The following is a 68,189-nucleotide window of genomic DNA, read 5'->3' on the forward strand; positions in this document are numbered from 1 at the left end:
ATTTTAGTATCTTTAAAGTCATTAAAGAAGTTTTATATCAGAGGTACATGTGCTGGGTATAAGCCGGTGCTGAGCCTCGGGTTAATGGTGTAACCAAATTATTTCGTATTTTTATATCTGTTTAATAACAAAATTAACAGCATATGTAAATAATTTTATAAAAACGCCTTCTACGTGTGCGTACATGTATATTATTTCTATAAAGATTTGTTAGAAAATTAACAACACGAGCACTATGGAGGTTCTCTATCGCTCTGAGATGTATCATATTTTTGAACGTGAAAAATGCCAAAATGCGAACTTAAAAATAAAAAAGTGGTATGCCTATGAAACAAACAATATTTGTTTTATTTCTGCATTAAAAGTGTTAATTTGCAATTAATTCCCAAATGCGCACTTAATTCTTGATGACATCAAGCCATTCCGGAAATGACCTCATTGATATATTGCTCAAGCGTGTGTTTCGATTAAGATAACAGACCTGGCAGAAATTTCAAAACAAGGAGTGATAGCAAAAAATGTATTTCCCTGTTGTGAAACAGTGTGGTATCAATTACATATCGCTGATAGAATTATATAAACGACCGGAAAACATAAAATAAAAGACAAACATAACGACAAACATGTAGTTTCATTAAAGTGGGCAAAAAACAGGTTACCCAAGGCTTTTCAAAAACAATTAAACAAAGTGGTCGAGTTAGTTGCTCGAACTCAGCAGTATCAGTATTAGACAATAAATTGATAAGGGAAACGTTTTAACAAAGTTTGATAAGCATTGAATATAAAATGTGACCTTTGTGGTTCTAACATGTTTTGTTTGTCAATGTTTGAACGTATGACCTACTTTACAATTCGACTTATATCGCATTCGACCTAGTTTTTTGGCATAAACAAACTGACCAAGATTCGTGAAGATAATGAAGAATTGTAGTGTTAACAATGAATCATTCTAAAATTTCATGATAAATAAAATGAATATTTTGTTACTATTATTTATTTTTATTTATTATTATCTTTTCTCTTCTTTTTTTGAGGGGGGGGGCGTGGTCATAGGGTGTGTCCTGTCAACTTTACTGCCGCTTGTAGATAGAACAACCTCTTGACATACATGCTGCCGATGTACACCAACCACAATACATTAGAGCAATACTATCATGTTATCACAAATACTACAGTCGTAAAGACCTTCCATCCTTCCCCACAGAGCATAGGTTAGTTCGCTACTATTAGAAAACTCAACCCGGCGGTATGTTCGGGCATCACACTGTAGCTGCACATCAAACGCAATGTAAGGGCACATTAGAACAAGGAAACACAATCGTTTTCTGAAGCGACAGGTGTACTAATGTGCTTATTGCCGCGGGGGTAAGAGCTCTGAACAAGTGCTTACAAATTACAATGAATTGGGATCCTCTTCATTTGTGAAGATGTTACGATGTTATACAGAGAGGCTGTGGTGTAACTCTCTTCAGAAGCGCTAAGGATAAAATAACAGACATAATAAGGTGTCTTTTGATGTTTAATGTTATATACAATTGAGAACTGTAAAAATCAAAACCTTTGTTACCTTGGTAATGAATGTATTTTACTGGTTGTGCGTGGTATGAGAACATAGAAATGTGTTTACGAGGAAATGTTTAACCGAATATAGATATAAAGGCGCGCAATAGAAATTTAAATGTTGAAATGTTTTATATTTTAATACTTACAAGTCAACCAATCTGAAAAGAAGGCTAATTTTAGATATTTGTGCATAAATATATGTTCACGTATTTACCTCTTTTCACATACTGTATGTGCGGAGTGTATAATAAAACTGTCAAACTATTACTGATACAAATTAAACCAAGTAGCAAACAGTCTTCTGATAATATGCATAATATAGAGCTAATATACCATAAAGTAGTGCGTATGTTAGAAATCTTGACATGAAAAACAATTTACTATCGTTCGTTAGTCCTCGAATTATCAGTGTTGGAACCACATAGAGACAAAACGTCATACTTAGCATACCAATATATGTTGCTTGCCATAGAAAAAAAAACGTCATATACCTTAAACGTATATATGCCTTAAATAAGAACCACGCAATAACAGAGACTTTAAATACATGACGCCATTATATCGTCTGGTGAACACAAGTTTCAATATACGTCAGTTCCGCCTTTGTTATTCATTAAGATTTTACACAATGGGCGATTGTTTAGAACCTGTTACAGATTGACAGATTTGATAACTAGTATTCTTTTTGTAAGAATCAGCTGATTTTGGCATCGATGCTTTCGATTCAGTCATATAAGGCAAATCACAATAGAACAGATCTCAATTGTTTGGAAAACGGCCGAAATTTTCATTGTTCTTAAAGCTTTAGTAATGCTTTTAGCCATTAAACATCAGTTTTTTTAGCGTTAATTTTAAAAACTGCGGTGTGCCTGATATTTAATCAGCAGTCTTATATTAACGGTTTTCAAAAAAACATATACGTAAAATTGGGCTCATTCCAAGACAAGAAAATAGAAAGTTCAATCTGTGAGAGTACAGCTTTAAAGTTGACAGCGTTGTTATCTATATTGCGTTTATTTTCAAATCGTTTCTGCTCTGGAAGTTTTGACCTGCTTTACTTCCAACAACATTTGACACTTCTTTTTCGACTTAACTTGCTTATATATAAATGTATGAGCATACGATCGAATAATTCATATTTAAAGCTGCAATCTCACAGATTAACCATTTTTTAGAACTTTTTTTGTTTGTTTTTTTTTGTCTTGGAAAGAGCAAAATTTTGCGTAAATATCGACAAACCAATGATATAAGATTGCTGACAAAAAATCAGATCGGAGATTTTATTATTTCAGTTCGACATAAAACATCAATTTTTAAACTTAAATATAAAATTCTGCGATCTAATTTCTTAAAAATAAAAAAAGTTGTCAAAACGTTCAACATGTGAGAGTGCAGCTTTAAAGGTTTACAATGATGTCTTTAAAGACTTTGTTAACTTTAACAAAGTGCAGTACAGCCGGCCCAAACTGCATATTTGGAAAATGTTAAGTAAACTCTAAATGATCAAAAAGGGCGGAACGAGCCCGCCCCTCTTTAATAACATAGGATGTTCTAACGGTCTTAATCTGTATCGTGTTTTGCGACGACAGTAAACCAAAATATGACGTCATGTCTGTGAAGTTGTAAAAACTAAGTTCTCAATGTTAAGCGTGGTATTTTTTGAACGGTCGATGCTGATATTGAAAAACTCTTTCTGATTATTTAAACGAAACCTAATTCATTCAATTTTGCAAGCGTTCCAAAAACTTTCAAAGCAAAACATTCCCTCCAAAATCATATTTAATATAAACTAAATTAAATTATTACCACAAGCCAAGAAATGAAAGCAAGACTTTCAGATGCATTAAAATAATGATTTTCTTCGGTAAGCCATTTTCAAACTCGTATATCATAATTTCCACGGTTGTCAGGCAAATATCCTAATCCTTTATGAGATGAGAGAATTTTCATTATATTAATATCATATCCTAATATCCTAATCCTTTATGAGATGAGAGAATTTTCATTATATTAATATCATACCGCTCATATTTCAAATACATAAATAGGGATGGCAAAAATGACTTAGTAGTTTTTGACTATTGGTGGAAATTGCCTCGGTGCTTTTGTAAAAATAATGAAAAGTCATAAATATCAAGTTACAGGAGATGTGAAGGTGGGTCACTTCCTTCTGTAAATTGAAAATTGATCAAAGCCCTATTTCGATTCGTTTTGTTGATCAGGAAAAATAGTTATCGGAACTACTTTTCTGACGCGCATGATTTCCCCCAAGTCACATCTATCTTTCACAGTATACGACGCCGATGGAATTCCCATCAGGTGGCGGAGTGATTGAAAATGGCGACGAAACTCACGCTGTGATTGGTCGTTTGATGCTGGGGTCTAAAATACGGCGACATAATGTAGATCTCGGTTCCCGGCATGCGTCTAGAGCGACATGTCGATCAATCACGGTGCTAATTTTCGTACCTGTCAAGTTTTGAACATTACTTTGTGTTCTGGACAATACACACATACAATGTCACTGCATTCGCCATAAAAGCGAAAGTTGATTATTCGAAATAATCAAGAGTCACGAAATTGAAAATCTCTTTGACGATTTTCCCGAAGTAGCAATAACACAGTGTGTATGAATAATATGAATGTCGCACAATTTCAATAAATCACCCTCGTAATTCCATAAACTCATTACAGAATTGGACCCTGATAAATAAATTTGCATTAGCAGATACATCGTTACAATTTGATATCAAGTACAAAAAAGTAGTTTTCAATGTGCATACAATAATATAATGTATTTAAATTTGGCAAACTTCAAATTTTATTTCCGTTTATCAAAATTAGATGCACACCTCAAAGTGAAAATTGTTTTTTTTTATCAGAAAACGAATCCTCAAATGATAATGGAATTGTTTATATGTATACGCTAAGACCAAAATAGCTCTAAGCCTGTAAATGAAATATAATATGTAAGGGCACACAACCCTTGAAACAAAATATATATCTTTTAAATCACTAATACAACTCATGGTAGCAATGTGTATAAAAACCGTACCAAAGTGATAGCGAAACTGCTCCCAGTTGTCACACAAACATATAGCAATTGTAAAAGGTGTTCATGTGCGATAACTCCATTATTAAAACGTTTTGCGAATACGTATATACATGTTTTGTAAATTATCTAAATCAGGAGGCCATGACATAGTAAGTGTCATTAAATATATGCATACAAAATCAAAAACAACAACATATAAGTCTTAAAGCGTATGGATATAAACCAACACGTCTTTCAAAAAAGGATAGTGATGTCCTTACTCCAATGGCTTTCAGTGAAAGATAGGTTCATCCCAATTCTTAGGGTGTTTTGCGGAAACGAGGTTTACCGATCTTTTTGGAGTTTAAATATTGCCACAAAACAAGGTTTCCATGGTTCTATAGACTATGGTCTTTATTAAGGGAGGTAAATGCGTGGTGACAATAAAAAAGTAGTTTCTTACGGGTACTTTTTACCTTATTTTATTCCAGTGAGCAAGATAAGGATTTCCAGCATGGCCAAATATTTGGATCTTCTTATCTGGGGTGGGAGAAATAAAGTATATATTGAACAACTATTTTATTGGTCATTTTCGTATTTTCAAAAGGTATATAGGTAAACATTACAAACTTCAATGAAATGCGTACTTACATTAAGGAACTTGATAAATGTTTGGCGAACTTTCACCAAATTTAATTATTACTTTGTTTTTAACAAAATTATAGTTTATTTCTTTCATGAACAATTTCTGCTGAAGAAAATGTATTTATTCTTTCCTTTGATATTGTTTTACCCAAAGCAAAGGAGAAGAAGTAGGCAGGAATCAAACATGTTTCTGCATATGTTTTGCAATTTTGAACCGTGGATTGACATCATCGTCTATAAAAGACTGGTAACAAGTCGACCGCCAGTCACCCAGAAGTTTAATGCAGTCAGAAGAAATTCCAACAGAATAACGAAACCTTGCACCTACACGCCTATACTAATGAGTTGCAATGTCAAGGCCAGGGTCGAAGAACGAAATGTTTTCGTCCTTCATAAGCTAGTTGTAGCCAACATAAATCTTTACTTAAACACCAAAGTAATTTGAACAATGATTTCATCAAACTTAAATCAAATCACTTTATTTCTTAATTACCTCCCTTGGAGATAAAAATATGAGAAAACTTAACATTCAGTGAATGTTGACTTAACTAAGCTCGTCAAAATTTATCTTTAGAACACTATCACCATTTTTATTCATCTATTTTGAAACAATTGTTCGTTAATGTTTTGCAAACCAATGATATTTTACTATTGATATTGCGTTGCAAGGAACGCAAATATGTCAAGAAATTCTCAAAAGTTAGAATTATACCCACCAGTTAAATCAGTGGCAACAATATCATATGTTTTGATTAGGGATTCGTATTGCATCTGCATCACGCATTAACCGGATGTGTCTTTATAATACATTAGCTATTTATTTTTGCAGACATTGCTTTGTATATAAATATTTTTTGTGTAAAGATGGTTTTGTGACCTTTTTTACATGATTGTTGACTAAAAATGTGTTCAGTGTATATTCAAATACAACCTAAGACATTTTCCCGCCAGGACCGATCCATCCAACGCTGTTGATTTATTGAAATAGACATGGACATATCAGGGAAAGCTGGGTGCTTTTTGTTTGATAAGACCGTAGATAACTTCCATCATTCGAGTCACCGATAGTGTTGAGGAGAGATCTACATGTCAAAGACCATTAAACGACGATTGGATGTTAGGCCAAGTGTTTGGGCTGTCATCTCGTCAGCTCGTCATTTCAATACTTTCTAAGAAGATGAGAAGTATTAAAATGAATGCAAAACGAAATGTTGCAAAGCAAGCCATTCTGATATGATGAAGCTTCGAAAACTTCGAGTAGCAGTTTAAGCTTGATTCGGACTTTTCAACGACACAAATTGTACTTGAAACACCGGTAAAATTACATACAATTCAAACACGGGCTTCACAAGGTGTCTAGATTTTTCGAAATCTCGCATATGTAAAAGAACATTACACATGTACATCACATTTGGATATAGCAAAGGGTTTGGTATGCCGAGTCAAAAACCCAGCGGACGTATATCAGCTACAACGGCTTTGTATGAGATTGCATTGCATAGATTGTAATACCTATTTGTCTCCTTCCATTTATTCTAATCGATCTAGCCCTTCCTTATACAGAATCCTTTAAATATATAAATCGACAATGACGTTAACCAATACTTAATAAGACAGGAATAGGAAAATAAATAGACGCTACTTCTGTCGTTTACAGTCTAAATGAAGAGAAACTACAGACACATGAGCAATAATAACTACTATGAAATAATTAGCTAACACTACATAAACACTTCCATTTAAATACCTGAATGGGTGACCGCATTAGAACAGTCATAAAATCAAAGACGAATTCACAGAGAGTTAAATCAGATTTTAACTACCCACCCTCACACCTATCCCATCATGTATTATTTTCAAAAGGCAAAAAACGTTAAGTTGCAAATAGCAAATTGAAATAGAAAACACCACAAAAAGCTGGGCCGATAATCACAAAACATCTTAAAACACTTCCTAACTTAAGTCAATTTATGGAGTAAAGTATTTCACTTATCATATGATGTAATATCTGAAATGCTTTATTCTTATTGTTTTGATTTTATACATTTTCTATTTTGGACAATTATGACGTCAAACATGTATTTATGAATGTAACGATCTAAAATGTGATTCCATCTCAAACATTCCAAAAGAACTTTAATTAGCAACACATTAAATAATCGTATTGTGATTTCCAAAATATGTCCCCTCTTGGTGTTAGACTGGTTTATACTTAATAGTGCTAGTATCACCAGTGTAGAGATAGTAACGCCTGGGCGCATGTGAGTTTGGTTTGTGGTTACCAAGCCGGACAAGTGGGTTTCCTCCGGGTACTCCGGTTTCCCCAACAACACAAGTCCACACTCTCGCGTAACATCGTGTCAACGAGAGTGATTAATATAATGTTGTAATAACTTGTTTCACAATCGTTGTAAAATGAATAAGTTTTGGAAGAAGATAATAACGAAGGCATAACAATGCCTCTTGGTTTTTCTTGATTCTGTTCATGAACATCTTCAGGTGTTTTTGGACAATAAATTATATCTTTCAAAATAAATTGTGTGTTTCGTTGTCAGAACTGTTAAACTGCTATATCGTATGATAGATGCCATAAGCTTATAGCAGATATCAGATACGAAATGAAATATTCCTTCATCACCTAATCCTGAAGTTTTCGTATAATCAGTGGCAGCTTTGGTATAAATTTCCTTATATCTGATTCCTGCAAGTAAACTTCAATTACCGGACTTGTCGTTTAAATGTTTTGGTGCATTAAACGCTGTGAATATTAAATTTTTATCTGACAAAAGTTCAAAAAATCATATATTTGTACTCGGGAATGGATATATTTATGAGTGTCAGACCCGCTCCGATGATGGCGACGATGATGCAATTCTTTGTGTTTAATTTAGGAACAGTACAAATGATCTAGAAACGAAACACCTAGAATACAACGCTGCAGAGTCGCTTGGAATTTGGGTTCTGGTTCTTGTCGAGTTTATTGGTCTCTGAATTGATCAATTGGCCTCATTTTGTCTGAATTGATCAATTGGCCTCATTTTGTGTTTCATAACCCTTTGATTATTACTGTGATACTCGTATTTAAAAGCAATACATACGCGTGTGTAACAGACATTTATTTTGAGTGATTGTAACCGTGTGTTTAATAGCTGAAAACCGCACAATTATTAAATGACTGGTGGACCCTAAAATATGTACATTGATCAACTATCGTCTCATAAGGTAGAAATACCGTGTTTTCTGCACTGTTCTTTCAAATTAAACACGGTATCCTTCAACAGAACCATTGTTTTCGATATGAACTCATCCTTTTTGGTAAATTAAAACAATTTTATAAATTGTGGTACATGTATCTGTTTGGGGGTAAGAGTGCATCTTTAAAATTACTACATATATATGTGTATTGCGAGGACATATTCGTCATTCAGTAAACCATGTTGTTGTTGTTATTTAAATTATTTGGTATACCTTATTATAATATAATATTCATTTAGTTTATATTTGGATAAAATATAATATCGAAAGTATTTTTTCTAAATCTTCAACCAAGGGATCATCTAGAGGACAAGATTGCTCGAAATACAAATTTCAGGCAGCTGTGTTCATGGTTGGATATATAGTTATAATATTCAGTGGTGTGCAATCCTCCTACTTAAAACGTGTTGTGTAGGTTGGCATTACCGAAGTCATGACAGAAGGAGGTGTTTTCCTTTGCTTGTAGGACATAATAGAGTGTGTATTTTCATTTGATTTAAATTGATTTTTTCGGACAAGTCCAATAATCTTGGCCATAAATAACAAAGCCAGTGTTTCTGAAGAAAACAGCACTGCTTTCATTTCCGTGTTTTCATCGGATAGAATGCTAATACAGGCGACGAAAAAGACACATTCTTTCAGGGCTCTGAACCACCTTTGTGTATGACTTGCTTATATCATTCACACTGAATCAAAGCTTAGAAGTGGAACAATATGACGTCATTCCTCGAAGTTATACAACAAGCTTCCAGGTTCATTTTAAAGTGCCTGTTAATACGCAAGGTTCAAGCGTACAAGTAAGTGTCTCAATTCGAATGGCAACGTACACTTACTTTGCTCCTACTATAGAAAGTGCATGTATGATATCTAAACAATTTTGAGATGAGATCCATCCTTGTTCTCCACAACCACTATCTTTTTCTTTTTAATTATTTACTTAATCCCAAATGTCCGGATGTAAGGTTTCGATGACCTATCTGCTCCAGGACCAGTATGTAACCCTTCGATGGTCTATCTGCTCCTGGACCGGCATGTTGCATTTCGATAGGATATCTACGCCTGGGCGTGTATCTGGCTTTTCGATGGCCTATCTGCTCCTGGACCAGAATGTACCCTTTCGATGGCCTCTCTGCTCCTGGACCAGTATCTTGCCTCTCGATGATCTATCTCCTCCTGAACCAGTATCCTGTCTCTCGATGAGCTATCTTCTCCTGAACCAGTATCTTGTATTTCGGTGGGCTATCTGCTCCTTGATCAGTATGTAGCCTTCCAGTGGGCAATCTGCTACTGGACCAGTATGAAGCTTTTCGATTGGCTATCTACTCCTGGTTCAGTATGTAGCCTTTCGCTGGGCTATTGACTCCTGGACCAGTATGAAGCCTATCACTAAGCTATTTTCTCCTGGCCAAGTATGCAACTTTAAGATGGCCTATCATCTGGACCAGTGAGTAGTTTTTTGATGAGCTGTCTGTTCATGTAGCGGGATATCTACTTCTGGACCAGTATGTATCGGACTATCTACTTCTGGACCGGTTTGTAGCGGGCTATTTACTTCCTTACAAGAATTAAGTAAGGAACTTCTTCTGAACCGGTATTTAGCAGGCTATCTACGTCTTGACCGGTATGTAGCAGGCTATCTATTTTTGGACCGGTATGTAGTTGGCTGACTTCTTCTTGACCAGTATGTAGCGGGCTATCTACTTCTGGACCAGTAAGTAGCGGGCTATCTACTTCTGGACCAGTATGTTGTGGGCTATCTGCTTCTGGACCAGTAAGTAGCGGGCTATCTACTTCTGGACCAGTATGTTGTGGGCTATCTGCTTCTGGGCCAGTATGTAGCGGGCTATCTACTTCTGGACCAGTATGTAGCGGGCTATCTACTTCTGGACCAGTATGTAGCGAGACATCTACTTCTGGGCCAGTATGTAGCGAGACATATACTTCAGGACCAGTATGTAGCGAGACATCTACTTCTGGACCAGTATGTAGCGAGACATCTACTTCTGGACCAGTATGTTGTGGGCTCTCTACTTCTAGACCAGTATGTAGAGGCATATCATCTTCTGGGCGAGTCTATAGCGGGATATCTACTTCTGTATCAGCATGTAGCGAGACATTTACTTGACCAGTATGTAACGCGCTATCTACTTCCTTACCAGCATGCAGTGGCCTATCTACTTTTGGACCAGTATGTAGCGGGATATCTACATCTGGACTGGTATGTAGCGGGCTTTTTACTTCTGGACCAGTCTGTAGCAGGATATGTACTTATAGACAAGTATGTAATTGGATATTTACTTCTGGACCAGCATGTAGCGGGACATCCACTTCTAGTCCAGTCTAAAGCGGGATATCTACTTCTGGACCGGTATGTAGCGGGCTAATTACTTCTGGACCAGTCTGTATCAGGATATGAACTTATAGACAAGTATGTAATTGGATATCTACTTCTGGACCAGTATGTAGCAGGCTATCTACTTCTGGATCAGCATGTAGTGGGACATCTACTTCTGGACCAGTATGTAGCGGGTATCTCCTTTCAAGACCAATATGCAGCAGGCTATATACGTCTGGTTCCTGTATGTAGCAATCTTTCTACCTTTGGACCGTTATGTAGTGGGCTATCTACTTCTGTACCAGTTTATAGCGGGGTATTTGCTCTTGTTAACATATTATTTTAGTATTTAAGTGTCTACGCACCTTACATATTTGAACTATCTTATAACCGAAAGTAGAAACGAAGATACGCTTCCCGGTTTTTCCCCTTCTTTTATTTTATTGAGTATAATATATGGTGTATTTAATATATTTAACATAGGGCTTATAAATGGACGCTTTTGCAATCAATTTAAGCTTGGAAATGCGCTTCAAGTACGATTCACGTTTTTGCTATATCTCAATGCTTACACAGTGTGTGTATTCCTAGTGATAAATTGCGTCGGAAGGCAATATTTTACTTCGAATAAGGACGCTAAACAAAGATAACTTTCCTATATCTTCACCATTCACTCTACGCCGCTTACGGTGCCCCGCCTTCGGTATTTTACCAGAGTTTGATTAAGTGTTTGGATTTTTAAAACACTTCGACAAACTATTTCACAATACGGCCGTCTGACGGAGCACTGTCAAGACATTATTTTGGAAACAGGTTTGTCGAAGTGTTTGTTGAAACTAATCACCATATCAAACTCCGGGTAATAAAACGAAGGCAGTGATCTTTAAACGGCATAGACTGTCCTTTGTTTCATTTAAAATGGTGTTGTAAAAGAAAAGTTATCTTTTATTTAAGTCTTCATTTTAAGCAAAATGTTGCCTTCCGACGTCGCATATATGACATAATTTATCACGCGGTATACACACACTGTTACAGTCAAGCAGATATCACGATACAATAAGGTCATCGCTGCTTACCATGTATCATGACATGTATCCTTCCATGCTCAATATATAGGCCTTGAAAATACTAGCAACCACGGGATTCAAACATTAAACTCAAGGATTTAAATTGAAAAACAAAATTGTCTGCATTTAATGAAAAACTGTAAACACCAAAAACTGGTAAAGCGTACCGGAGTCTAATTGGTGTTTGTTTTCCAGTTTTACAACACATTTTTTCTCAAAAGAATGGTGATCGACTTAATTCAATTAAGCTGCAGTGTTGACATTATCAAACATAAATTGAAAAAAATGCGAAGGTGGGTTACACATAAAACATATGCTTATATAAAATAATAATAATGAAAAAGGTTTGAAAAAGGACAGAAATTACAAGAATCCTGGTCCTTTTCATATTACCGCTGTGCCATCTATATACCATGTGTGTTTAAGTGGTGTTTTATTGCGTACGAAAACCACTCATATTTTGATCGGAATTTGACAACATTGCAGCGAAAGTTGTCAACATTATAATGTTTATGTTTAATGCTGTGTATGTGAATTATGCACATTTCAGAAAAAAGAATTCCCTTTTGGTGACGCGTTTTAGTTTTGGTTCTTGTACGGTAATGAAGAACGTTAATGTAATTAATCCGTATTTTTAATAAGTGTTCATGCTCATAAGCCATGAGCCAGTGGAATCGCCGGACAGATTCACATTGAAGCATTTAATAAAGCAGATAACAAAACTTACAAATGTCCATTTATTTACGAAAACAACCGCAAGATTTCCATTAAGTCATTAATTGATAGTTTTAAGTAAGCTATTAAGAACCCATGCATGCGTGTTTTATGGCAAATGATAGGCATTCGCGTGGCATTTCGCACTGAACACTAAGAAATTTGTGACCGACCTGCCGACTCTTTTTCGTTTAGTATACCAAAACGAACACTTTTGCATAGAAACAAATAAATTGGTCAAGCTTGAGAATGGTGCTTTAATTTCTATGTAATATTATTTCTAAAGTAAGACACTGATATAATATTTCAGTTCAATAACATAATAAAAACTTTCTGAAGAATGATTGTGAAAGTGGAGACACGAGAACTTGTCTGTCGATAAGTTATGATAAATTTGATGTGCAACGATCAAAAACAGATGGCTGGAATGATGAATGGGCCGCTTAGGTTTCATTCGTTATCAAAATATACGACAAAAATTACAAACAAGTACACTTGTATTCGCTATCATATCTATGTACATTGTTTACACAGGAATCTAGTATCATTCCTTAAATATGACTCATAAGCTTTGAGTTAAGATCGTGTTCTTGTCGAATGACCGTTAATTATTTATTTAAGCTTAGTGTCAGCGTAGAACTTGATCCAGTTTGCTGGAATATTAACACGTATTCTGTATTTATATATCTGTCAATCTATAAATGATGATATTTGATGAATTATTCTGCTATCTTAAACAAATTCGGCGGAAATAAAGATGTTTCACTATCTAGTTAAGCATTTGGACTATATTTTGCAGGTTGCAATTTCAGATTGTTTGCACTTTTAATCATTCCTGAAGTTGTATTTGAAGTAGCCAAAAATTTCAATCACAAATAAATGATATCTTGCCGGAGGTAATAAATATGTTTAGCAAATCGTACATAAATCATATCTCCAGACCACGTTTTCTGTACTTAACATATATGCGTGTTATTTATTGGTTTTAGAGTCATTGTTTTATTATTTAACGTATATATCAAATAATGCAACATTGTATGTTATATAACTATACACAAGACATTCAAACGGAATAAAACGGAAGTAAAGCTAATAATGCTTCTCTCCGGATAGTTTTACTTACACTAATAAGCGGTAAAATGAATTGATTTTGCAAGTTTGTTGTGCATTTATAAGATTTTTATGGACACACATTATCAGCCAACACTGGTAACCTCAATATTGAGTTCAAATTATAATGTAGTTAACATACGAAAGTAGCATTTGAATTATAGATAATCGTATTTGCTAAAGAAAGTCCCCTACAGGCAACTATCTTAGTCCGACAGAGAAAGGTATCGTCCCGGAAGATAAAGTCGATCACTTTCGATTTGTTTTAGGCTTCCTCAGCATCCAAATGTCAGTAAACGAAACCGGAAATTGGACTTTCTTTCGCTTATCCATAAAGCCTAGTGATAAAGTAGCCATCTGTACAAGTGGTTCGGAAAAGAAATATTACAAGTTTATCAAAATTTCATGTTTGGAGAGGCAGAATTATAGAGGCAAACAACATCATTTTACGCGATCTGAATCACTTGGACGCTGTATGAGAATAATGCGATCTAATCCTCAAAGCGCTGACACGACTTGACCTGATAGGACATATGACAGATCAAAACATTCCTATGCATGATATTGTCGGATTCGAGTGTTGTAAATAGCGTTATCGGTCCCTGATTGAGTACTAAGTTTATATCTTTGGTATCATTTTAACACCTGCGGGGAAGATAATGTTTACTTTCCGGCCCGTTTTGAACCACTTGATCTGAAATGCGTGCCAGGACCAGGGAAACGATACCGGTAACCGGAATTTAGGGGACGGTAATGAGATTAAGACATTTTGGGTAACCGGTTAATCTACGGCTAAATACTTAAGCCATCCGCGATGAGCCGAAGGACGGAAGCATTTGATTTGGGAAAATAATTTCGCTTATCTTTGAACGTACACGAAGGTTTGGTCAGGTACTTGTGAGTTAGGACAGTGTCCTTGTTTGAGTACGGAAATCTATTTCAAAGCAGTCAAAAATAGATAGTTTCATTCTTTGTCTGTATTTAAATTTGAATCAGCAATAACTTATAATTGAACTGTTTTATCTACTTCTGTGTACAATAATCGCTTGGGTGCAAGATAAAATGCTTAAAAACAAAAATGAAGTCGCTTGGCCACAACCGTTATAAAAAAGACCGAACGACATTGTTTGCGGAAGAACTGTTACTTGAAAAAAAAAACATAATAAATAACTTTTACTAAATATCTTCCCGGAGGGGCGTTTAACGAGTGACAGAGCTATTCACTGATGCACGTAAAAGAACATGGGTAGCTATAATCAGGGTTACATCATGTCTATGCACTATGCCCCACATCCTAACAATACTGATACTGGTGTCGGCTCGGAACGAAATTCCATTCTCTGCTATATGTAAAATTACTCCTGTTTACCACTTTATTATGAGTTTGCAGAAAACAAAACAGCTTTAACATTTTTTTTTCCCAAAGTTATGCACAATATGACTGTTGTTTAAACACCAGAAAACCATATCTAGATAGTTTCTTTTTGCTATCTTCATTTGTTTACAGTCGCTATCTATAACGTCCAGGCGACACAGTCATGGCCGTATTTATGGGTTCATATCTGAATCCATCCACCCAAGAAAGAGGTCCTGCAAAATATCATTCAAAACCACATTAATGTCTTCAAAATTGATATAAACCATGCGTAAACTTCAAAATACATACAAGAATGCAATATACACATCATTAAATGCTATCTCAATGGGGGAAGCATTGTTTTTAAGAAGTATTTGAAGGGATACAACGACCCGGAAGCATTTCGTTGGGTGCCGACACCTACTCTCATTAGGGCCGACGCCCATGGATAGCCTGGTGGCATTGTAAAATAGACGTATAATCCTCGTCTTAGGGACACGTTTTGCATAAATCTAGTAACCCCTCAGTGAATCCATCTTTTGCTGATGACAGCACTAAAACGATAACTACAACATTTATTGATAAAACGTATTAATAGTCATGTGTGTAGTAGTTTATGTTGCTCGCTGTTGTTTGTTTCTTGTCTGTTTTTGACTCTGGGACATGGGACATGTCCTCTGGGACATGGTAAGTATGGGGCTGCGGGTCGTGTTCCTGCTATTCCCTTGGCATTATTAACGTGGAGCGTGCTTGTTTAGTTAAATGCATCTTCTCACACCATTTAATTATACAGTAATCATTATTGTTTTGAAGTTAAGTTACACACCTTCATCGACTAAGACCCTCTTGGGGGTGAAAGTGTTCTATTGATATAGATGTCCGCCTCTCACCCAAGAAGCTGTGGTTCGATCCCCACCAGGGGTACTTTCTTATGGCCTATCAAGGACACAGTACTCGTGTCTGCCCAGGAAACGGACTTGAGAGTGATCTTAAAAGCTATCAACTTTTGTCAAAATCGAGCTATAATACATTAGTACGATGTTTTATCGTACAAATAAACACATATTCAAACCATCACCCCTCATCACCTTCCTATCTTCACACAACCTTATTTTGAACATGCGCTGCCCAAAATCCCCATTGTGTAAATGTAGCTCGTAATACCCTTTGGACACATGCGCCGCTTTTTTCAATCCTGTTACTTCGTGATTATTGCCTAAACTAGACGGTCCACAATCCTATAATTGCTGTGTTCCCCGCGGAGCACCGTATATGGCAAAGTTCACTGTGGATAATTGGATGTCCAGTGTGCCCAGTGCCTGGCACCACAGTGGTCAACGGTACGGTCACAAAACTGACCAGTCGTCATCTATGGCGGACAGTAGATTGTTAGGATTGTTAGTATTTTCCAGCTGGTTAAGTAATTGGACAAGATTTAAGATCATTAGTGACTATGTTTGAAACTCCCCATGATTAACAAAACCTACTGTGGCTTAGCTGCAAATGTGTACTTTCAAAGATATATATTCTGATGGATTATTTCTACTTTGATGCTTCGTAATTCAACCGAACCCATTCATTTAAGGATTTAAATTATCAACAGATACAGCGATTTAGTTCTGGGCCATTCTGTACCTATTCAAGAGTGCTTTACAACGTGTCATATTTATTGAGCGACTTAAGAACCACTATACTACCACATTAATTTGAACAGTAGTTTCCATTACTGCTCATGTTCTTGGCCATCATGTTAATATAAACTACTATACTGTACTTACCATTTTCAGTGTTGGCTTCTGACAGATGCAGACTTTGTTCAGTTCCCTGAAGAGCTCTGACAACCAAAAAATCATAATGCAGTTTACAACACCTCCAAGTGTCCATTAAGAAACGTAAACAACCGCCATTTTTTCATTCAGTCATTAATTGCTTTTATGAAGTGAGTTATGTAGAAACTCACGCATGCGCACTTGCTAATATAAAGACATGTGTACGGCATTACGCACTGGACACTATGAAGTAAGCATGTTTCTTTGTTTTTTACTATAAGATAAGCTGGCCGGCTGTTTTATATTTTAGAAGACCTTAAATAAACACTAACTATTACATAACACTATAAAGATCTAGAATGGGTTTTGTTTCCACTATTATTGGTAATCATGAGATCTATTTTGAATCAACAAATGTTTGGAAATAATAACCTATGGGCTTGTTTAGATTAAATAGTTCATTATGTTTTCTGATACTCGCCTTGTATTCAATTTACAATCGTGATCTTACGACATTTTGTCGCGCGCTTGTTCATTAGACGAGCTATAAAGAACCCTGAAACTATCCGTGCAATTCTGTAAATTTGCTTTCTTTGAAACAAAGACTGATTTGTGTATATTTTGTCACTAAAATTCTTTCTTCGTGAAGTCACGTGCACTCGTCTTTGGTGTGCATATAATTACATTCTCTAGGAATTTTTATATGACAATTTTCAAATTTGTTCAATCTTCCCCAATCCAGCACAGTCGTTGTTTATAATTAGTTTTAAGGATAAAGCCCGCCTGGCGATTAAAAACTTGCGTTATGTAACGAAGTGGGGAAAGCGCCCCGGTTGCAAAGCTGGACTCTTTTGTCCGATCCCAGGTAACCATTATTTCGGACAAATCTAGTGCGCAGACATGCTGAGCAACTGCGGATTTAATGAGGTCGCGAATATTTGACAAGTGTTCTTTGCTGACCGTCGCATTGAATGCATTCATGTGTCAAATTACGGGGTTTTGTTCGGGCCAGATTAGATGAACTTCCCAAAAATGAACTCCTTCTAATCCTATTGTCCCATCGTATGGATGGTCATGTTAAGAAATTGTATCGGAATTTCACCATTTTCTCACATTGTCGTGGACAACAATCGACTGTCCATCGAGCGCTCGATAAATGTGGCGGGTATCAAAGGTCTTACGTTTTCGGTTTCACAGTTTTCTGGGTGAAAAGATTATCCTATTTATTGCAAAATACGGTGCTATTTCTCGAGTTACGTCTTCCATTACAGCAAACGATCACAAAATTATACTAGTTTTAAAAAAATATCAAATTATGTGGTAAATAACTGTTCACAGCATTTTGCAAGCGCGAGGTCGATAAGTGACCTTCAACAATGAAAACAAACTCTAAGATTCGTCGGATTTGGAATAAACCAGCTGTTCAGTCAAAAATGCTCTTACAAGAAGTTGCTATACATAGCAAAACATGTTAATAAAGTGTAAACAAGGAAAGCGAATTGTTTTATGTTGTCTTAGTGTGTGTGTAATGAAATTAAATACAGTTTTGTTTTATTTTATTTTTTGTTCGGTTGCACATAAAAAGGACAACATATAATCGGTGTTTATATTTGCATGACCAACTCATAACGCCATGTAAACTTTCTCCACATGAATACAGATTTCAAGCTATCTCAACTTTGTTTTTCAAGTACCAGAGTTTGTAAGTTTTTAAATTCATAGGGCGAAACTAACGCCATTTTGTGTCATTCTTAACCCTTCTATATTAATCTAAACAGCCAGAATAACTCAATCTTTCCTATTCTGCCTCTTCATGTGGTTTTCAATGCGGCGTATGGTATGAAATGCATTTCAATGATTCTTTATAATTGAAAAGTGAAAGTCGATGAATTAAGACTAAGCCCGTCTTACTGTCGCCAACATTAAAGGCGGACTAAACCATCGTCTGCGTAAGAAAACTTTCGTTTAAAAATCAGAATAAACTTATAAATATACTCCTGATTAGATGAGAATTCGACAGAACCATTGTTATGTTTTATCTCTGTCCTCTGTAATAAAAGGGAAAAATTGTCGCCCCAAAGAAATGTCAGAGGGAAGAAGCGAATTACAAAGATAGATCTTCCGACTGTTATTTTTCTAATGTAAATCTTTACCTTGTTGTACTTTTTTTAGTTTTTTACACACATTTTATATAAGTTTTAATATCGTTTTATCGCCCTTCCTCAAAATTGCAATGAAAACTTAAGCAACAAATCCAGGTGCCAAATCCTTGAATATGATCCTTTAAACGTAGTGATTTTTTTCGAACTTTTCACAACGAATATTTTAAATAACCTCTATTTTTCATCAACTTTGTTTATATGCCGATATTATCAGGACATTTATTGCCTACTTTACTGTCAAGTTTTTAATTAAAAACATTGTTAGTTATCTACAATTTCAGGTTAGAAAAAAGACAGTGTTCCACTAAGTTGAGAATGTTCACTAAAAAACTAAATGAATACGGTCCAAGACAATACACGTATTACTTAATAAATGTTTGGGCTACCACCTTGGAACGGTCAGTGTAAACATGATATCACTAGGGGTTGGCAACTGGATACTTCTTTGTAACGTCCAGTTAAAATGACAACATGCACTGACTGTGCCTTTAACTCTGTGTTGTATGTATCTCACTGAGTGTAGCTGCCTTTAAAACTGATCATTGACACAAGGCTAGGTAAACACCGTCATATTTACAGAAGTCTCTCATAAACTTAATGTAATAAGACGAAGTGTTTAATTTCAAATGTATCAATCGGCTTAATGGATAATTAAAACACAAATATAACCCGCATGTCAACATTAATTTGTAAAGAAGCTGCCTTATAATTTTGTAGGAAATAGTTTTAATCTATGAGAATGTACCTTGTGAATAGTCAGTTTAGCGAGTGTTTGTATTCTTCCAGTCAGCTTACAAGCAGTTTTTTAATATGTATGTTCTAATGTCCTTTATTTTCATATAAGGTTGCTTTTATATTGACCAAAAATGTGTCACAAGTCAGAGTATTAATGTTATTTGCTTTAACTAATGTAAATTGAATGTTGCAGAATGCATCTCTAAACAAAACGTTGTATATTAGTCTAATTATAACCTATGCTTTATAATGTACATTAAATGCAGTTTACACTCTCTATCATTCCAGTAATACTTTACACGGTGCTTTCTTTGTTGTATTTTATATATTTTCTGTTTCTAAACCTGTTATCTTTAATCAAACTTTCTCTGTCAGTTTCAGGAAATGTCTATATACGCCATTGATTGATGGTTTATGATTAAAACATCCAAGTAATGCACACAATTAAATCACGCCGGCTTGCGTCTAATACCGTGCTTCAATATCGCGTATGAATACAATATGGCGAATCAATGTCGTATTGTCGCCTTTGAGAACTCTAATCATAGACTCTTTCGCTTAACTTAACTCAGACAAACGAGCAATTTTAATTCAATAACAGCAATTTTCTGAGATACATTGTGGTGACCTTGAAATTAAATGATTGATTCAATACGATAGGATTAATATCCCATTTATAATTTCATTACAGTTGTTATTAATATCAATTTATAACTGCCGCAACTGCCCAGGAGTGTTTTCAAATTGTTTATAAATGGTGTATTCAACACCAGAAAAAGCCTCATTTGTGATAAACAACGACTAAAGCATATGTACATTTCATCGCGGTTTTTACAAGTTTGGTTTGTTCTTCTTTTATTGTTACTTTCCTGGCAAAAGGGCAATTAAGTCATCTATCTGAATGTGTTTATATGTATGATGAATGCCTGAAAAGAAGAACGAGAGTTATACCACAATTAATGGCCTTTTCAATACAAATTGTCTGTTTTCAGATTGGAGCCAAGCGATAAAATACAAGAATAAACGATCATGCGAAGCATTTCGTGATTTAATTAACTCGAAGTAAAGTATACCACCGAGTTCTTATTTGATGATATAATTGAAAACCTGCCGCCTTTATTAAAAAGCTCTGCTCAATTGACTTAAGCCATGCAGAGAGAAGCGTGGCTAAATCACTTATAATTATTAATGATTAAACGCGTAACATGAATAACTAAAACAGCGCTTCAAAGTTACAAGAGACATAGTTTCTCGTTTGGACTGTCTATTGTTAAAAAATGAATGGAAGTAGAAATCGCCAATAGGCGCGTTCTTGCATTCTTCAATAAATCGATATATCTATTGCTAGACTAAATGTCAATTATGAATACTGTTCAATACCAGATCTAGTTATTGGATATGAACATTTGAGATTATACGACCAAAACAACACTTGTGTTGTAAAATTGTTACAATGCTTCGGAAAATATGCAGTTCGAAAAGGATATGCAATGTGCTATTTTTGTAACTCGCGGGTATCCAGATGGGAAAAATATTTAGTTCTTTTTTAATGCTGTATTCGCTGGTATTTTGCAATGGTAGTACGACCCGTCTTTTAGCACAAATTATACTGTCGTATTAGTGGAAAAAATCATCGATGCACGTCGCATTTTAGCTTACGTCATTCACTTTAACACATTGCAACTTTTCATCACTACTATTATGCAAGTAGATTTGTGGATATATCTGCTTTTCATTTTACACGAATAATGTCCCCTATCTGTCCCTCTTCAAGATCTGTACCACCCGATGGCAGCACACCATCCTTCGATTTTGGAGATTCACAAACATACACATGACACACAAGAACACTGGTGGTGGTGTGTATTAGTGTTCAAAATTCATTATAGCTCATTTGTCAACATCTTCGTCGATAGAATAGAATGTTAATAATGCAATTTTTGAATGTAAAACTACAGATAAAGCCCACACTGCTGTGTGATACCGTTGGTGCTTCCTTGCACAAGGCAAAACATCTAAATCTACATGTTTACGGCACTGTATTTCAACATTCAATGTACTAATATAATAATGATAGCTAACTGCTTCATATTATAAAGGCCCTGAAAATTGCACTTTCTAAAAAAGAAATTTATTTTTAAGAGACCTTTATAAAGGAGATACAAAAAGCGGATATTTCGGTCAAAACCGTTTACATCTACACATGAAACAATTGAAATCTGAGGAAATGCAATTGATTTTCTTTCAAAAGAAGTCGTCGGTATATACAGAAAATATGAATATTCCCGCATGTTCGGCTAGTATAGGTGACTTTGGGCAAGAAATATAAAAACTGAAATATTTCTTAAAATTTATTTCAAGTTTATTGATCATTTAAATTGCAAATTCATATTTTATAATACGTCATCTATATATAATAACTTAAATTTACACGTACAAAATAAGCAGACACATATATTTAACGTTTTAACAGATCTGGCATTGTACACAGTAAACATAATAACGTGTTTTTATAACACAAGAACAAAAAGTACAATATATTATGCAAAGAACAGAACTTTGTATTACGTTCTGAAATAAATATTGAATTATTCAAGGATCACTGTGTTCGTAATTAATTTTATAGTTCATCCATTTTAAATCAACAAAATCGAGAAACAGTATTTCAAAAGCATGAATAAGAATAATACATACATTTGAATGGCAAGAAAGGACAATAACTAGACCAGTACAGTGTTGACCTACTACAATTTCATTTCATGATTATTAAAATTAAACTAAACAAGTTTAGGTTAAGTTAGACTAACAAAAGACAATGAAAACGATTCAAAAACTAGATTTTAACAAATTAAAGTAGTTACTTTAAACACCGCCATCTTAAAAAAAATCAAGTCCTCATCTGTCTTAAGGTAATGTCATTAAAAACAAAACGCCTACGCTAGGATATCAATTCATTAAAAGTAGAACATATATTATTACCATGACAATAATGATATTCCATATATTAAAAACACCGGCTGTGCAAAACCCGGCACACCGGAGCAAAAAATGCCGGGCTTTTATGAGTTCGTTGCGGGGTGTCTTAAAGTCATTCAAAATAGATATAAATCCCATTCAGGCCAACATATGGATTTCAAATTTAATGAATAAAAACGCTGTTTAGCGTTTATAAATCGGAGCCTTAGAATTAAATCAGTCCTCTTATTATTTATTATCATTTTAGTATATTATAAACGATAATTGTATTCTTTGCAGATTAGTCCACTCTAACACAGTTTAAAGTGTACTGGCCCGCCATTTTCAAACCTGACTGTCACATAAATATTTACCAACAAATAAAAAAGTTGTCATGAGGTAGATACGAGTCCACGATTCGTGTCTGTTTAGAACATGGAGCATTGAATAAAATTTGGTAAGGTTTAGCTTCATTTGGTAACTTTTGCTCTTCTGTGCAAAGTCATGATATGTTTTACAAAACAAAAAGCACATTTTAAAAGCAAAACTTGTTTACAAAATAATAATACAGTGTACTGAGAAAGTGTTGTTTTTGGTAAATATGTTAAAAGGTGCAATATAAACATATTTTATTTTATTTTTTTCAAAATGAATCTTTTATCTAAATCATGCTTCTTATAATACGATTCCAAGGCTGATTTTTTTTAAATGGATAAGAATGTTTTCACTTTTAAACCGTTATAGACCTGCATGTGTATTAACAGTGTTTTTTTTTATTTGCGTAAAATGCGTAAAAATCTAATAAACGGCAACATATAAAGGGTAACCGTTCTGACAAAATGTACCTCTTAAAATCACATTATCACGATATGGCCACGAAATTAAAGCACAGTTACAGTTTGTAACACATAACCTGCACAACAAATGAACACTTGTTAGAAAGTTTGCGTTGGTGCAGGTGCACAACACTGTTCATATGGTATACAGAAATGATATCATTACGTTTCACATTCTTCACAATACGTGTAATATACGTAACCATCTCTGAATCACAAAGAGGGGTTCAAAGTCTTTGGTAATAACATGCTCATGTAAGCTTATCATGTCTTCATGCGCACCCAAGACACAAGCTTTGCTGCCTCTGGTATGTTGTTAACTCCACAAAGCTACAACTCTAGGCGGAGATGGAAAATAATATGGATAAATACTTCTCCAAAAATCTCTTTTAGCCTCGTTGTCTTGTATCTCTACTGCAGTCCTTGTAGAATATCAAGTTAACGCCACGAGTGAAACCTATCGTAACAATTTAAGCGTAACGTTACGAGTGAGGCCTAACGTCACGAGTATTGCACAAGGGACGGCGGATGTAGCGTCGGTAAATGTGAGTGCATATGGCTGCCGAGGCCGCCAATAGGCGAGTGTTCGTTACTTGGCGGTGTTGGCATCCCTCCGGCCGTCTGACACACATACCATTCACTGAATTTTGTTCCATTGTGCGAGTCTTGGGATAAACTATGATGGTTCGCTGACGTCAACGGCGGACTGGACGTATTTGACGCCAGTCCACTGTTGTTAGATTGAGAATTAACCGGAGTAGGCGTGCCTGCTGGATGGGGCTTAATGTCCACCGGTGACGACATTGACTCATCGTTGCTATGACAGTCATCGTCGGAATCGTAGTCCTCCGGAATTGGCGACGTTTTCCCGTGCACCTTCATGTGTTTCCGGAGTGAGCTCGGGTGCGTGTAGCTCTTGTCACAGCCCCGGATCTTACAGTTGTACGGCTTGTCGCTCGTGTGCACGTGACTGTGCTTCTTCCGGTCCGAGCTGTTGGCAAACCGTCGGTCACAACCATCGAACTCACACTTGAATGGCTTCTCGCCTGAAAATACATAAAATATAATATGTATTATAAGCGTAAATGATTTAATACATATAACTGTATTACATATTAAATATACAAATAACTACTACTACGCCTACGTCGGCAACGACAAGTGTGTTACAGTGACAATTTTATAGAACGAAAAGCTATATACGTTATTGCTGCTGTTAATGTTGATTAAGTTAATTAAACTAAGAAACAATACATTTGCTTTACGTTTTCATGCGATTTCAAAATTATTTTTAAAATTAACAATATCATTCTGATCTCATGGAACTGCCCAGTTACACAATATGAGTTCCGTGGAATTTTAATCATTCTACAATAAATTTCGAATAATTTATTCATTATTTTTTGTGTGGTTTTGAAATGAAATGTAAACAAAGATATTGAAGAAATTGGACTGACACTAACAACGATATTATTATTTATTCAAATATTAGATTAAAGATGCATTATTCATTATAGCGACTCATAAAATCGTTTTCTCCCGTGCGGTCTTACTAATACTTAAACAAGGTAACAATTTCTTTTATAAACTTAAAATAAAATTGAATAAAATTTGTCTTAGAGCAATATAACATAAACACTTCCATTGAGTCACGCACAAGACCTATCGACCTTCACCAAGTAGAAAACGTCGGTCCATTCAGCATTGTAATAAAGTTTCAATTATGTGCTGGGCACGTTGAATAGAAGCCCATTGTTCTGTCGGCTCGTCTTTCGACTAACCCTTCGAAATTCCTTCAGTTGAATTCTAATTCAGCTTTTCAGACAACTAATGCAAAACGATAGGCTAAGAATACAAGCTAACTTAACTGGTATCTTCTTGCATTTTGAGACCCATTACAAATTTGATAGTGCCAGTATAGTGGCCCGCGGGGAGTCGGAGTTTCAAGTATTTTGTGGAGTTTTGACACTTATAAATTACAATGGTGAACATTTTTACAAGCGAATAGGCCGTGTGTTTAGTGTATTTGAATAATTTTAAGAACCGAATCCTGCAGAGAAGGTGAAAAATCACCGTACAATTGACTTCATATCGAAATAAGTAAATGGGTCTACAAGCGATCAAATGTCACCTGATCCTTTTAAAGCACACTCAGACCCATTGCGTGAATATTGTGAACATAGAAATACATATTATATAATTAATTATTGTTATGACTCACTGTTTATCTTTTTTTAAATTCTCATTTCTGATAGTTCTCATATTTCAGTCTTATTTTAGCTATTTGCAATTTATATGACGATAGGAAGCGAATGTTTCTAACCTTGACAATAATCAACAAACCTCTTCTCTAAGATTATGATATTAAGACAGTTTTGAGAAAAAGCTTAACTTATGAGACGATATGGAGTCAAATCTATGTTCAGCCTTGAGATATTATAGTATGTTTGTGCCGCGTGAAACATCTTTGGAAAACTGCACTTCCAACTGCCGGCATTTTGATGATTCAAAAAAGATATTTTGCATTATCCAAATATCATAATTAGCCACAGGATGGTTTGCAAATATGTGAGGTCTTTGATGGATGGGAATATTTCTCGATCGTACGCGAAATAAGCGGCATTTTTAGAATGATCTAAGCGACATCCGTCCCGATAGGCATCATCCAAGATGGCCACTATCTGTACCATCAAATTAATCAACAATAAATTGGTTTAATTAACACATTTCTGTCCGAAAATTATGAGCTTCAAGATGGTTAGTTTTCTGGTTAATCATTTAGTTGTGGAAGATTATGTGTTCGAAGATCGTGACATGTTAAAGGAACTCTATCATAGATCCCGCGTTGGCGGACATATATTCAAACTATGTTGAAATTTAGTCCATTATTCATGTACTTAAAATTAATAATAATAATAATTCCAGACATTTTGTATTTCCCTTTTAGACCTAAATTATTCAGTAAAACTCATAATGAAGTACTGGAAAACATACAAAGTTTGTAAAATGTTTTAACTTGACATCAAAACAGAATTTTGTCATGTCAAACATACAATATGAAAGCCAAGTAAATTCATATTTACCCAGGAAACACTAAGCAACGTGGGAAAAGCAGTGATTCTAAGGCTTTTACGACTTCAAAATTTTCATTATTTCTGTATTATAGATCCATTAAAACAAATGAAACATATTTTCTAAGCGCTGTTGAGTACGTCATTCTGTTCCCGCCACATTTTAGCATGACAGCTTGACGAGTTAGTGCCAGTATTCCACTTTTGCCGAGGCACCTTCCACTAAAAACACTCAAGTACCCTCATTTACGATAATTGGTGAAAAGTTTTCAAACACTTGTTCTTTTGTAGAAATGTACATTAAACGGTGGTTGTTTTTAAGAGGGCTTTTAGTTGTTCGTGAATATTACACATGTTTCTTGAACGATTTTAACTAGAGAAACATAAAACTGCATTTTTTGCTTCCGCGCTGATATTTTATGCGTACATGTTATGGTACACATGCAGTTTATACTTGAGTTCTTGGAATGAAATCGCATATATAGAGAAAGAAAGAATGAACTAATGGCGGACGAACAAACGAACGAACGAATGAACGAAAGATGGATTGGAATTACACTTGTAAAATATATACATTAACTGGAAGGATGAATAAATAAAACAAATGAACTAGAGCCCCAGTAAAACTCTCTAAAATCCTCACAGAAGCATAGACATTTGAGAATCAATTGTAGTGTGAAGATAAATGGTCCCAAAGGTGCTAGGAATCTGATAAAACCAACAACTGACCGAGCCGCCCGACAAGAGTGATACACATGTTTACACTGATAGCATAATTAACTCATCCTAACACTCGACTCATAGAATCAGGATGAAATAGAGGACCATTGTTTCAACTGGGTTATTATCTTTTACTTTGTCTATTTGGGAAAAGGAATTTCAGTTAATTGAAAGTCGTTCGAAATGAAATATTAACTGAAACTTTATAGCAACATGGTTGTTTCAAAATCAAACTTATATACAAAATAACATTATCATTTTCTGTTTTAGTAAAAACACACAGAATATCAAAATTGGATGTTCTAAATTACAAAAAAAAAAAAAAAAAAAACATACAATATTTGTAAACATTTGGTTGGCCATTTTTAAGATTGAATTTGTCCACCCTGTGTTTAATGACAATTCTTTCATCTGCAAATTAGTCTGGTAACCTACGAACAAAGACACGAATACTCAAGGAACCGGTTCTTATATACGCCGAAAGATACCAAATATTCCGAACAACAGGATTAAATGCACCTGGCGAGTTACCCGTCATCATTTCCTGTTTTATTGCCCACAAACCAGGGACTGAAATGTATCTTTCTTTACAGGAGTTATTTTTCGAAACATCTAAGAATGTAATGAACATGTCTGTCGGCGAATGTATACATTTCAAACATTTTTGGCCTCGTCAGAGATAAAACAAAAAAATTATAATCTTTTTACAATTGGATATTTGCGTCATTTATTTATTTATGTATATATCTATTAATATTTATCAGTATTTAATGAAAAAATATTTTATTTATTATAATTTATTCTTCGCATTTATTTATTTATTGTTCATCTTGTAAATTCATGATTTATTTATTTATTAGTTTAGTTTAATATGTTTGTTTTTTTTTCTTTTACAACCACTGTTGTTGTTGTTTTTATCTTTGCTTATTAATTATTATTACTATTCTATTATTATAATTTTTATAATAATAATTGTTATTATTATTATTTATTTTTTATTATTATTATTATTATTATTATTATTATTATTATTATTATTATTACATGTATTATCAGAGTGAAACTTTTATTATTTTAGCATTATATCAGAACACATACCACCTTAAAGAACAAGCGGTTATCGAACTCTGACGGCCAGTTGGCAAAGAAATGATAGTAAGATATTAGATATTAACATGGCTTTATGTTCTCGAAAACTGTTGAAGTCAGTGCATATTTGAATAGACGACGTGATATTTATTCGTAATGCCAATTTTGTTTTACATAACATTACTAATTTACAAACATTACAAAATTTGGTTATAGAGTTTTGAAGTACCGCATTTCTTGATTTTAATTATTTTAATGAAACAGCACAAAAAAATCACCAAATTGGCACATTTGCTCTGAAACATATGCCAAATTGTTCGAAAGGGATGAAATAATTGAGTTATTGGACATTCGTCTATACTTGACCCTGGATCTGTCATTTCCAGAATAAAGCGTTTAGGGGACAAGAATAATTCACTGCAGACGACACCTTAATCAATATTCAAATGTCGGCTGTTACCACGAGGCATCGACTGCAAATGACAGGTCAGGAAAATTTTAGACGAAATTGTTTTTGTTATCTCGTTCACCCCGATTTTTAGCGCTAAATTAGGTTGTTATAATGACTTGGGGCTCTAAGATTCGCAGGAATAGAATAGTTGACCCTACCGACCGGAATTCCGATTTTCATGGCGGAAAATTTACCGATACAAATTATACCTAATTATCTGATTAATCTTTCCATGGTGCTTGAAATAAGATAAGTGTAATTCACTAGTCAACGGCTGAAAGTCAATTATAGAATTACAATGTTTCTATAGAGGCTTTATAAATTTAGTGCTATTAATAAAATTGGCTTAATTTTCTTGTGTGACTTGGTACTTATGTATTTAGAAATTTGACGCAAAATCGTAAGTGATAGAAGTACAATTAATAATATTATAAATAAAATGTTATATAGAAATTAAATAAAATAAAGAATAAATAAATAAATAAATAAATAAATAAATAAATAAATAAATAAATAAATAAATAAATAAATAAATAAATAAATAAATAAATAAATAAATAAATAAATAAATAAATAAAGAAATATTTTTTCTTCCAATATAAGTCAACATATTCAACTCACATTCATAATTCATTACAAATCAAAGGTAATGCATAAGTTATCATTTGAAATGATTTTTGTTTAAAGAATGCTGGAAGCAAATGATTATTTTAATCAATTATCAATTTAATCATTCGGAAATATTCTGATCCCGAGCCCCATGTCAACATTTCATCAAAAATTCTCCGACATTGTGATATTGAATGTGTACAAAAATCTTTTAACAAAATGCCTTTTACAACTTTAAAACCCGCGGTCGAAATTTAGAAATTCTCAAACTGCCGTTCGTCCTTCCATTTGATTCAGAGCAGAGAATCTCTTTCAGTAGACGCTTGACACCTTTTGTAAACACTTAAGGCTCTTAAAATGTTACAATCCATCTTTTGTTGAAATTGAAAGTATTAGCATTTTATTTTAGTCAATAATTGCAGGAAAAAATCCCAGGCGCGCTTGTTTAGAGTCAGTAATTTTAATGCGCTTTGGTCGACAACAGAATAGAGTCTTTTCTTTCTTCACTTGAGCTAGTTTTTATTAAATAAGCATACATACGAATATAACGTCGAACAGTTGTTATGAAAGAGTAATGTTTACTGTGTCTCAAGCATTGTGTTCTCCTGGGTTATGACATAATGTCAATATTCAAGTTCAATGTATCTCGAATAATACAAGACAATGATTTTTATGTTTCACTTTATAATATATCATGTTCATGAATATTTTCTTCAGTAACAGTAGTTAAAAATAAACTGAATGGAGAAATATTGTATAAATTGCAAAAAATATATTGTTGTTTTTTATATAAAATGAACGGCAATGGGTGCCATTATTATTCATATGTGCATTACAAGAGTATGAATACAGTACAACCCATTCCTTATTTAGCAAAGGATGCTGGACTTGAAAAGATAAACAACAGAGAGTTGTCTGCCCCTTTCCTCCTCGTCCTTTGAGAATTTGTTAAGATGTTCAGTTTAGTACCAAGTTATTGACTGAGAGGCTAGTGTTTTGTTGGTCATAATTGTTCATATAAAATATGTGTGGCTTACGATCTTTGTTTTTAGATATTCGCTTATTTTGCCGTTTTCGGTTTCCAGGATTATCATTTTCAAAAATGGAACTGTGAAATTATAGTTGATATTGAAAACATTGTTATACCTGTAATTCAAACATTTAAAGTTCTAGGAACAAAAACAACAAACATCAGCAAAAATGTATTAAGCTGTTTTAGAACAACCGGGTGATACGTGATCATCATATCTGGAGATAACATGAGAATTTGACTTGTGACTCCAAACGGCTTAGATTTCCCTACAGAGGGTCGTTAACTCATCCTTAAAAGGCTTTAAAATAAATAGTTTCCCACTGATTGTGCTAAGAAATAACGCCTTCCCGCCGTGGAATTCAAAAGAGCATTAACAACTTAATACAACAATATGGGCGATTTTTAAGCAATTGCTTATCTGGCGGACAATGGTTTCCACCGCCTCTGTTTGTGAAGCTTTTCATGAAAATAATGTCAGATTAGCGTTTCATTATCAGACTTTTCGCTCTTAAATGATAGCTGATCGCAATGAAATTGCTGTTAACCTGCCATTGTCGGCCTTTCACTGAATATTGATATATAATGGATTACCGAAATGCTCGTAAATTCATCTGGGTTACTTTGACGCTTGAATGATACGGTGACGCCTCGAAAATGGCGTTGCGTAAAATTTGGCAGCAACCGTGAACAATTTTCTTTCACAATGAAGACAGAGTCCGAGAAGAGTCAGAGAGTTATGCGAAATTACAACATGGTTTGAAAGTGCTGATCTAGCGGCTAAGAGAACCATGGTTTAAACTGCTGGTCTAGATTCCGACGGCTAACAGAAATGTGTTTGAAATGCTGATCTAGCGGATTGCAGAGCATAATAAGCTAATAATGTTAATATGATTGACACTCTTTGTTTTTGTTTTTAATAGATATTATTGAAGATGTATGAACTCATCGTAAACTGTAAACTCATCGCTTTTTAATTCACATTAATACTCGTCTAATTTTTAAACATTCCGATTGTTCAACATAAAAATACAAAGGAATCCTTGCTCCAAACCTTTATCAACTAACATATCAAGGACGAGATTTACGTTCATATTTTTTCATAAGAATTGGAGAAATATAAAAAAAAATCAAAGCCCAACCGCGTTTGATGTCTATAATTCTGATGAACGCTGGGGGAGTAGTGTTCAGTTGTATTTCCCAAAAGTAAAATAATGCAAGAAGAACTACATAATAAAGATAATATCACATACAAATAAAGTGTACCAATCGTAAAATCATGATTCAAATACAAGCTGCGCGTTTCATTGGCCGTATCGAAGCGAAGTTGCAAAATGCATTTCGAAATTTGACGTTTTGCATGTTTTCTGTAGTTTTGGGAAAAGAAAAAAATCCTATTTCTTCACAATTGAGACATCAAAGCAAGCATCCTTAGTCAAGGTTGAAGAAAAAAGATCAGAAAAATACATGTTTGAATCATTAATGTTGCGAAAATATCAGAGGGGTTCCGCACATGAACCACCGTCAATCATTTTTGCAGACGACAATTCTGGGACTTCAAACAGTGGCTCGCGTGCAGTCGAAAACGGATCTGAACCACAAAAAGAACCGTTTTCAAACGATCATTTGGCGCTAATATACCATTTCATACCGGACCTAGTCGAATTAGATGGTTCATCAGTCTTGGTTTAAGATGAGTTGAGTTGATTAGATATATGCAATGGTGTAACGGTTCTTCTAGGGAAGACAACTTAACCAGGATTCAACATTATGAAAACGGTTATAGATACAATTTGAACACCTATGTATAATCGTATTGGAGTTATTTGATAGTTAAAATACATCGATTCCATGTTGATTAAAGGATATTTCTCCCAATTCATCATATAAATGTCATCTACATTACATTTCCCTGAATCTCTGGGCATAAAACTGATAATTGCTGGAGTTCAAAGGAAACTTTCTGCTATAAATCAAAGCCTGAAACCGGTTCAACATTTCAAACGTGTGATATGATTTCTGTGGGATGTGATGTAAGTTTTTCCAATCAAGAACTCCGCGACTTTTTGATTTTCTTTACATCTGGGAATTAATGTCTTCTACACATTATGTCCTGAGCGCCGCCATATCAGAGCAGTGGGAATCTTAACGTTAAAGACAAACACACAAGGGTCTGCTGAAGTTTTGAAGTATAGTGGTTGTCTTGTAAATAATTTTGTTTATATATTTTGTATTTGAAGAGGATATAGTAGGTTCATTATTTTGACTAGAAATTTTAATACAAAGGCAAACACCGAGGGCGTGGCTTAAGTGTACAAACGTGGTGGTGTCATGGAAATTATGTCAATATATTTTCTATATTTATATAAAATAGTTTGTTCATTTAATTTCTATGTTTGATTATATTAATAAAATTTAACAATAATAGAACTTTAAAAAAAATTAATGCAAAACTTAGATGCTATCCCTGTAAAAAAAATCTGCGGTAGGTACCATTATTACGTCTTTAAATAGGCATATATTTCAGTAAAGTATTTATAAGTTTCACACAGTTATATATGTTGTTGAACACAAGGTTTTACATGTAAATTGATTACAAAAATATCGCTTACTAAGTAATAATTGGGTAACACAAACGGCGTTCATTGTATAAGATTACATCGACAATGTGTGGACAACATCTTTTTTTCAAACATATGTTTGTCTCAAGCGCAGAAGATTCTTTTGATGCCATATCCTAAACTTGAATGAAGGCATTTAATGTTTAAGTCTTCATTAAAAAGTCCATTTTTGCGATCCTTTAAAAAAGAAAGATAAATCCATCAAATGGTCACCGATGATTGAAAATTTAGCCTTCTTGGCATATTTCCTCTCTGAGATGACAGACGAATATTTACGGCTGTAAAGTGCATTTTTGAAACGAGAAAAACAGTCCAAATTTCCGTAGAAAACACATGTGTGGCAGTCTGATGTTGGCGAACAAAAAAGACGTTCCGAGTTATAATTGTGAGATCTAAGAAGGCTAAAACACATGTAGAATGAAGTATGAAGAATTAATGAGAAGTAAATGCATTTTACCCCACCCACTTTCAGACTGTTAGCAAATTAAGTTAACTTTATGTTCCGCGGTAAATATATCACCTACAGATTCAGGTTGACAGTTATGTGATAAACGATCTCTAAAGATGTTCCAGTACACGGCCAGGGAATTTTATGTACTTCCATTTTTACCGACTAATCGTCAAAAAAGGCAGCGAATGTTTACTCTCAGCATTTATTGAATAATGCTATATAATTTTCCAAATATTATTGTGGACGTAAATAATTTTTCTTCATATACTTATTATGATGATGATGATCATCATCATCATCATCATCATCGTCGTCGTCGTCATCGTCGTCGTCGTCGTCATCATCATCATCATCATCATCATCATCATAATAAGTATATGAAGAAAAATTATTTACGTCCACAATAATATTTGGAAAATTATCTTATTTGCATCAAATTTTATGACCAATTGACCAGAAGTTTATGGAAACATCATAACAGATCAGATTTCACCGTACGGAGCCCGCAATTAACCCAACGAAATATCATTTAGGCGCAAGTGACTGCTAAGTGCCGAAAAGATGCCAAGATTAACCTATTTTGAGGCTGATTAAAACTCATGTGTTTCTAATTTAGATGTCAGTCAGTCATATTGTGCGATCATCTGCATGTATCATGGGCAAGATTTTGTAATCAGAAACAGAAAGTTATAAAGCCGTCTAATGTTCACAAACACTTAGTTTTATTCATAGTGAGAGGACGATTTGCTGCATTATCAGGAATTCAAAATTGAAAGATACATAACATTATTTTAAACCACACTTTTACTACTTTTAAAAAGTCCATTTACGTTTTTTATGTGAAATTCAAATTAAAATGTTTTAAAATGCTCTGTAAACATTAAGATAGCAGGAAGGTTACGTAATTCGAAAAACCTAATTTTAATTGACAGCACCAACCCAGCAGATATTGTATTTTATGGAAAATGGTGTGCACTTAAAATGTCAGAATAATTATAATGCACCTGAAAATATGTTTTAAATCTATGACAAATAATTTCCTTGGAAATAACTGCATAATGTGGACCCAATATGTCTAATATAACTTTTTTCATGTCTTTTATGTTCAGGGAATATAGAAATGTACAATGTCGTAACGGCTTATTCATTTAAAACAGTGGAAATTTAGTTGGCAAATCTTTGCACGAACAGTTTGATAATGAAAACAAAGCATGTATTTCATGAAAAAACCTAAACGCTCAGATCAAATCCTATATTTAAATAAAAAACTCACTTAAAATATGTCCGAACTCTTTTCTAACACTGTTTCTTCTTACAAGGCTAGCTGTGACAATGACAATTTAACAAATTGTTACAAAAACACACAATTAATAAAGGGAATATTATATTTCAACCTTTGAGACGCTTTTTGTAAGAGATTTGCATTGAGAAAATCATATACAAATATTGAGGTTTTCATTTAAAAGGAAGCAATTTAAAGAAAAATCTTAAAGGCTAAAATTATTTTTCATTGTTAAAAAACATGGTTTATTTTATTTGTGAATTCCCAATCCTTTTAAATTATTAATAAATGAATCATTAATCATTTTATTAATAATTTAAAAGGAATGACAATTTTGAATTTTATAAATGGCACTAAACTATATATGCAACCGAACAACGGTTGCAGAAGGTCCAATCAATCATATCATTTATAAGACAAGCAATAATATTCTGACATACACTTACAAAGACTTTCTTCCATTTATAAGTAAATGAGTAAATAAAGAAAATGAGAGGTGTGAATATATATTTTGGTTTCTTTGATATGTTCATTGTTGTTGTTGTTGTTGTTGTTGTTGTTGTTGTTGTTGTTGTTGTTGTTGTTGTTGTTGTAAGATACAAGAATATATTTAAAATGGGTAACAGCTAACAAGAAACATAACCTCAATGAGCTATTTTCCAACATATTGTTTTCAAATATGGCACTATTATTCTAAATGTATACATTTCTAGAAGAAGCATTGATGATTCGAGCAGGGATTTAAAAAAACAACATTTATTTACCAGGCCAAGGTAAAAGGTAACATAGATATCAAGACTTAATATAAAAACTATTATATTAACTCAAGAGCCATCAGGGAATAAACTTTTCAGGTTGGTAAATAAAACATGGTTAATAAAGTGTATATAAAAACTAACTAAGACATGGACATTCGTTTTTGAAGGAACCTTAAGTCTAAACCGAGTTATTTATGCAAAATCTTTTCCCATTTATAATAGTTATAAAATAAAATTTTGGTAAAACATCCTATGTTTTCCCCAAAACTAGATTATTAAGTAACTTAATTTATTTCAAATGACATTTTGGAACAGCGTTCGAGTCGCAAATTGAAGTAATGCTTCTGTAAACAGCTTGGAGAAAGGTAAACAAACTTGATAATACAAAAATGTGTAAACTCAGATAAAATGGATAGCTTCGGTGTCAAATCATATTTAAACATACCATTAATATTGATATAAATTTGTAGTTGTGTCAGATTTATGTGATTGTTATGTTTAAGTTTATGAAATAAATAAATTACATTATTTGAATATCACCAAAAAATGCCTCAAAATAAATAATAATACAAAAATGAAATTGTTTCTTTTTTTTACTCTTGCTAAATTTATAAGAATCTTTATAACCGTTGCCTACCCTGCCCCACCCCCTCAACACAAATCGAGTGAACACCAAAATGGTCAAACATATGGTCCCTACCTACACTGTTCAGTCAGTTCATCCCATTGATAAACAATAGTCAAATCAATCAAAAAATGGTCAACCAGCCCGTGGTCAACTGGTTCCTATTTACATACTATATTAAAACTATGATTATATCTTATTTATTCATGGGTGATATAAATAACAATTTGAACCATTTCTTACCGGTGTGTGTTCGTTTGTGTATCTTAAGGTTCTCGCTGCGCGCAAACACCTTCCCGCATCCCGGAAACGGACAAGGAAACGGTTTCTCTCCCGTGTGCACCCGGATGTGGTTCACCAGCTTGTATTTGGCCTTGAAGGGTCGCCCGTCCCTCGGGCAGTTCTGCCAGTAGCACGCGTGGTCCGTCTGCTCGGGACCACCAACATGCTCTACCGTAATGTGGGTCACAATTTCGTGCATGGTTGTAAAAGTCTTGTTACACGGTTTCTTTGGTTCCGGTTGGTCCTTATCCGACCAAAGGCACGTATGTTCTTGTTTGATAGGTGGCCGCATGTACCGGAAGAAGGCGCCTGGTCCGTGTGGTCCCATGGACATGTGGTTCATGGCGTTCATGGGATTCATTGTGTTGAAATGCGGCTGGTGGGAGAAATGGTCAGCCCGCGGGGCGGACATCTGGTTGAAGTGGTCACGAGAGTACATATCCGCGCCGGCAAGTCCGAGCCTCATCTGGCTGTTGAACTGGCTTCCGGGGTGTGTTGTGGCGTCGTGGATGCCAGGAAACAGCACATGACTACTTCCTGTGTCGTGATGCGTGCTGTGGTAGCTCCCCGAAGATGGAATGAACATGCTATTCGACTCGTGGCTCTGCAGACCCATGTCCCGACGGAGCAGATAGTCACGCGATGCATAGCTGGACAAGTGAGAGGTCGGCATGCCGACGCTGTAGCCGTTGGTCTGCGGCACATACTGGTTCAGCTGGTTGTGGATGCTGCTTCCGTCCGACATGTGGGGCGGGCTGAGTTTCATGGCCCCCGGAGGAAGGTGCGGAGTGTGCGGTGTGTCCATAAACGGGTTAATCATTTTGACAGATTTAATTGCACTTTTTATAAATAACTAAGAGTAATCAAACACATTAACACACGATCAAAATCCTTTTTAGTCCGTTTTTTTCTCACATGCCTACAAAGGCAAAGTTATTAATAAGATATATTACTTCCAAACAGAAGTCCCTTGCTGTGAAAATTGCTGGAACTCTAGCACAAAACGCAAAACAATCGTCAATATTTTTGCGTAAAGGTAAACTATAGTATTTCATATAAATATTTCTCCACTGCGATTCAGTTGAATGATAGGGCAGCTCCCAGTTGAAACCCCAGCGGATTCCACGTCATATCTCAACTTCACGCTAGGTCGTATGTTTGTTCGAGCCCGATCTAGCGCCGTACCACTGTGCTGCAAACGTCTAATAACCGCCGGCGTCTCGGCAAGCTATGTTTTTACAGAACTCCGATACACTCTCTTCAGCACGTTTTAATAAACTTGAAACATTTAAATTCACTCCCCTCTCAGTAGCGAGCGCGGTTTTGGAACGATTTTGAGTCTGTATAACTTCGATGTTTTTGAAAATATCAACTGTTCGTCAGTTAATTTACACAGCGGGTTATCGAACCTTAGTACTCCGGTGAGAAATCACTGCGCATCCTACTGTGCGCTGATTGGCCCGCAGCGTTGTGACAGACAACAAGTCGATAAATAAACACGAGTAGGAGGAGCTTAAGCGAGAGGAAGATGCTAGTGGGCGGAGTTATCGGTCTAGTGGGTGTACACTGCGCTAAATTGATAACAAACTGGGCTGCGCAGTGGGAAGTTCCATCTAGGGGTATTATTTTCTTCGAACGAGTGGAATATTGTATCAATATTGTCAGATACACAATTTTCACGTTGTTTTACAAATCAGAGTAATACGGCGAAATATCACAACAAATATATCAAAACCCCTAAGAGGTATTTTATGGCCAAACAATATCGTTTTCAAACAAGACATTAATTAAATTATTTGGAAATAATATATCAAAGTGATTTTACGAATACACACCCATTATTATATTAATATACTCCTAAAAAGTATATTAGAAGCTCATGCTGAAATTTTATGTTAAATAAATAATATTCTTAAAATGTTTCCACATTATTCTAAATTGTGTTTGTTCTTTTCTTTTACATATATTTTGCAACGAGTGTGAACCAATAATATTATGAGTGTTCTTGTCATTAACTCCCACACTTGCATACATGTTCACAGTATTGATGATGTTGATAACTGAGGTTTCAATCTACGGACAGTCGAACAAAGTTAGTTTTTATGGCTTATATTCATTGCTCTTTATAAAAAAAAAATGCATCTGAATCCTTCCATGAGGCCTTGCGACATATGTCGACGGTTGTTTCACAATCTGAATGATAAATATGCGTTTGTATCTCTATTCCTAATTAAATGAAAATAATACATTACTTAGAAAGGTTCGCATAAGATTTCAAAGAAAAGTACACACGAAGTATTTATACTTTTCGTGGTGATAATTTGCTGAATATTTGAAACACTGGGATTTGTTTCGTATTGATGAAATGTTGGAAATATTTATTTATACAATAAAGTGTCATTGAGAACAATATTTTAGCAATCAAGACTCTTCAATAATGGCTTGATCCAGACCCTGGTGAGCAATGGCCTGATCCTGAATTTTGTAAGCAAGGCTTGATCCTGAATTTTGTAAGCAATGCTCGAGCCAGTATTTTGTAAGCAATGCTCGATCCTGAATTTTGTAAGCAATGACTCGATCCTGAATTTTGTAAGCAATGCTCGAGCCAGTATTTTGTAAACAATGACTTGATCCTGAATTTTGTGAGCAATGACTCGATCCTGAATTTTGTAAGCAATGACTCCATCCTTTATGTTGTAAGCAATGTTCGCTCCAGTATTTTGAAAGCAATGGCTCGATCCAGATGTTTGCTAGTTATTGCTCGATCCTCTTTTTTTAGTAATGGCTTGACCCAGACTTTTATCAGCCGGTCGGGAGGTAGGGTAATATTTTGTATAGATGACTTATGACAAAACAGCACAGTTTACACACAATAAAAAATCCTAATTTCAATGAATCGTTAGGGCCTACAGGGGGAGGTATATGACAGTCTGAGTGATGATGATTATTTATATTATATATATAATTATGAAAATATTTTATAATTCCGCCATATCTGACTGATTCGGCCACATACGGTCCGCAAACAGCAGCTATTTAATAATGACATTTCATATAAGTTGTTGTGTTTTTTATTTGTATACATAAACACCACGTGCCGTTAGGTCAACAATGAGCGGATACCATGCGCTGTGATGGTAATATTTGACACAGCAAGTAGCCTCTCCTCTAAACAAATAATTGTTTACGACAGGAGTAAGTATTTACAAACAAGTTCTTGCGAAGGAGTTGTTGACTGTCAGGGATTATACCGTATGGAATAGCTTAAAGTGACCATGTACACTTGAGAAAGCTGGTAAAATATGGTACCGTTAATTCAAACAAATGACATTTCCGCATGAATGTGCGCAATATAGACTGGTGTCATTTTATTTTGTTTCAGTGTTTAACTCCTTTGACTTTAATGGCAAAAAACAAGATGCATATAATTAAGGTTCAGATAAAAAAAAAACATGAGCGATATTTTGCGACTGTTTTCTTGCTTGGGAATGTGTGGCCGCTTAGGTAATAATTAAAACCCCATTAATTAAGGCTTAAATTTTTTCATCTGAACCTTAATCATATGGTTTTCTTTTGGGTTTTTTTATTATTAAAGTCAAACTGTTCAAACATGATAAACCACTGAAATTAAAAAAATATATAAAAATGCACTAACATATATCGTACGGGATATTGGGGGGGGGGGGGGGGGGGTCAAATGACCTTTCCGCTAAATATATAGCAAGCTCATCATCGCAAATAAGTCAGAAAACGTCCCATATTGTCCCAGTAAAACCTAAACTCATTCCAATCAACCATGTATGTACCTTGCTAGACAGCTTGACATACATTTGAATACAAACGTGGATATAAAAACAATCTAAAGCTTTATTAAGAAAAGCTATCCAAAATCTGTTTTATTGTATTGTCTTGTTAGCTGATATGCCATTCTGTTATATTGTATATGTGTCTCTTTGATAATTAAACGTATTGAAGGAGGTGATTTTTTCGGATGATGAATAACATTTTTTATTCAAAAAAAATAAATTATTATTTAATGAAAGTTTACTATCTAACATCAGTTGTTATTAAATAATAAAATCAGATCAGAACCTAATTTATTTTTTTCAGAATAAGGAATTTGTCACAAACAAAAACGTTATTCTCCGGTGCATTTAAAACCAGTGCCACATGCCATTGCCAACGTGGAGGGAATATTGTGTACATTAATACTCATATACAAATACACATGCGTAGACATTCCATATTCGAGACAACAATACACATTTCATTCAACATATTTGGGGCCGGAATACAGAAGCGGACAGTAGCCAGTGTCCGTCACTGACCACTGGATACTTATCAACAGCTTTATGACACTTTTTGCGGTCCTAAATAACAAGCACGTGTCACTTGAGTGGTCAAATCTCGCACTAATGTGACATTTTACGCAATTTCCGCTGCACAATTGCCCATCTTGCGTCTGAATTTAGCATCTGGTACTAATATGCAAATCTACTGTAAATCTCACTTTTCAAATATTTGAAGTACATGTATATTAACAGGAATTTTATCTATTTTTAGCATCGCGAATGTTTAGACTCAGGATTTTGTTCAGTAATATTCAAGTCATTAGACAATTTTTATAAAATACAGAAAATAATAATGTATGTTTATCCAATTGCTATGAAAACAGAAATATTTTTATTAGTACAAAGTTGTCCCGACCTCAACATGATTTATCAAGTGTCGAAAAAAAAACGTATACATGCAATCTAAGAATTAATATTCAATAAAAAAATTACAAAATCTGACGGTTTGAGGAAAACATCATGACACACTACACATGCATACCTTTATATGTCGATTTTAGTTGCGGAATTGAATTATTTTCTTTGATTATGTAAAGCGCCAATAAATGTACGGGCGGAAAAGTGATTATAACTGAATGATTTGTTAACTTAAAGTCATAAAGAAAACTCAAAAACATCGTGGGAATGTGAAGAGGGCCGAAATTTGTTACAATACATTTTCAGTGACGCGAAATCATTGACAAATTACAAATTAAACACAATTCTATTATTTCTTAGCAAAATTCAGTCTCAAAACTTGACTGTAACGAAACATAAATTGAGGCAATTGTGAATAAATTGTCTTCAAATTGAAAGGAGGACCGGGAAGAAAGTGAAAATAAACATTTAACAATAAAAACTACTTTAATGTGAGAGATTCGGCACGTTAAATTACTGAAAGGTGAAAAGCTAAAACATTTAAAATCGCTTAAATACAAGAAGGTAACAAAAGAAGCAATACTTCTTTAAATAAGGAGCGGTGTAAAATCAATTGAAAACGTAAAATAGAGAGTTTTATTGAAGGAGAGGGGTATAAAATAAAAAGGCGTGGATTGTTTTGTAGGTAATAGGAGGGGGGTAATATGTACCTGTGGGTTTGAGAAAATACGTAATGATAGCTTAGATGTAAATAATGTTGTCTAAATAGTTGTTTATATGTCAATGTGACCGGCTTGTTGAAAGTAAAACTTTAATTTTTCAGTCAATAAGGACGAGGAAAGTTTTGCTTTGCAAAATATCATATTACATCTTTCATTATATTTTCTTCATGTGTATAAAATGTATGGTAATGGTCAAGCATATATGTTTATTTATTTTTAATATAAATCCTGGTTTATTTGGATAATAATAATAATAATAATAATAATAATAATAATAATAATAATAATAATAATAATAATAATGAGCCGTGAACAGCCTTAAATAAAATATGCGATATCATAAAATGCATTTAACACAGGTCAAGGATTTTCACGGTAAATAAGTTCACATGAGTGCCGCGAATAATAAGTATATTATATTTAGTACAACAACAAATTGGATTTTTTACATGACAAAAATCCAAGCCAATAAAAACATTTTCAGACAGAAACATCATTGGTGATAATAAACTTCGGTTTGATCAAACGTCGGGGATATTTCGTGCGAATCACACACACTTTGTGTACCAAAGTTACCAATACAGCTGTGATGGCACAACAAAACCGGCTGAGAGGGTGATAGATACAATAAATTAAAACGAGTGTAGCTGTAAATTATACAAAGACGCGACCCCTCTTTATATTAATTTACAGTTTCGCGGTATTTTTTGCGAAACTGTGAATATCTGTAAAATGATACAAAAAATGTATTGATTATTACAGTCTGTGCAATATACCGCTACAGCAACATTTTTCATGCCAGGTACTAAATTGTGTAGTAAGTTTTCTTCAATTGGAAATAAACACACAAACAATGTATGTGTTTGCGTCTTTATTTGACGTCAAATAAGTGTGAGTTCGTATTATATTGGCCACGATGCTGCAGAAGGGTGCGTAGGGTGAAAAGGACACATTTAATTTGGCTGTCGAACATCTGAACATTATGAATTTGACAGAAAATGAAACAGATTGTGTTTAATTGAAGTTATATTTAGATTTAACTACCTAATAAATGAAGTCTATATGTATTTATATCCATATTATACGCTTTAATCACCATGTTTATTAGGTCTATATGTATTTATACCCATATTACAAGTTTTAATCAAAACCAAAGAAAATTAATATGTGAGGCTGACATTTATTGTTTGAAAGCAAAAGCATGCCAAAGCTGATGTCCATCAGAGTGGGAGGGTGCTATAAAATGTACAGTGTGCAGCACACTCCCATAACTGTTTAGCTAAAACCGTAATACAACAATATATAATAATTTTTCATATACGAATATGCAATTCTCAATTATAAGGGCATACATGACACGTTTTCTTTCAGAGCTCGTGTTGCCATTCTTTAGCATGAATCAAATATTGTAATAAAAATAGTTCCATTTTTAATTATTAGCATTGTGATCATTCTCATATATATGACCAGATGTGAACTCGTTTGAATGAATAGCATTAACATCCCTTGTAAAAACAACACGGAACCGTGTTAGTACCTCAACCTCAGACGAAATAGAAGTTTAAACTCCGGAGTTCACATTCTGTATCTTAGAGCAATAAATCCAATATTTCTTGTTATATGAAATGTTGACACTTTTAATATCAACTAGTCTGTCAAAATTATTAAATATGAGCTCAAATTCTGTGATCAATTGCCAAACATTGAGACATGACATTGGCTTATGAACCTGAATTCCCGAAAACTGCGGCGTTACTAAAAACAGGTCAAAGTTTACTGTATAGCAGCAGGAGAGTAAACACGGAAAACGCGTATAAGTCACGAATTTCGTATCATTTAAAGCAAACTGTTTAACTATTGATAAAAGTCACAATGTTCACTAGAGATGAAAAACTGCTGGGAGACTCTTCGTCTTGCATGTCAGGCGTTTTTTTTCCTGCAAAGGTAAACCAATCACGTACTTCTATCGTATTGAAGAATCTTCACAACTTAACTGATAGCTATGTGCAATCAGAAAGATAGCTACAACATAATATCACATTCGTAAATTAAAAAAAGCTACCGTTACTGCTCCGACTACAACCACACCTACCAGTTCCGCACTTACCGCTACCAGCACCAGTTACCGTTACCGTTACCACTACCACTTCCACTACCGTTACCACTACCACTTCCACTACCGTTACCACTACCACTACCGCTACCACTACCAACACCACTACCACTACCAACACCACTACCAATACCAATACCGACACCACTATCACTACCACCACCACAACCGCTACCTGTACCAGTACTCAAGTACTACCACTACCACTACCACTACCACTAACACTACCGCTACCACTACCACTAACACTACCGCTATCGTTACCGTTACAACTACCGTAACCACGACCGTCACCGCTACCGATACCATTACCGTCACCGCTACCGCTACCGTTACCACTAACACTACCGGTACCGTTACCACTACCAGAATGACTACCGCAACCACCACCGCTTCCGCTACCGTTACCACTACCACTACCGTCACCACTAACGTTACAACTACTGCTACCGTTACCACATCCGTAACAACTACCGTAACCACTACCGCTACCGTCACCACTAACGTTACAACTACTGCTACCGTTACCACAACCGTCACAACTACCGTAACCGCTATCGCTACCGTCACCACTAACGTTACAACTACTGCTACCGTTACCACAACCGTCACAACTACCGTAACCGCTATCGCAACCGTCACCACTAACGTTACAACTACTGCTACCGTTACCACATCCGTAACAACTACCGTAACCACTACCGCTACCGTCACCACTAACGTTACAACTACTGCTACCTTTACCACAACCGTCACAACTACCGTAACCACTACCACTACCGTCACCACTAACGTTACAACTACTGCTACCGTTACCACAACCGTCACAACTACCGTAACCGCTATCGCTACCGTCACCACTAACGTTACAACTACTGCTACCGTTACCACATCCGTAACAACTACCGTAACCACTACCGATACCGTCACTACTAACGTTACAACTACTGCTACCGTTACCACAACCGCTACCGTCACCACTAACGTTACAACTACTGCTACCGTTACCACATCCGTAACAACTACCGCTACCGTCACCACTAACGTTACAACTACTGCTACCGTTACCACAACCGTCACAACTACCGTTACCACAACCGCTACCGTCACCACTAACGTTACAACTACTGCTACCGTTACCACAACCGTCACAACTACCGTAACCGCTATCGCTACCGTCACCACTAACGTTACAACTACTGCTACCGTTACCACATCCGTAACAACTACCGTAACCACTACCGCTACCGTCACCACTAACGTTACAACTACTGCTACCGTTACCACAACCGTCACAACTACCGTAACCACTACCGCTACCGTCACCACTAACGTTACAACTACTGCTACCGTTACCACAACCGTCACAACTACCGTAACCGCTATCGCTACCGTCACCACTAACGTTACAACTACTGCTACCGTTACCACACCCGTAACAACTACCGTAACCACTACCGCTACCGTCACCACTAACGTTACAACTACTGCTACCGTTACCACAACCGCTACCGTCACCACTAACGTTACAACTACTGCTACCGTTACCACATCCGTAACAACTACCGCTACCGTCACCACTAACGTTACAACTACTGCTACCGTTACCACAACCGTCACAACTACCATAACCACTACCGCTATCGCTACCATCATCACTACCGTAACCGCTATCGAAACCGTTACCACTACGACTACCGCTACAATCACCACTACCGCCATCACTACCGTTACCGCTACCGTTTCCACTACCGCTACCGCTACAGTTACCGTCACCACAACCGTAACCACTGACGTCACCACTGACGCCAATACTGTCACTACTACCGCCACTACTGCAGTTATCACTACCATTACCGTTAATATTACCATCACTAATACCATCACTTCTACCACTACCGTCACTACTACCGTCATTTCTACCGTTACCACTTCCATACCAACTACAACTACCGTCAACACTACATCTACCGTCACTACTATCGTCACCACTCCCACTACCGTAAACACTACCACTTCCGTCACCACTTCCGTCACCACTACCACTACCGTCACTACTGCCGTCACCACTACCGTCACTACTACCGTTACCACTACCGTCACTACTTCCGTTACGACTTCCGTCACTACTACCGTTACCACTTCCGTCACCACTACCACTTCCGTCACCACTTCCGTCACCACTACCACTACCGTCACTACTGCCGTCACCACTACCGTCACTACTACCACTACCACTACCGTCACTACTACCGTTACCACTACCGTCACTACTACCGTTACCACTGCCGTCACCACTACCGTCACCACTACCGTCACTACTACCGTTACCACTTCCGTCACTACTGCCGTCACCACTACCGTCACCACTTCCGTCACTACTACCGTCACCACTACCGTCACCACTTCCGTCACCACTACCGTCACCACTACCGTCACCACTACCGTCACCACTTCCGTCACCACTACCGTCACTACTACCGTCACTACTACCGTCACTACTACCGTTACCACTACCGTCACTACTGCCGTCACCACTACCGTCACTGCTTCCGTCACCACTACCATCACTACTTCCGTCACCACTACCGTTACCACTACCACTAACGCTACCGTCACTACTACCGTCACTACTACCACTACCGTCACTTCTACCACTACCGTTACCACTACAACTACCGTCACCACTATCATTACCGATACCACTACCGTCATTACTACCGTCAATATTACCACTACCGTTACCACTATCACTACCGTCACTACTACCGTCACTACTACCGTCACTACTACCGTTACCACAACCATTACCACTATCACTACCGTCACTACTGCCGTCACCACTACCGTTACCACTATCACTACCGTCACTACTACCGTCACTACTACCGTCACTACTACCGTCACTACTTCCGTCACCACTACCGTTACCACTATCACTACCGTCACTACTGCCGTCACCACTACCGTCACTACTACCGTTACCACTACCATTACCACTACCGTCATTACTACCGTCAATATTACCACTACCGTTACCACTTCCACTACCGTCACTACTTCCGTCACCACTACCACTACCGTCACTACTACCGTTACCACTACCGTCACTACTACCGTTACCACTTCCGTCACTACTGCCGTCACCACTACCGTCACTGCTTCCGCCACCACTACCATCACTACTTCCGTCACCACTACCGTTACCATTACCACTAACGCTACCGTCACTACTACCGTCACTACTACCACTACCGTCACTTCTACCACTGCTGTTACCACTACATCTACCGTCACCACTATCACTACCGTCACCACTACAACTACCGTCACTACTACCACTACCGTCACTTCTACCACTACCGTCACCACTATCACTACCGTCATTACTACCGTCACTATTACCACTACCGTTACCACTACAACTACCGTCACCACTACAACTACCGTCACCACTACAACTACCGTCACCACTACGTCACCACTACAACTACCGTCACCACTACAACTACCGTCACCACTACATCTACCGTCATTACTATCGTCCCCACTCCAACAACCGTCAACACTACCACTACCGTCACCACTACCGTCACCACTACCGTCACTACTACCGTTACCACTACCGTCACTACTACCGTCACTACTGCCGTCACCACTACCGTCACCACTACCGTCACTACTACCGTTACCACTTCCGTCACTACTGCCGTCACCACTACCGTCACCACTTCCGTCACTACTACCGTCACCACTACCGTCACCACTTCCGTCACCACTTCCGTCACCACTACCGTCACCACTACCGTCACCACTTCCGTCACCACTACCGTCACCACTACCGTCACTACTGCCGTCACCACTACCGTCACTACTGCCGTCACCACTACCGTCACCACTACCGTCACCACTACCGTCACTACTACCGTTACCACTACCGTCACTACTGCCGTCACCACTACCGTCACTGCTTCCGTCACCACTACCATCACTACTTCCGTCACCACTACCGTCACCACTACGTCACCACTATAACTACCGTCACCACTACAACTACCGTCACCACTACATCTACCGTCATTACTATCGTCCCCACTCCAACAACCGTCAACACTACCACTACCGTCACCACTACCGTCACCACTACCGTCACTACTACCGTTACCACTACCGTCACTACTACCGTCACTACTGCCGTCACCACTACCGTCACCACTACCGTCACTACTACCGTTACCACTTCCGTCACTACTGCCGTCACCACTACCGTCACCACTACCGTCACCACTACCGTCAACACTACCGTCACCACTGCCGTCACCACTACCGTCACCACTTCCGTCACTACTACCGTTACCACTACCGTCACTACTGCCGTCACCACTACCGTCACCACTAACGTCACCACTACCGTCACCACTACCGTCACTACTACCGTCACCACTTCCGTCACCACTACCGTCACCACTACCGTCACTACTACCGTTACCACTACCGTCACTACTGCCGTCACCACTACCGTCACTGCTTCCGTCACCACTACCATCACTACTTCCGTCACCACTACCGTTACCACTACCACTAACGCTACCGTCACTACTACCGTCACTACTACCACTACCGTCAACACTACCACTACCGTCACCACTACCGTCACTACTACCGTTACCACTTCCGTCACTGCTACCGTTACCACTACCGTCACTACTACCGTCACCACTACCGTCACCACTTCCGTCACCACTTCCGTCACCACTTCCGTCACCACTACCGTCACCACTACCGTCACCACTTCCGTCACCACTACCGTCACCACTACCGTCACTACTGCCGTCACCACTACCGTCACTACTGCCGTCACCACTACCGTCACCACTACCGTCACCACTACCGTCACCACTACCGTCACTACTGCCGTCACCACTACCGTCACCACTACCGTCACCACTACCGTCACCACTACCATCACTACTACCGTTACCACTACCGTCACTACTACCGTCACCACTACCGTCACTACTGCCGTCACCACTACCGTCACTACTGCCGTCACCACTACCGTCACCACTACCGTCACCACTACCGTCACCACTACCGTCACTACTGCCGTCACCACTACCGTCACCACTACCGTCACCACTACCGTCACCACTACCGTCACCACTACCGTTACCACTGCCGTCACCACTACCGTCACCACTACCGTCACTACTACCGTTACCACTACCGTCACTACTGCCGTCACCACTACCGTCACTGCTTCCGTCACCACTACCATCACTACTTCCGTCACCACTACCGTTACCACTACCACTAACGCTACCGTCACTACTACCGTCACTACTACCACTACCGTCACTTCTACCACTACCGTTACCACTACAACTACCGTCACCACTATCATTACCGATACCACTACCGTCATTACTACCGTCAATATTACCACTACCGTTACCACTATCACTTCCGTTACCACTACCGTGACTACTACTGTCACGACTACCACTACTGTCACTACTACCGTTACCGCTAACGTTACCACTAACGTTACCACTACCGTCACCACTACCGTTACCGCTACCGTTACCACTACGGTCACCACTACCGTTACCACTACCACTTCCGCTACCGTAACAGCTGCCGTCATCACTACCGTTACCACTACCGTAACCACTACTGCTCTCGCTACCGTAACCACTACCGCTACCGTCACTGCTGCCGTCATCACTACGGTCACCACTGACTTTACCACCACCGTTTCCACTGCCACAACCGCTACTGTTACCACTACCGACACCAGTACCGTCACCCCAACCGCTATCGCTACCACTAACACTTACGTTACTAATACTGCTTTGGCTACCGTCACCACTACCGCTATCGCTACCGTCACCACTACCGTCACCACTACCGTTACCACTATCGCTTCCGTTACCACTTCATTTATCGCTACCGTAGCCACTACCGAAACCTCTAGAAACACCGCTACCACTACCGATACCGTCACCACTTCCCTCATCACTACCGTCACAATTACCGTCACCACTACCGGCACCGCTACCGTCACCACTACCGTTACCTCTACCACTACCGTTACCTTCATCACTACCGTTACAACTACCGCCACCGTTACCACTACTGCAACCGTTACCACTACCGCTTCCGTCACCACTACCGTTATCACTATCGCTACCGTTACCACTAAAGCTACCGCTACCTCTACCACTACAACTTCCACTTCCATTACCACTTCCGCTACTGCAATCACTGCCACTATCACTACCATACCCACTACCGCTTCAACTTCCGTTACCGTAACTGCTTTCATTATCACTACTCCAACCACTACCGTTACCGTTAACGTAACCGTTACCGTCACTACCGTCACTACCACTACCGCTTCCACCACCGTTAACGTTTCCGCTACCGTTACTGCTCCCGTTATCACTACAACATCCGAAACCACCACAGTTACCACTACTACTGCCACTACCGCTCCTGTTACCACAACCACTTCCGCTTCCACAACCGTTACCGTTTTCATTTCCGCTACCTCTACCACTACCGTTACCGACCCCGTTACAACTACCATTACCACCTCCGCTACCACTACCGTTAACGTTACCGCTACCGTTACCGCCCCTGTTACCACTATCACTACAACTTCCGCTTCCATTACAGTTACCACTCCTACTGCCACTACCACTCCAGTTACCACAACCACTTCCTCTTCCACAACCGTTACCGTTATCACTTCCGCTACCACTACCACTACCGTTACCGACCCCCTTACCACTACCACTACCACTTCCGGTACCAATACCGTTAACGTTACCGCTTCCGTTATCGTCACCATTACCGATTCCACGACCGTTTCCGCTACCGTTACCGATCGCGTTACCACTACCACATGCGCTACCACTACCACTACCACATCTGCCATCACTACCACTACCACATCCGCTACCACTACCGTTAGCGTTAGCGTTACCGTTACCGTTAGCGTTACCGTTACCGTTACCATTACTATTACCACTACCGATTCCAATGACGTTACCGCTACCGTTATCATCACCACTACCGATTCCACTACCGTTACCGATCCCGTAACCACTACCACTACCACATCTGCTACCACTCCACTACCACTACCACATCCACTACCACTACCACATCCGCTACCGTTACCATTACCTCTACCGTTACCACTACCACATGCGCTACCACTACCACTACCACATCTGCCATCACTACCACTACCACATCCGCTACCACTACCGTTAGCGTTAGCGTTACCGTTACCGTTAGCGTTACCGTTACCGTTACCATTACTATTACCACTACCGATTCCAATGACGTTACCGCTACCGTTATCATCACCACTACCGATTCCACTACCGTTACCGATCCCGTAACCACTACCACTACCACATCTGCTACCACTCCACTACCACTACCACATCCACTACCACTACCACATCCGCTACCGTTACCATTACCTCTACCGTTACCACTACCTCTACCGTTACCATTACCACTACCGTTACCGTTACCATTACCATTACCGATACCGATACCGGGACCGCTCCCGTTACCACTATCTCCACCGTTACCACTACCACTACCGTTCCCGCTCCCGTTACCACTATACCTACCGCTACCACTGCCACTACCCTTACCCGCTCCCGTTACCACTACCTCTACCACTACCACTACCGCTACCGATACCGATACCGCTACCGTTACCGTAATCGCTCCCGTTACCACTTCCACTTCCGCTACCACTACCGTTACCGTTACCGTTATCATCACCACTACCAATTCGACCACCGCTACCGCTACCGTTACCGATCCCGTTTCTACTGCAGCTACATCATCCGCTACCACTACCACATCCGTTACCACTACCACATCCGCTACCGTTACCGTTACCATTACCACTACCACTACCTAGACCGCTCCCGTTACCACTACCTCTACTACTACTGCTACCGCTACCTAGATCGCTCCCGTTACTGCTCCCGTTACCACTTTCTCTACTTCTTCAAGCACTACCACTTCCGCTACCTCTACCACCACCATTGCCGTTACCGTTTCCGTTACTGCTTACACTAACACCATGACAACCACGACCGCTTCTGTCACCGATACCACTACCATTACCACTGCCACGGCCACTACCACTTATGCTACTTCTACCACGAACTCTTCAACTACTACTACTGATGTTGCTGCTCCTGCTGCTGCTGCTGCTGCTCCTGTGACTGCTACTGCTACTGCTACTGCTACTACTACTAGAAGTAGTACTAATGCTATGTATACATTGCATGATGTATAAGGGAAATAATACGAAAATAAAGATTTCATAATCATATGTAGAAGTTACTTCCCTTTAAAGTTTAAAAACAACACAATTAAAGGGAACTAACTGCAACAACAGAGAGGGTGGCATCGTTACGAATGGTGTTAATATTTGTGTTATTTCAAAATGTGGAAAAACAGAAGTGAAACTTTTCCCAGCATTACGATAGAAACAATACTCTTTAATAAGTGAAGGACTAATTTTGGTTATCGGTTTATCTGATATAGTGTCGACTGCAATCACATACATTTCAAAATGTGTATGAATGGATGTTATGTTTCCATTTACCGAAAGTGCAATTATAATAACCCTAGAAGATGGCTATTGTATGGAAAATGTTTCCAAGCAACAGGGGCCAGACATTATAAAGTGCATAAATGGACAATTTCGAAATGAACACGTGGTAGTTTTTCGTGATAAAACTGCGTGATAATGATGTATGCGCTTTTAGACCCGTTGTTGGTAGGACACAGGCAAACTCATCTTCATTTTAATGAAACATACGAAACAAAAAAAGCTTTGAATTTGCCATCTTGAGGTCCATTTTATTATCTATGGATGAATACAATTATTAAACAATTTTAGACAGAAACATCATTTCGGTTTGATCAAACGTCGGGAATATTTCGTGCGAATCACACACACTTTGTGTACCAAAGTTACCAATACAGCTGTGATGGCACAACAAAACCGGCTGAGAGGGTGATAGATACAATAAATTACAACGAGTGTAGCTGTAAATTATACAAAGACGCGACCCCTCTTTATATTAATTTACAGTTTCGCGGTATTTTTTGCGAAACTGTGAATTTCTGTAAATTGATACAAAAATGTATTGATTATTAGAGTCTGTGCATAATATGAAGGGCCTATCGTTCATAGGTCCGTGATTAAAGACAGACAGACAGTTTATTTCGACTTGTACAGTATTGATTATTAGAGTCTGTGCATAATACGAAGGGCCTATGGTTTATAGGTCCGTGATTATAGACAGACACACAGTTTATTTCGACTTGTACAATGTACATCGACAACAACACATATGTTTATAATTATCAATGTCAACGTGTATGCATAGTAACACACAGTGTAGTACAATCGAGTATATATACAAAACAATAACAAAAAATTGATACGATACAATAAATTCTTTAAATATTGTAATGGTATAATCTATCTAAATCAGAGGATGAATTTTATTACCATATTAAGTTCTAACATCTATTAAAGAGGATCCTACTTTAGGAGAGTCTTTAACAAATAACATAGTTCAATAAGCTCAGATCTGTTATTTGATTGTAGCAATTGTAAATATTTAAATACAGACGGTCTTATATAATACCATTTTTTAATATATAGCTTTCTCATATCATTAAAAGACGGACACACACTGACAAAATGAAATTCATCTTCAATATCATTGGAATTACAACATAGACAATATCTTATATTTCGTACAATATTATTTCTGGCGTATCTACCGGTCTGGATACGAAGTGGATGCACAGACAGTCGTAGTCTACAAAAGAAAAATCGTAAACTTTCGGACAGAATGTCCAGATAACTTTCATATTCAAAACTAGTTTTAAACTAACACTGTGCTGTTTTCTAAAGTACCATACCAATCTTTTTTAAACGCATCGTATATTCTACATCTGAAGACTGTCATAAATGTATTAACACTAATATTGTTGATATCATCATAAACGTAGCTAAAATCAAAATCATTTAGCATCTTTCTACTGTTATACACCCAATTACGACAACCTTTATCACAATCATACTTTGCTTGTAAATAAACAGTTTTAATAATACTATTATCAGTGGTAGCAAATCTTAAACTAATATGACAACATACGTACATATCTTTGAATATATAACGGGTGTCTACCTAAATCGCCATAAACAGTCGCAATTCAAGTATTGGTTTTGACTCTAAATAATCTTTTACAAAACTTAAGATGAATTCTTTCTAATTCCTTAGATTTGATGTACCCTCAAACCTCCGCTGAATAAATTAAAAGATTTTTGAGAGCGAAAAGTTCATGTACTTATCAAAATGCAACGAGTTTGTCCATATAGGCCAGGTCCAAGTCATTTCGTAATGTCCTATAGAGTTACTGTAATTCGTCCAAGGATTTGTTTGGCAAAATTGATTGTTTTATGTCTTTAAAAGAATAAATATCCTCATCTTATAGCTTTACCGCTGCATGGAAAGAGATAATCTTTGGCTACGACGCATTTAACTCCATTAACACAAAGACACAAGGAGGCCTGAAACAGTTTTTAAACCCTCTGTTTAAGAATTAAGAATTCCTAAGAATTAAAATGAAGCTCGACAAGATTGGCAAGTATAGATAATATTTTTAGAAAGATGGCGGCTTTTTTTGTGGATGTGTTTTGTGTATTTTTTAACTTCAACAACCCACTGGCTGTACAATTGCTGTTGTTGAGAATTGGGCGCCTTACTCCTTATAAACATGTATATTCCTGCAAATTCTGGTTTGGATGCAATGTGCGCATTGCTACTCGAGTGAGTTTTGATGTTTTACATGTTAAATTATTTCATAAAGTTGTTTTTGTGGTTTTGCTCCAATATACAAATTTAATTTACTATTACCTACATGGGTGATATTCGATTTTTGGTCGCTTAACATCATTGTTATTTTAGTGTAATCAAATCGTTTGCAAATGCTACGAACAACATTGAATGTGCTAATAACGAGTAACTCCATGTACCAATTGCGATGTAGTAGTTTTTTAATGTGGTCCTTAACGTATTTTGAGGAGTGCTGGTAATGAAACGTGCCTATTCTTATACGTTCCACACCTTTTGTTTATATATATTAATCGTATTGATTTACTACTGGAGTAGAGGCCCACTTATAATGATGACCCGACTCCAATCATCGTTGCTAAAGGGACTGCAGTGTGGTTGGCAAGTTGACACTAGTATGTTCAGTAGTATGGTGAATATATCTATACAAGTATCGATGAATAGTGTGTTTTCTAATACAAACAACCTAAAACAAGTGTTCAATGGAGCGAAATCCAACATTCGTCTGTTGTTTTTCACAGTCGAACAAGGGAAACAACTCTTGAATAATTAAAGCCTGCTCTACATCTGGTAGCATGCGTAATATTTCTATAATCTGATGACATCGGAAAATGTTACCCATATTAAGTCCATTGCTCTTTACGTCCATAAACCCATTTTAGCTATCTATAACCCTCAACCTTGTTAACCAAAAGCCACAACTCTTATTTAGTTATATATACACGCCGGGTAATCATTGGAGCCATAACATTTTGTTATGTGTTGAAAATGCTCCAACGCGTCTTCCGTTATACATATAGTGCCAATGAGTGAAATACGGATGTAAACAGTGAATACGGTTTCTTATTTTTCATTTTTAGAGGTTTATACGAGTAAATTAAAAACAAATGGAGAATGTAGTTCCACATAGGAATGGCCATGAGTTGTTTTAAAGGTAAAAGTTCTGAATAAAATTTAATATCTGATCGTATAGAACTTGCATAACTTGCTAGACGTTAGTGTTGACAACGTAAAAATCTGGATTTTCGTGAGAATTGTTCTCGTATCTTAGGCTTAAGCATTTTCCTTACATGTGTGTGGCTTTCTTATTGACAAAAGGTTGCCGCGTTACGAATTTTAGAACTTTATTTGATTATACTTGCTGCACTATGCTCGATTTTCTGAACGTTGTGGTGCCAATGAATAGGTTGTGGTGCTCATGAATAGTAATTTAGTAGGAAACGAATTGTGAAAAAAACTGAAGCAATTTCATGACATGCAAATTAACAATTAACTGAATTAATATCATTTTCGATCTTTTTAAAGTATGACCAACTACCACACTACTTCCCGGACTTTAAGGTTCATTCTGTGTCTAATTAATTAATACTTAAAAGCAAATGATCGTCGTAATTCCAATTCTGTATTTCCAGGTATTATAAGGCAAATATCTAACGATTGTGTTTATATATTTTCAGATTGGTGTCTTTAAAGGGTAAAAGAGGCTGGTATATTCATGTCGAGAAATAAATCACTCCGTATTTGCAAGAACAAGTATTTTATAGTCAATCACCTAAATTAACAAGCACTCCCTAGCCATCTCAGGAAAAAATATTCATTCGTTTGCATTGGATGATTTCTCTTTTGTGAGTTGATAATTCAGCATGTATTATTGGCGAAAGAAACCGTGCTCGTTTAGTAACTATCTTTTTTCCAATGCTGCAAGGGAGGAATCTTTTTTTCAACATCAACAACAATGACGACGTCGAAGAAGAAGATGAAACTGTCACGTATTCTTGTGTAAGGGAACTAATACGAAATAATATAAATTATAATAATTTAGCTGTTACTTCCCTTAATACACTAGCAGTAAAACAGACACTCAATATCTTTGATGTTGCCGCTCTGGTGGACATGGCCGGGTTCTGACATGTGAAATGGCCGCCAATAATTATTCTTTACTGCAGTTATCTACAAAAACGATGTGAACATTTCAAAAAAATGGAAGCAACAGTAATGTTTTACCTCGTTTGATAAAATGAACCAGCACAGAAAACAACAACAGTGCCTTAACACATACCGTGACAAAGTCTGCATTGTATGTAGTAGGGGTCAGCAACAGGGGTCAGCGTTTGTAAACTTCATTTATTAACTGTTTTGAAATGCACATATGGTAGTTGTTCGTGATCCAACCTAAATACCAAGAATAGGAGGCAAATGTGACAGCATAACGACTCAAAGCACACACTTTTTTGTAATTTTACCTGATGACAACTTATGCATTACTGTGCATTTGTACTCAGTCTACTATCAACAACAACAACAGATATCTTTATTACACTCTGGTCATACATACATACATGACAACATGAGGACAAATAAGTTTAGTCAGCAGTGTCAATAAAAGCTTAATTATACTAATACGAAGAACGATGGCTTTGTCTCGAGTGGCGGAAATAAAATGGTTTTGTATTTTTTTCATGGTCGTACATGTATCGAATATATATCTTATCATGGAAAAGAGGGAGACAGTTATTTTAAATATCTTTACAAAATATGAGGGATAAAGGGATATTCAATATAGTGCCAGATTTCAGGCTATGCCTTGGACAAGCATATCGTATAAATAAATTACAAACGTTATTGGGGAACTCAGTATAAATAATTCAATTTAACAAAAACATAGGGAAGTTACACTGGCTGACATGCGTTGCGTATTAAATGTTTCACAAATAAGGCTACTCTTGTCAATAGTTTAACGTTTGTGCAAGTTAACAGTTGTATTTGATTGTATTTGGCGTATTGAAATAATAGGTTGTTAGGTATTTTCTTCTGACATTTGAAAAGGATGGACTATCAACCACTTACGCATATGTGCTCTACAAAAAATCAATCAAATATGCCCTACAATAATTAATAAGTGTTCAGTATGGAAACATATAAGACAAATATCCAGTTAAAAAGCCAATAATTGCATTCAAAATAACGTCAACAACGTTACATTCCGGAAGTAAAATGACAGACGAGCGTTGGTGTTCGCTCCGTGGTGCTCTTGCTTTGAGTTATCGTGTAGTGGTAAAATGCCATCGTATATATAATGAAACATTTTATAAACCCTGAAAATATTCAATCTGCCTCTCCACGAAACCTGACAAAGTACCGTGTATTATTGAGAAAACCGTCCTGTATGCACAGTAAGTTATCATTGTCACTTTTTAATACATTTTAGCTGCTACCCAAACGCCCCAAGACAAACTTTAAAGCCTCAGTGCCACTTAAAACTAAATGATCAGAGAAAAAATAAAAATGAGTATATAACTATGATAGAGTCTCATATAATGTCTGATAAATTCCTGAGTTCCACATGATGCTTTATTAAAAAGAAATGTACTGGGGGAAAACAGCGAAATTCCAAACTGGTCAACTGACTTATTATATGCTAATGAGGCAGATAATTGGAATGGCATCAATGTTGTTTAGTGAAAAATCGCACATAGGTACTCGCTCATCAAGGGTAGCAACTCATAAGGTGTGTTAAAACTAAGATACTTAAAGCTGGAACCCTTCAGCAAATGTTGATATTTGCTCAATTGTCGTCTTTGAAGACCACATTTTTATGCTTTGTTGGTGCGTGATTACTTGATTGACATTATCACGTTATGTTATTAATGTATTGTGAAGATGTCAAAATATCGCCAATATATATCGAAGTCCTCGTGGACTAGTGGATCAGTTCCCGTTCAGACTGTTTTTGTTCTCGACTATACTGGCGTAGGTACCCCACTACAATCAGACTATTTTATCTGAAATTTCGATCGCATAGAGTAAAATAATGATGAAATAAGTGATTTCAGATGCATTATCGGGAAAAGTATAAACTTCTTAGTTAAAACATGCAAATCATTAGTATATAAAGCAACATAGATTTTGAGGTATTCAGAAAGTCACGTGATATGCAAAATTCGTAATGACGTTGTGCGCGCTATATTTAGATTACACTTAGATTACCCTTCGGTTATGTTGCAATTTATTATTCCATTTTTTTATCATTCTGAGGTTAAAAAAGGTCAAAAAAGGTTGAGAAAAGCCATTTGGATGTACATCACTAAAGCATAATGGGGCTTTAAATATAATATGTGAATGATATAACAACAGTTAACTATGTAATGAATAATCAATTGACAATGATTCTATCATCAAAAGGAGGGTCATGGTACCGACGACGACGGCGATGGCAACGGTGATGCTGTTGATGATGCAGCGTTCGCCACATAACGGTGCGTCAATAAGTTTCATATCCACGATTCGTATACGTAGCAATTGACCCGTATGATAAAGACTCGAGCGGTTTTGAAATGTTTAATGATATATGTAATACACTTTTAAATTACTAATCTGAGAAATTGAAGAGCCCTTTTACACCATGTGAAGTTCTTGTTCAACAGGCAAAGATTGCTATAAAAGGGACTGTTGACTTCAGGAAGTGACCCTTGATTTCAACTTGTGACGTCCCTTCAGGATCTCTGGAAAATATATGGTAAGTGTCTACCCCTGGGATGATGTCGTGGAAGAAGATGAATTATACGTAGAGAGAATCTATGGCTTTTTTCATACCTTTCATTTGTGCAAGGGGAGGCATCGGTGGAGATATTTTACTTAAAAAGATATAAGAGTTATGTTTCTTTGTCTAACACAGTCATAAGCTTAATGTAGGACTTGTTAATTACCACCATCATCGTTTGCAGATAACGATGTTTTCGAATCTTTGTTATTCGTAAAAAATATGGTCTTATTTTCACCCTCCTCCTCGTCGAATTCTCCTTCCTATTCGGCGGTGGCGTCCTGGTACTGCTGGTACTCAGACTCCAGGGCGTTCATGTTCGACTCAGCCCCGGTGAACTCCATCTCGTCCAGGCCCTCGCCAGTGAAGGAAAGTCTGACGCCTGAACATGGCGGTGAATTGCTCAGAGATACGCTTGAACAGCTCTTGGATGGCCGTGCTGTTACCTATGAAGGTGCCGGACATCTTGAGCGGTCTTCACGCTGTTGGGGATCCATTCAACGATGTAGCAGCTGTTCTTGTTCTGGACGTTTAACATCTGCTCGTCAACTTCCTTCATGGACATGCGTTCACGGAACATGTCGGCGACGGTAAGGTACCTGCCGTGACGTGGATCACATGATCTTGGCGTTGATCATCTGCTGGATAAAATCGGGGACGGTGAGCGACCTGTACCGCTGGCTGTTGCTGGATGTGAGAGGAGTAAAGCCGGGCATGAGGAAGTGGAGACGACAGACGGGAACCATGTTGACGGCCAGTTTTCGCAGATCGGCGTTCAGCTGACCGGGAAATCAAATGTAGGTGGTGGCAGCGTACATGGTGGCGGAGATGAGATGAATAAGATCATCGTATGTCGGGGTGGTCAGGTTCAGGGTCCTGAAGCTTCTTTGTCGGTGCAGACTGATCATCTGTGTTTTCGACCAGCTGGTGGACTGAAGGGGTGGCGTAGGGCCCAACAATGTCAACAAATTACTTGGGTGGGGTCAATGCCGTGCTTGTCGGAGATCATTTCCGAGGACTGAAATGTATGAATAACAAAGTTGATTATATTAATTCAGAATTATTGGCCTTAGAAGCACGTGAAATAACGGGTAGGTGAATATCATAACGTTTCTTTATTATGCCTTAGATTTACGTCTTATATAGTTATGTTCAGCTATTGCTTAGATTAATGTTTTTGCGCGACGGCTACGGAACGCGATGACAATTTCTAGATTTTTCGTCGAAAGAAATGACGAGCTGAAGATATTAAGAACAAGTTCAAATCCATAGTTCTTATGATAGACCAGTTATATTGATAATGGTGGCCTTAGCAGTAAGATTAACATATGTTTGATGTATTCATTTTTAGTGAAAGCGTTTTAAGTATTTTGAATGTTTTGTATTCTTCAGAATTCATTCATGTTTTAAACATTCGGGGAGGCGCACTGTACCAATGTTTGAAGAGCGCATCCAGCCTAGTGATAAGGTTCAAAATCAACACATAAGTTATTTATTGTGTGTAATTTGGGATGGTGAAGCGTCATAAATATTCAAACATTCATGATTCTATTAAAATTCAGTTTGAAAGGTGACGCACTCGCTTATACAGCTAAGGGTTGATAGTTGCCTTATCATGGGTTGCTAACAACGCGGGCAAACACTTTAAAAGTATGGGTACAAGAATCAACCACAGCAAACAAACTGAAGTTAAGTCAATGTATAGAGTGAAGGTACTCTCGTTGTACATTTATAAAAAATCAATTGAATATTTTGTGTCTGTTGATTAACGACCACAACCAGCTATTTACACATTGAAAAGCCTTTTGTTCGAAACTTTACCCAATATATAAAGTCCCACGTCAACGAAAAAAAATTGTATTTAAAGGCGTTGACCCACTTTATTCGATTCAAATACTAGTATGCAATACACGTACACTAAAAAATAGTGTCATTTGGTGAACCAAGACAGAAAAGATATTTCCGAATACTGACTTCTATTTCGCATTATTATAGATACATGCTTGAGTTTAATCATGCTATCAGTTAATTATCGCTGTCGAATGTTAATTATTTATATGTTTAATATTCATGTTCGTGATTGTTTTCGATTATCACCAATACTATTGTTTGTTTTAGTTCACACTTATACGGTGGTTGAGTTAGAGGAATACATAACTTAAGTGCCGAAATCAGAAATGTAAAAAATGCAATTATTCATGTAATATGTATCCAGTGGCTTTAAAGATGCACTTTTACCCCCAACTAAGATTTACCACAATTAATACAATTGTTTTGATATAGGATAATAAAAGGATGAATATATGTCAAAATCAATAGTTATTATGAAGGATGTTGGGTTTATTTTGAAAGAAATGTGTAGAAAACACGGTGTTTCTGCCTTATGAGACGATAGTAGATCGCAGAGTATATTTTAGCACTCACCAATTATTTAATATTTTTTTGCGTATTCAGCTATTAAATACACCGTGACATAATGAGTAAATACTATTTTCCATAAATGCATTATTTAGGATTAGTTGAAGGTTTATCACTTAATTGTTTGTTATACATGTGTATGTATTGATTTTGAATAAGAGTGCCTCCTTAAATGAAGAAATACAGTAGCATAGTTACCAATTCGTTAGCGATTACATAACATTAACAATGCCGGTTAACAATGCATTCATTGAGTTCTTCAGAGATTAAAATAGATTCAATACATAATATATCTATAGCTCTTCTATGTATGATAAATAAAAAAATTGTATCTTTATATATATATACATATATGGCTGTGTTGCTTCACAGTGTTAAGATTTATACCATTTCCAGGCATTGTATACTATCAACTATTTGTTAAAATACCTTGTCAGCACTTCAATTGTAATTTAGGATACACTTAAACATGAAAGCACCAGAGTAAAGGCTTATTATATGCCACATATATAAATAAAAAGTTTCTAGAGGAAAACAAAATGACATATTGTTTTATGACTGAATAAAATGCAATGACAAAGCGTGATAAACTCTGTATTGTGAACTTATGTGTATACATGTTGTCCTTTTTAGCGTATCAGTGGTTTTGGTAAGCGAATCTTGTCCAATACATAAGTTATTGTTTAAAATGCGAAATCAGCGAACACTTTGTATTCTCGATGAATGATTCATTACCACCAGTGATTTTGAATGGTTTTATCTGATAAAAGAGATTGTTCAGTTTTAAAACCGAAATCTGATACGAGATTGAAGCTAAACCTTTGAACGAAAGTTGAGACTACATGTTGAAATGTCATTTCGCGCCCAAAACTGGTCTCTGTTCATTATACCACCCCGTTATGCACGTGCATTGCTCGAACATGGCTTATCATGGGTATAATGAATACATTCATTACATTAGTTTCGATGGGATCAACCCTCTCATCTCAATACGAAGTATGTGGTCATACTTTGTCCTAACAAGTTTAATTATCCACTTTTTGTATCGACAAGTCCTGTTGATGAGTTAAAAAAAGTTTTAAAACTAATAAAATCATAGTACTTTTGTGACAATCTACACAGATATGCTTTGTGCATATGACGGGGATCGCACACACGACCTCTCGCTCTGCAGGCGGACACTTTGTTGCGTCGCAATTAGAGGTGCTATATTCCGATATCCGGTTACCCTTTTGTAACTACGGTAACCAGAAGGGCTGACCAACAAGTATGATTATGGATTTAGAATTGTGAACAGGTATATTTAGGAGCGAACATTTAAGATACATATAAAAACGATGCAATTGTCACATGGAAATGATAAATGAACTAATTAACATAACTGTATTAAACAGACTGGATGAGACAGGAAACAACATAGCTGTATTAAACAGACTCGACGAGGAGGGAAACAACACAGCTGTATTAAACAGACTGGACGAGGCAGGAAACAACACAGCTGTATTAAACAGACCTGATGACGCAGGAAACAATACGGCTGTATTAAACAGACATGATGACGCGGGAAACAACACAGCTGTATAAAACAGACATGATGACGCGGGAAACAATACGGCTGTATTAAACAAACCTGATGACGCGACAGACAACACAGCTGCAATAAACTAACATGAATAGGGCGGGAAAAAGCACAGCTGTATTAAACAGACATGATGACGTGGGAAACAACACGGCTGTATTAAACAGACTCGAGGAGGAGGGAAACAACACATCTGTATTAAACAGACCTGATGACGCGGGAAACAACAAAGTGTATTAAACAGACTTGATGAGGCGGGAAACAACATGGCTGTATTAAACAGATGAAGCGGGAAACAACACAGCTGTATTAAACAGACATGATGACGCGGGAAACAACACAGCTTTATTAAACAGACATGATGACGCGGGAAACAACACGGCTGTATTAAACAGACATGATGAAGCGGGAAACAACACAGCTGTATTAAACATACTTGATGAGAGGGGAAACAACACAGCTGTATTAACCAGACATGATGAAGCGGGAAACAACACAGCTGTATTAAACAGACTTGATGAGAGGGGAAACAACACAGCTGTATTAACCAGACATGATGAAGCGGGAAACAACACAGCTGTATTAACCAGACATGATGAAGCGAGAAACAACACAGCTGTATTAAACAGACATGATGACTCGGGAAACAACACGGCTGTATTAAACAGACTCGACGAGGAGGAAAACAACACATCTGTATTAAACTGACCTGATGACGCGGGAAACAACAAAAGTGTATTAAACAGACTTGATGAGGCGGGAAACAGCACAGCTGTATTAAACTGACCTGATGACGCGGGAAACAACAAAAGTGTATTAAACAGACATGATGAAGCGGGAAACAACACAGCTGTATTAACCAGACACGATGAAGCGGGAAACAACACAGCTGTATTAAACAGACATGATGACGCGGGAAACAACACATGTGTATTAACCAGACACGATGAAGCGGGAAACAACACAGCTGTATTAAACAGACCTGATGACGCGGGAAACAACACAGGTGTATTAACCAGACATGATGAAGCGGGAAACAACACAGCTGTATTAAACAGACATGATGACGCGGGAAACAACACAGCTGTATTAAACAGACTTGATAAGAGGGGAAACAACACAGCTGTATTAAACAGACTCGACGAGGCGGGAAACAACACAGCTGTATTAAACAGACTTGATGAGAGGGGAAACAACACAGCTGTATTAAACAGACTTGATGAGAGGGGAAACAACACAACTGTATTAACCTTACATGATGAAGCGGGAAACAACAAAACTATATTAAACAAACTTGATGAGACTGGAAACAACTAGGCTGTATTAAACAGACTCGTCGAGGCGGGAAACAACATAGCTTTATTAAACTGAATTGATGACCTGGGAAACAACACAGCTGTATTAAACAAACCTGATGACGCGACAGACAACACAGCTGTAATAAACTGACATGAATAGGGCGGGGAACAGCACAGCTGTATTAAACAGACATGATGACGCGGGAAACAACACGGCTGTATTAAACAGACTCGACGAGGAGGGAAACAACACATCTGTATTAAACAGACCTGATGACGCGCGAAACAACAAAAGTGTATTAAACAGACCTGATGAGGCGGGAAACAGCACAGCTGTATTAAACAGACTTGATGAGTTAAACAGACTTGATGACGCGGGAAACAACACAGCTGTATTTACCAGACATGATGAAGCGGGAAACAACACAGCTGTATTAAACAGACCTAATGACGCGGGAAACAACACTGGTGTATTAACCAGACATGATGAATCGGGAAACAACACAGCTGTATTAAACAGACTTGATGAGTTAAACAGACTTGATGACGCGGGAAACAACACAGCTGTATTAAACAAACTTGATGAGAGGGGAAACAACACAGCTGTATTAAACAGAATTGATGAGAGGGGAAACAACACAGCTGTATTAAACAGACTTGATGAGAGGGGAAACAACACAGCTGTATTAACCAGACATGATGAAGCGGGAAACAACACAGCTGTATTAAACAGACTTGAAGAGAGGGGAAACAACACAGCTGTATTAAACAGACTCGACGAGGCGGGAAACAACAAAACTGTATTAAACAGACTTGATGACGTGGGAAACAACACATCTGTATTAAACAGACTCGACGAGGCGGGAAACAACACAGCTGTATTAAGCAGACTTGATGAAGCGGGAAACAACACAGCTGTATTAAACGGACCTGATGAAGCGGAAACAACAAAAATGTATTAAACAGACTTCATGAGGCGGGAAACAACACAGCTGTCTAAAACAGACTTAAAGACGCGGGAGACAAAACAGCTGTATCATACAGACCTGATGACAGGGGAAACAACATGGTTGTATTAAACAAACCTGATGAATCGGGAAACAACACAGCTGTATTAAACAGACTTGATGAGTTAAACACACTTGATGAGGCAGGAAACAACAAAACTGTATTAGACAAACTTGATGAGGCTGGAAATAACTAGGCTGTATTAAACAGACTCGTCGAGGCGGGAAACAACATAGCTTTTTTAAACTGAATTGATGACCCGGGAAACAACACAGCTCTATTAAACAGACATGATGACGTGGGAAACAACATGGCTGTATTAAACAGACTTGATGAAGCGGGAAACAACACAGCTGTATTAAACAGACATGATGAAGCAGGAAACAACACAGCTGTATTAAACAGACTGGACGAGGCAGGAAACAACACAGCTGTATTAAACAGACCTGATGACGCGGGAAACAACACAGCTGTATTAAACAGACATGATGAAGCAGGAAACAACACAGCTGTATTAAACAGACTGGACGAGGCAGGAAACAACACAGCTGTATTAAACAGACATGATGAAGCAGGAAACAACACAGCTGTATTAAACAGACTGGACGAGGCAGGAAACAACACAGCTGTATTAAACAGACCTGATGACGCAGGAAACAACACAGCTGTATTAAACAGACATGATGACGCGGGAAACAACATAGCTGTATTAAACAGACATGTTGACGCGGGAAACAACACGGCTGTATAAAACAAACCCGATGACGCGACAAACAACACAGCTGTAATAAACTGATATGAATAGGGCGGGAAACAGCACAGCTGTATTAAACAGACATGATGACGCGGGAAACAACACGGCTGTATTAAACAGTCTCGACGAGGAGGGAAACAACACATCTGTATTAAACAGACCTGATGACGCGGGAAACAACAAAAGTGTATTAAACAGACTTGATGAGGCGGGAAACAGCACAGCTGTATTAAATAGACATGATGAAGCGGGAAACAACACAGCTGTATTAAACAGACCTGATGACGCAGGAAACAACATATGTGTATAAACCAGACATGATGAAGCGGGAAACAACACAGCTGTATTAAACAGACATGATGACGCGGGAAACAACACAGCTGTATTAAACAGACGTGATGAGAGGGGAAACAACACAGCTGTATTAAACAGAATCGACGAGGCGGGAAACAACACAGCTGTATTAAACAGACTTGATGAGAGGGGAAACAACACAGCTGTATTAAACAGACTTGATGAGAGGGGAAACAACACAGCTGTATTAAACAGACTTGATGAGAGGGGAAACAACACAGCTGTATTAAACAGACTTGATGAGAGGGGAAACAACACAGCTGTATTAACCTTACATGATGAAGCGGGAAACAACAAAACTATATTAAACAAACTTGATGAGGCTGGAAACAACTAGGCTGTATTAAACAGACTCGTCGAGGCGGGAAACAACATAGCTTTATTAAACTGAATTGATGACCCGGGAAACAACACAGCTGTATTAAACAAACCTGATGACGCGACAGACAACACAGCTGTAATAAACTGACATGAATAGGGTGGGAAACAGCACAGCTGTATTAAACAGACATGATGACGCGGGAAACAACACGGCTGTATTAAACAGACTCGACGAGGAGGGAAACAACACATCTGTATTAAACAGACCTGATGACGCGCGAAACAACAAAAGTGTACTAAACAGACTTGGTGAGGCGGGAAACAACACAGCTGTATTTAATAGACATGATGAAGCGGGAAACAACACAGCTGTATTAACCAGACATGATGAAGCGGGAAAAAACACAGCTGTATTAAACAGACATGATGACGCGGGAAACAACACATGTGTGTTAACCAGACATGATGAAGCGGGAAACAACACGGCTGTATTAAACAGACATGATGACGCGGGAAACAACACAGCTGTATTAAACAGACTTGATGAGAGGGGAAGCAACACAGCTGTATTAAACAGACTTGATGAGAGTGGAAACAACACAGCTGTATTAACCAGACATGATGAAGCGGGAAACGATACAGTGGTATTAAATAGACATGATGACGCGGGAAACAACACAGCTGTATTAAACAGACATGATGACGCGGGAAACAACACAGCTGTATTAAAAGACATGATGACACGGGAAACAACATAGCTGTATTAAACAGACTGGATGAAGCGGGAAACCACATAGCTGTATTAAACAGACATGATGACACGGAAACAACACAGCTCTATTTAACAGACATGATGAGGCGGAAACAAACGCAGCTGTATTAAACAGACATGATGATGCAGGAAACAACACAGCATTTTTTTTTTAAA

At 37.2% G+C, this 68,189-nt stretch overlaps 3 protein-coding genes and 1 pseudogene across 3 annotated transcripts; 2 read left to right on the plus strand and 2 right to left on the minus strand.

Annotated features, from left to right (window-relative positions):
* Positions 1–22,084: 22,084 nt before the first annotated feature.
* Positions 22,085–37,880, minus strand: LOC128220783 (zinc finger protein ZIC 4-like). Its single transcript, XM_052929310.1, has 2 exons — positions 36,488–37,880; positions 22,085–24,583 (listed from the first exon to the last, which is right to left on the minus strand). The coding sequence occupies exons 1-2, from the start codon at positions 37,344–37,346 to the stop codon at positions 24,039–24,041; spliced, it is 1,404 nt and encodes a 467-aa protein (XP_052785270.1). The 5' UTR covers positions 37,347–37,880; the 3' UTR covers positions 22,085–24,038.
* Positions 37,881–59,792: 21,912 nt separating this feature from the next.
* On the minus strand, positions 59,793–60,495 carry LOC128220118 (tubulin beta chain-like; annotated as a pseudogene).
* A 5,647-nt stretch (positions 60,496–66,142) lies between these two features.
* Positions 66,143–66,583, plus strand: LOC128220119 (variant surface antigen F-like). The gene has a single exon (XM_052928382.1). It carries the CDS (start codon positions 66,143–66,145, stop codon positions 66,581–66,583), a length of 441 nt encoding a protein of 146 aa, XP_052784342.1.
* Positions 66,584–67,410: 827 nt separating this feature from the next.
* On the plus strand, positions 67,411–68,019 carry LOC128220123 (variant surface antigen F-like). The gene has a single exon (XM_052928388.1). The coding sequence runs from the start codon at positions 67,411–67,413 to the stop codon at positions 68,017–68,019; it is 609 nt and encodes a 202-aa protein (XP_052784348.1).
* Positions 68,020–68,189: the final 170 nt, after the last annotated feature.

Source organism: Mya arenaria, chromosome 15 (genome assembly GCF_026914265.1).
Source record: "Mya arenaria isolate MELC-2E11 chromosome 15, ASM2691426v1".
Taxonomy (NCBI): Eukaryota; Metazoa; Mollusca; class Bivalvia; order Myida; family Myidae; genus Mya; species Mya arenaria.

Bases quoted from the DNA above. Each gene is read 5' to 3' on its own strand.
- LOC128220119 (XM_052928382.1), top strand. From the start codon at position 66,143: ATGGCTGTATTAAACAGACTTGATGAAGCGGGAAACAACACAGCTGTA.
- LOC128220123 (XM_052928388.1), top strand. From the start codon at position 67,411: ATGAATAGGGTGGGAAACAGCACAGCTGTATTAAACAGACATGATGAC.
- LOC128220783 (XM_052929310.1), bottom strand. From the start codon at position 37,346: ATGATTAACCCGTTTATGGACACACCGCACACTCCGCACCTTCCTCCG. The intron at 24,584-36,487 runs GTAAGAAATGGT...ATGTATTTTCAG, and splicing joins ACACAAACGAACACACACCG to GCGAGAAGCCATTCAAGTGT.